At 43.6% G+C, this 72,089-nt stretch overlaps 1 protein-coding gene and 1 pseudogene across 1 annotated transcript; one reads left to right on the forward strand and one right to left on the reverse strand.

Moving 5' to 3' along the window:
- Positions 1-5,023: 5,023 nt before the first annotated feature.
- On the reverse strand, positions 5,024-34,047 carry LOC139565109 (protein shisa-9B-like). Its single transcript, XM_071385198.1, has 4 exons — positions 33,081-34,047; positions 31,341-31,456; positions 15,573-15,731; positions 5,024-9,120 (listed from the first exon to the last, which is right to left on the reverse strand). The coding sequence occupies exons 1-4, from the start codon at positions 33,599-33,601 to the stop codon at positions 8,702-8,704; spliced, it is 1,215 nt and encodes a 404-aa protein (XP_071241299.1). The 5' UTR covers positions 33,602-34,047; the 3' UTR covers positions 5,024-8,701.
- A 2,554-nt stretch (positions 34,048-36,601) lies between these two features.
- On the forward strand, positions 36,602-45,455 carry LOC139564845 (piggyBac transposable element-derived protein 4-like; annotated as a pseudogene).
- Positions 45,456-72,089: the final 26,634 nt, after the last annotated feature.

The following is a 72,089-nucleotide window of genomic DNA, read 5'->3' on the forward strand; positions in this document are numbered from 1 at the left end:
GGTGTTTAGCCCCCTCAAGCCAATGGCCTTGACTACAGCCAACAGCTCCCGGTCCCCCACGTCATAGTTTTGCTCCGCCGGGCTGAGCTTCTTCGAGAAGAAGGCACAGGGGCGGAGCTTCGGTGGCGTACCCGAGTGCTGAGAGAGCACCGCTCCTATCCAAGCCTCGGACGCGTCCACCTCCACTATGAACGCCAAAGAGAGATCCGGATGGGCCAGCACGTGAGCCGAGGTAAACAGAGCCCTTAGTTGCCCAAAAGCCCTGTCCACCTCCACTGACCACTGCAGATGCACAGGACCCCCCTTCAGCAGTGAGGTAATGGGAGCAGCCACCCTACCAAAACCCCGGATAAATCTCCGGTAGTAATTGGCAAACCCTAAAAAATCGCTGCACCTCCTTTACCGTGGTGGGAGTCGGCCAATTACGCATGGCTGAAATGCGGTCACTCTCCATCTCCACCCCTGACGACGAAATGCGATACCCTAGGAAGGAGACGGCTTGCTGAAAGAACAGGCATTTCTCAGCCTTGGCGTACAGGTCATGCTCCAACAGTCGTCCGAGTACCTTGCGCACCAAAGACAAATGCTCGGCGCGTGTAGCGGAGTATACCAGAATGTCATCGATATACACCACTACACCCTGCCCGTGCAAGTCCCTGAAAATCTCGTCGACAAAGGATTGGAAGACTGATGGAGCATTCATCAACCCATACGGCATGACGAGGTACTCATAATGCCCTGAGGTTGTACTAAACGCCGTCTTCCACTCGTCTCCCTCTCGGATACGCACCAGGTGGTATGCGCTCCTGAGATCCAGTTTTGTGAAGAAGCGCACCCCGTGCATTGCCTCAATCGCCGTGGCGATAAGAGGTAGCGGGTAACTGTACCTCACCGTAATTTGATTGAGACCTCGATAATCAATGCACGGGCGCAAACCTCCATCCTTCTTCTTCACAAAAAATAAACTTGAGGAGACGGGTGAAGTGGATGACTGAATGTACCCCTGACGCGGGGATTCGGAGACATATGTCTCCATAGCCACCGTCTCCGCTTGCGACAGGGGATACACGTGACTCCTGGGAAGTGCAGCGTCTACCAGGAGATTTATCGCACAATCCCCCCGTCGATGGGGTAATTGAGTCGCCTTCTTCTTACAGAAGGCGAGAGACAAATCAGCATATTCTGGAGGGATGCGCACGGTGAAGACCTGGTCTGGACTTTCCACCGTGGTAGCACCAACGTAAACCCCTACACCTCCCCGAGCACTCTCGTGACCACCCTGTGAGAGCCCTCTGTTGCCATGAAATAGAGGGGTTATGATGAGCTAACCAGGGAAGGCCCAATACCACGGGAAGTGCAGGAGAGTCAATGAGAAAGAGACTGATTCTCTCCTCGTGACTCCCCTGCGTCACCATGGCCAGGGAGATAGTGGCTTCCCTGATTAGCCCGGACACCAATGGTCAACTATCCAGAGCATGAACTGGGAAAGGTCTAGCCACAGGGATAATGGGGATCATAAGACTACGAGCGAGCGCTCTGTCAATAAAATTCCCAGCTGCGCCTGAATCGACTAGCGCCTTATGCTGGGAATGCGGGGAAATATCAGGAAAACAAACAGGTACAAACAGTTGGACAACAGAGGACTCTGGATGAGAGTGGTGCAGACTCACCTGGGGTGACGCCAGAGTGCCCTGCCTGCTGCCTCGACTCCCAGAGGGACCAACCCGGCACCGACCGGCAGTGTGTCCTCTGCGGCCACAGATGGTGCACGAACTGGAACCGCCTCTGGTCTTCCTACACACCGCCCCTTCCAGCTCCATAGGTTCAGGAGAGGGGGTGCGAGGGGATGGAACCACCAGACCCCGATCTGAACGTCCGCGGGTAGCCAGCAGGTTGTCCAGCCGGATGGACAAGTCCACCAGCTGATCCAACGTGAGGGTGGTCTCTCTGCAGGCCAACTCCCAACGGACGTCCTCGCGCAGACTGCAACGGTAGTGGTCGATCAGGGCCCTGTCGTTCCATCCCGCGCCGGCAGCCAGGGTCCTAAACTCTAGGGCAAACTCCTGGGCGCTCCTCGTCTCCTGCCTCAGCTGGAAGAGGCGCTCACCCGCCGCTCTACCCTCGGGCGGGTGGTTGAATAACTCATTGAAGTCCTCCAACGCCGTTTCTCCTTCTCCCCACATGGCGTTGGCCCACTCCAGAGCTCTCCCTGTGAGGCACGAGATGAGGGCGGACACCCTCTCCCTTCCCGAGGGAGCTGGGTAAACGGTGCCTAGGTATAGGTCCAGCTGTAACAGGAAACCCTGGCACCATGCCGCATTCCCATCATACTCCCTGGGAAGGGCGGGACGCATCCCACTTGGACCAGTTGCAGAAAGAGTGAGAAGTGGAGGTTCAGGTTGCGTTGTTGAACGCGCTGGTGGACCTCCCCGTCTCTCCCAACGGTCCAGGGTCTGGATAACTTGATCCATGATGGCGCCGAGATGGTGGATTATGTTCGCTTGCTCCTGGATGCGCTCCTCGATCCCTATACCAGGGGCACCTGCTCCTGCTGACTCCATAGTCGGTCGGGAATTCTGTCAGGGGTGCGTAACTGGTGGCATGGAAGTTAAACGCAGGAGCGCAGAACTTGGTAAATAGCCGGAGCCGTTTAATGTACATAACTACCGGCATACAAAAATAACAAAACACCTGGGCACAACAACACGTATCGCGCCAGTCACATAAAGCACAAGTACTTACAATAAACAATTCCCAACAAGGACATGGGGGAAACAGAGGGAACATATACAATATGTAATTAGGGAATTGAAACCAGGTGAGTGCGACAACCAGACAAAACAAATGGAACATGAAAAATGGATCGGCGATGGCTAGAAGACCGGTGACGTCGACCGCCGAACACTGCCCGAACAAGGAGAGGAACCGACTTCGGCAGAAGTCGTGACAGTCATTGTCGTTAAAGAGGGTTCGTTTAAAAATGATAACAGGCTGTCACACTGTTGATATACAATGTCTTACTGGGTTTCTAGGTTAATACTCAAGTGTTCTGCAAAATGAAACGAAAATAGCATGGCTTTAGGACAAAAATATCCTTTCCATATTGAAAACCATATTTGAGGATAGAGAGACATCCAGTTCTGTTTCATTTGCTTAGCTTTTGAGCGAGGTCGGTTCGTTGAATGTAGTTCATTCACCTAATAAGAATCAATGACACAGCCTCATTACCCTTTATTACCCTTAACACCTCTCAGCGAATTACACCTGACCTTAGAGTGACGTTTGTCAGCAGCAGACATTTAAACTAAAAGGGATGACAAACAAATGTGCCAAACTCAAAAATTGAGCATAGATGTATGGACATGAGTCACGGATGCCAAAGTAGTTCTGTGAACAGTGAAGTTTCATTGCGACATGATTAATCAGATGAGCAGTCTGTATTAGTCTGAGTCGGGTCTCTGTTGGCAGCATCTGTGGTCTTGCCTGGACCAGATAATGCTTCTTGAGCAGATGTCCTTGTTTCATAAGCACAGATAGCAAAACAAGGTATTCCAGATGGTCTCGGAACACAACCACTCATAGCATTAGAATGACTGTGCAACCACTTGCTAGTCTCAGCGAGACTCTTCCAACATATGGGTGTTAAAGGGATATTCCAGCCAAATTATGACATTTCATATTTGTTTCCTTACTTTGAAAGCAGTCTACGGACAAAGAGGGACTGCAAACGAATCCACGCTATGGGTTTGTTTACCTAGCCACTGCCACCAACTGCTAATAGTTACTGGGAGTCCTGTCCTGCACAATTGTATCCCATTAAAGATAAGAGATGGAAAGATGTTCTTTGACTAATTTGACTAATTGCTGTCCAGGTGCCGACTACTCAAGTCTGAAGTTCTCTTGCGCTAGTCAGTCACACTCGGATCCAGTCATTTAAACAACTACATCGTGACATCCACAGGCTCATTGTCTGCTGGGAGCCACAGGAATGATTCCAGTTCTATATTTATCCAAGCTGAAGCAGGAGATTAGCTCGTACTGACCACTTCACATGAGCGTGACATAGGCACTTCAACAGCTGCCATCTCCATCTGTAATAAGACCGCAGTCAGCACATCAATATTGGCTAATCTCCTATACGACTGGCTGGAAGGTGGAGAATTTAAGAGGCTCCGACAGTTTTAGCCAAAATGGTAATGACTCAGTTTTGAAAATCATCAGTTAAAAGTCTCAAAATGTTGCTCACTGTCTTAGAAATTTAAAAAAAAATCAAAACTTTACTCAAACTTATTGTAAAAAGTCTAATTTAATCTGATTAGCTAGATAAATTGGGCTAAAATCGGAAGAAAAAAAAAAATTTCTGCATCTAAACTTACCCCACTCAATGGCCAAATGTAAGATTGAAAAGAATGAAGCTAAGTGTCCCAATAGTACCTCTAAAGTACCTGTAAAGACCTTCTGTTTGAGCAAACATGTAATGTGGCGCTGACACCGTAGCCTTGCTGCTGATGGATGGTGTCGAGGGAGAACAATCGCCATAGAAAGGTCAGCAGAGTTGTGTGTTAATAAAAACGTCCAGGGACAGATTGGGCTTTAATGAAGAGCCATCTCAACATGAAGAGAAAGGCAGGGCTCTTCTCCTGCTGATAGATGAGCTAACAGGGCTGCTAAATGATCACGCTAGACAGCCAGGTTAACTCTCATTACAGGGAACAAGGCGTGGCGTAGGACGACTGGGGTTTTATTAGCTAAGTTGAATGCATGGGAACACAATCAGTCTACACTGAATGGCTGCAAGTGGATGGTGTTCAAAGGAATTTCTGCAAGTTTACGATGATCTATGCAGTATGTTCACTAGAAACGTTAACTGGATGAATGACCCATTGGGTTCTAACCTGGGTCTCCTTTGCGTCGTGTGACACAAGTGTTAGCCCTCTAAGCTTAAGCCTAATCATAGTAAGATCAAGAGAAATGCAACATTCAAATAATGCAACCATGGATATACTGTACCTCACCACAAAAATCTTGAGAAGAAACAGATTTATTGTAAATATGATTTTAGATGTGTACAATACAATGGAGTTTCCACTTCCCAACTTGCACATACGTACATATATGACAAGTAATATTTCATTTTGTTAGAATACAAAATCAGTTGTGCTTCACGAATAACATGATCCACTGACAAAGAGCACCATCGTCTTCCCACTCCTAAAGGTTGGAACCAAGACCACTAGCTGCATCATGAATGCAATTCAGCCTCAGCCAGGGGCACAATTTAGTTCAATGAGGATTAGGTAGAGAATGTTTTTATTTAGATTGAGAAATGAGCAAAGTTTGGACGTAAATAGTTAAATAATTTCATAGGACATGATTTAGAATCAATGGCCATTGTGTTATTACTTTACATTATGCCATTATGTAGCATGATGACCAGTCAGCTGGAATGTTAATCTACACGTCATGTACATGTTATGCTATTATATCAGTGGAAGCTATTTTAGTGCGGGAGTTATACTTCACTACTACACATAGAAGTGTTAATGTAGGTTCCCTCCATGACTGAAACAGTATAATAGGTGCACTCTATCTACAATCAATGGAGCTGTGGACTTTTGCACATGTTTTAACACTGAGAAACCAGATACATTTTCTGGTGATTATAGTTTTAAAAAATGAACTCTTGTTGGATATGATATTGTATATCATGCTATACGGTATAATATTATGCATCAATCTGTTCATAGACCAGTCAGTATTTGGACAATTAAATCAGGTGCACATTTCATTTGGACACAAGGCACAGACTTATTCTATGGCCCTACCAAAACATCACCTTAACTATGTACTGTACAGCCATACTAAATATGTCTCTATATTTATGACCTAAAGAATCAGCCCTTTTGCAGTCAATGCAAATTTGCAGTACTTTTCCTTACCATTTTCATTGTTGGACATTGTTTTGTATAGACAAATGTAATACACAAATATGCATCCATTTTTTTGCATCACATCATTGGTATTCTGAAGTCTTCTGTCTTATTGGTGCAAATGTTGAACTGATATGCATTGTATATATGGCAAAAACTGCATATATGACTAGTCTAGTCTAGAAAATTCTACATACAAGTGACTTGTGTGATGAAACAACAATACAACGTGTTGCAGTTTGTGTGACTGTGAGTTACGTCATGCAATAGCAAAATGAAGATTTGAACATATTTATTATGAGAAATGTGAGATGGTGCCTTGGTTGTTAGCATATTGCGGCAATCTACAGTATTGGTGCATTACGTTTCACTGACAACGTGATAACACACTCAAAACATATAGTTGTGTGTCTGACTATACAATACATATCTGGTTCAAATGTGGTTTAAAATACAAGCACTTATTGTATAGTAGGCCTTAGCAAATCAGTATTGATGATTGTTCCCTTAGTCTAATCCGAAAATGTCGAATTGTGTTTTTTCGTACTGTACCAACCACAAAATAAAAATACTTTTTGTCCATCTCTAATGCTTTCCAGGGTTCTAAAAGTAGGGAATGTGACTCACGGCTATTCTTACCAGATTTCATGTGATGAGTAAGAGAATGAACGACAAGCTGCTGGCTGTCACTCCTCCAGCCATTAGAGCCACTTTGTCACTGGCAGACAGACTAATGGACAGTTGAAAGCCATGGAAAGTTGAGAGGCATGATTAAGACATGCGGACAATGTGTGGGCTGCTCTTGAATCAGTGGGCAGTGACAAACGCAACACATGGCAAATTGCATCAGAAGCCCTTTATTTAAAACGCTTTTTTTGGTAAGTGTGGCATGCTAATGCACTGTGCCGCTCGTGTAGGCTCCCGAGAATGGAGTGTTGGGGGAAAAATGTACTATTTTTCATCTGATGACGCACATTTAGCCCAATGGAAAAGACAGGCACATCTTGACCTGTGTGTTTGTACATAGGTTCTCTCAGATGTTTTAGTAGGCTACTCCAGATATTCAAAATTAACACATTTTATTTTCATGTGTATATCTTATAAAGTTGATGAAACTGTAGATTTTATTTTTTTAAATAATAATAAGAAAAATAGGAGAGAAAAGAAAAGGTTTTAACAATAATTAGTACATAACGTATTGCAATATCTCTTTTACAGATAGTTAAAGTTTGATTTGTGCATGCAATGACATCAACTCATGGTGATTTCAGAGGACCTTCTCTGTCTTAATCCAGGGCTTGATCTCATACTAAATGAAATCCATCCACTCTATTTACCCAGGCTGTACCTTTTATGGCTGTTTCAGGAACATCCACTACCCTTTAACATCTCTCTGGGTAGCCGTAAAGGAGCCCTCAGTAGTTTTCTACTGCCACAACAGTCTGAGCTGGGGGCTCTAGGCCATGTAAAGATGTGGTAGTATTGATGGAGGCGGGTGAGAAACAGGCACCCCTGCACAACACGAATCCCATGCTAATCAATTTGGGAATTATCATAAATATATGGGCAATATATTCACAAATGTTTTGGCAGTGACGTTACATGTATGGAAAGGACACAATTCCTTCTGTGTTTTCTCTATCATTGTTCTAAGGTACCAAGGTTAACACACACACACACACAATGCATTGTCTAATGGAAACAGAAATAAAGAATGTGAAATGACAGTTGTGGACCTGTTTGCAAGATGAAGACATTTAAGTAAATTCCACACCTTAGACAATGGTTTATAAGACGAGCTCTTTGATTTGAACAGTTTTCTCAGAGAAAGGCACAGCCCTAACACCAGAGAGAGCAGAGTAGGGTGTGTATAACGTTGTGGCTACAGAACTGGTTTGGTGCAGTCTCATCCACCTCATGCTCTGTAGTTTCTGAAGGAGAATATACAGTACATATCTGAAATTGTCACTGTTTCCCTATAGATGTAATCATGATCCCGAGGTTCCGAGCATGAGCATTACCAACAAGTTCCCCCACAGTATATACAGTACACAACATCTGAGGAAATGTCAATCAATGTTGAGGAGAACAATGTATCCCTTTACTAACGGCTGCTCTGCTCCACTGCGATCTAGATCTAAACCTACTGGCTTATCCGAGGCGGATTCAATGGAAACTACATGAGATGATACACATTTTCAGGCCCTTTGAGATCTCAGTTAATACTGACAATAGGAAAAGTCTATTGCCACTGGGCTTTTGTACAGTTCCAGTCTCTTCCACCACTGCATGGCTCCAGGCTCATCCTGGCTAACCTGTCCATCAGAGGTCAATCATTGCTATGCTCTGCTCGTTGATGTTATTAGTCTGACTTGCAGTATATGATTTGTTTGTATTAGTTGCAATATAATCATCAATACAGTGATGACCGAAACCTTGGAGGTTGGAGTATGTTGTTGTGGTCACTCTCCCCCCACATGCCTGTCACATGCACAGTCAGCCACACGCATTAGTTGACACATAGCACCCCTAGAGAGGGGCACTCAATCCAGGACCGCTGTTCTACTTCAGCCCGTACAGCAACCTTCTGACTCTCTCTCTCTCTCTCTCTCTCTCTCTCTCTCTCTCTCTCTCTCTCTCTCTCTCTCTCTCTCTCTCTCTCTCTCTCTCTCTCTCTCTCTCTCTCTCTCTCTCTCTCTCTCTCTCTCTCTCTCTCTCTCTCTCTCGCAGCTGGGGTTATAGTGGTTATGGTGGTGGAGTGGGCTCTCAGATCAGACAGTCACTTCTGTCTTGCTGTTGCTGACAAAGTAGGGCTGCGGGGGCATGTAGTGCTGGCTGCGCGAGGTGCTGTGCATCTCGTTCACCTGCTCTATGGTGCAGTGTTTCTTTGTGCCGTGGCTCTGCCGGCGGCCCACCGTCTCTGAGCCGTCCCAGTTCTTCTGCATGCCCGGGTTGGCGATGGTGTTGGAGCCATAGGCCAGGGTATGGGAGCTGCTGCTGTGGCTGCTGTGGCCCTTGGTGCTTTTGGACTTGTGTCCGTTCTGCTTTAGGGAAGGCTGTAAGGGAGGGCTGTAGGGGTTGCTGGGCTCCTGCTCTATGCGATGCATCGGGTGCATAGGGAGACTGCCCTTGGCTGCCATCTCTGCCATGTGCCGCCGGTTGGTGTAGAAGTTGTCATTAACCTTCTCCGCTGGAAACAGACGTACACACATACACAAGAGCAAAAAAACATAAATGAAAAAATATTGGAATGACAGCCATTTTGTTAATGTCATGCACAGACAATAGCAAATGTTCAGGTCTTTGCTTTGGTGAGATTTATTTAGATTATGTCACGTTCCTGACCTGTTTTCCCTTGTTTTGTATTTATTTAGTATGGTCAGGGCGTGAGTTGGGTGGGTTGTCTATGTGTTGTTTTCTATGTTGGGGTTTTGTGTGTTCGGCCTGGTATGATTCTCAATCAGAGGCAGCTGTCAATCGTTGTCCCTGATTGAGAATCATACTTAGGCAGCCGGGGTTTCACGTGTGTTTTGTGGGTGTTTGTTCCTTGTTAGTGTTTCGCCACACGGGACTGTCACGGTAGTTTCATTTTTGTTATTTTGTATCGCATATTTGTTTTCGTGTTATTAAATTACCATGGAAACCAACCACTCTGCATATTGGTCCGATCCTTCTCGCCTCCCCTCGTCCGAGGAGGAGGACGATATAGACTATCGTTACAGATTAGTTGAGATATTGAAGTATTTGAGGATTTTGGACTGTTTCCAAATCTATATTTATGTACATGCCATAATAATCCTAAACTGGGGTAGATTACATATTGTCATGTGGGGTGAGGAACAGTTGAGAAAATGGTAGCTAAAGGTTTTTTAAAGGATACCGAGGTGAATAATACATTTTGCCTGAGCCGTGTTGAATGTTGTTGATATGTCCTGTATATCATCATGCCATTTGAATATAAATGTAAATGATTTTCCCAACAATGCCATTATCATCTGGAAACATGCAGGCTTTAGCTAATAGTAAACAACCCCCTCCAGACTGGTTGGGGAGTTTGCTCTTTTCTAAGCTGGCTGTGTGCACAGTTGTATTGTAATATGCAAATGAATATGTCCCTGAGCATTCTGGAATGTTTACTTGATTTCTATAGTATATTTTATGCTATGTGTTCAATATATCCTTTAACTATCGGACATCATTTGCCCATAAAAGCCACTGACATTGTTACATGGTGTCATTTGACATGTCCAATCTGGTGCAGACCTGTTCTGAAAACATGATCCCCTCACTAATTGTGGAGCAACGCCATACTCTACAGCGTTAGTCATTTCCCTGTGTGACATTTCAGACTTTCTAATTAAATGTCCTGCCGGTGACCTTTAATCTGTTATGATACCCTGGTGGGCGGAGGGAGAGGCAGACGGCCTCAGCCTCAATGTTCTGGATCGGACACCGCCATATTAGAGTGAGACTCTAGCAGTGAGACTCTAGCAGTGCAGAGCTCCCTCTGAACAAAATGCTTTCATAGCGTACACATCAATGGCCCACAGCTTAATACACATCAGAGAATCAGAGAGGAGGGAGAGAACCACATTGGTTCATATAGACTCAACCCAAACAGTTAAATAAGTGTCTCCACTGGCACTCATCCCTCTGTTCTCCCTCCTATCCCCTAGTCACCGGACAGCTCTCATTAGATACACTACCGTTCAAAAGTTTGGGGTCACTTAGAAATGTCCTTGTTTTTGAAAGAAAAGCACATTTTCTGTCCATTAAAATAACATCAAATAGATCAGAAATACAGTGTAGACATTGCTAATGTTGTAAATGACTATTGTAGCTGGAAACGGCAGATTTTTTATGGAATATCTACATAGGTATACCGAGGCCCATTATCAGCAACCATCACTCCTGTGTTCCAATGGCACGTTGTGTTAGCTAATCCAAGTTTATCATTTTAAAAGGCGAATTGATCATCAGGAAACCCTTTTGCAATTATGATTAAAGAAGCAATAAAACTGGCCTTATTTAGACTAGGTGAGTATCTGGAGCATCAGCATTTGTGGGTTCGATTACAGGCTCAAAATGGCCAGAAACAAAGAACTTTCTTCTGAAACTCGCCAGTCTATTCTTGTTCTAAGAAATGAAGGCTATTCCATGCGAGAAATTGCCAAGAAACTGAAGATCTCGTACAACGCTGTGTACTACTCCCTTCACAGAACAGAGCACACTGGCCCTAACCAGACTAGAAAGAGGAGTGGGAGGCCCCGGTGCACAACTGAGCAAGAGGACAAGTACATTCGAGTGTCTAGTTTGAGAAACAGACGCCTTACAAGTCCTCAACTGGTAGCTTCATTAAATAGTACCCGCAAAACACCAGTTTCAACGTCAACAGTGAAGAGGTGACTCCGGGATCCTGGCCTTCTAGGCAGAATTCCTCTGTGCAGTGTCTATGTTCTTTTGCCCATCTTAATCTTTTATTTTCAGCCAGTCTGAGATATGGCTTTTTCTTTGCTACTCTGCCTAGAAGGCCAGCATCTCGGAGTCGCCTCTTCACTGTTGACGTTGAGACTGGTGTTTTGCGGGTACTATTTAATGATGCTGCGATTTTGAGCCTGTAATCGAACTCACAGATATACTCAACTAGTCTAAAGAAGGCCAGTTTTATTGCTTATTTAATCAGGACAACAGTTTTCAGCTGTGCTAACATAATTGCAAAAGGGTTTCCTAATGACCAATTATGTGCTTTTCTTTCAAGAACAAGGACATTTCTAAGTGACCCCAAACTTTTGAACGGTAGTGTACGTTTCACCACAGTCTTTATATCCCCTAATGATCCGTCTGCAGCTTGACGCCTCTTCACTAGATTAGCAGCAGTCAGATAAGTTTCATCTGATTGTCTATGATGTCACAGAGAGAATCTGGTGAATGTTCCACATGCCTGCCGCCACATCATCATCTGTGGGATTGTGCCTCTGCAACTCTGACAGCTGCCATCTCATCCAGCCCCATTTATGGTGAGGGGCTTTGACGTTCCTTTAGTTGAATCGGGCAGAATCCATAAAGAGACCCCTGTTAAATTAGGGTGATAAACACTATCAAATATGTCTCCATCACTTATTTTAATTCCCCATCAGAAGCAGAGCTGGTTTCTGATGCCTGTCTCTCTGGTTTATTAATCAGAGCGTTTATCAGCTCTGCTAGCTCACTCGCCTGTTTCTCTTATTGGTCTATGGAGAAAACGAATGACTGTTTGAGCATCAATCAGTGTAAAAGAAAAAACTCAGAGATAAAGTCAACATGCTTAGTCATTGCTTTCCTGTGAGCCTAAGTAATCATTCCCTTTTTCAAAATTTCAGAGGCATTAGTTCAGCACCATGGCATTTTGCTTCAAATGGAGAGGCAACGATAACAGGGAAAGTCTCTGACATAACTACATGACGAGGAAATCAACAATATCCCCTGGCACATGACAGCCATACATAAATTAGAATCCCAATCTAATTCACTGTCTATGGCATACACACAATACTGAACTTGCAGAGATCTTCATGTAGACTGGTATCCTAAATGAATGCATCAAAGAGAAGGCTGCTTGCAGAATTGTCATGTTCAACTCAATTATAATTACAGCTTTTTGGAGAATGGCATGAGAAATAATTAGCCTAGTGTTTACAGCCAGAAGAGCGGCAGGCAGATCCAAAATGTCTTCAGACACCTCCCTGATGGGGCTCCCGCTCTTTTATAAGTTAGCCAGTTCAGATTGTAAATGTCTGTGAGAAATCCAATTCTGTGACCTTACAAAATCACTGGGGGGACAGCGGGAGAGAATAATTGATTGCAAGATTTTGGTTGATCATTTCCCAAACCTTGGATTTAGCACTCAGGGAATTTAGAGGTGAGGTTGCAGTAAATCATGCTTTCCCCTAGTGCAGGGGGTGGGTCAAGCTGTGATGTTTAATTTATTATACTTGCCCTCTCAAAATGTTATAAAAAAATCGATTTTCCAATATAATGTTGAAGGATAACTGAAGAGACATGGTTTCATGATCCTAATATCAGTTCTGTGGTCAATAAGATTTGACTCTCAATGTAGACCTTCACTAGTTGATTTTGGTACTGTAACAGTGACTGTCCAACATTTCACAGGGTTCTTCATATATGATGTGCAGCAGCAAAACTATAGGTGATATAGAAAATGTTATTTACGCTTATCATTGGCGCCTAAGAGCAACAAAGGCAAAACAATGGATAGCCTTGAGACATGAAATTTGAAAGACAAATCAATGACATTCATTTTCCTAAAAGCTAGGCTATTTTCCTCCCTTTCTGAAAGGCTAAATTCTACATCTGTTATCCTGTCTAATTTGAAATAAACCGTTTACACAGTGTAAATATTTTTGTTGAGAGCCTCTCTTTCTTTGAGGTTTTTCTTTAAACGGAAAGTGTCACATAAACATAGTGTCTCTCAGTAAGTAACCATACAGCATGCTAGGATGGAGACGGAGACCAGGCTAACTGATAATTACAGCAGGCAGCAGAACATATCTACACTAGCTGCTTGGTGTTTTTGCTCATCATTCGAGATCTCCATTGTGTTAATTAGCCCACATTTAATCATGTCATTTGAGTGTGATTACATGGAAGTTCGACACTTCAGAGGCGTATGCTCATTTGCGATCTCGGCTGATATTCTAATCATCACGTCCTCTTTTATGAGAAGAGATGCCTTCAATTTAACAGATGGCCAAATAAATACTCTACCATTCCCATCCATTTCAGTGGAATGGTTTCCCTTTCTCACATGCTATAGGTATGCATGGCATGTGCAGTACCAGTTAGAAGTTTGGACACACCTATTCATTCAAGGGTTTTTCTTTATTTTTACTATTTTCTACATTGTAGAATAATAGTGAAGACATCAAAACTATGAAATAACATACATGGAATCATGTAGTAACCAAAAAATAAGAATGGTGCCCGGAGAGGATGGCTGTCGTTTGATTGGCTCTTAACCAACCGTGCTATTTTGTTTGTTTTTAAGCATTTCACTTGTGACAAATAAAATTAATTCGATTTGATTTGAAAAGTGTCAAACAAATCAAAATAGATTGTAGATTTTAGATTCTTCAAAGTAACCACCCTTTGCCTTGATGACAGCTTTGCACACTCTTGGCATTCTCTCAACCAGCTTCATGAGGAATGCTTTTCCAACCGTCTTGAAGAAGTTCCCACATATGCTGAGCACTTGCTCTCTGCTTTTCCTTCACTCTGCGGTCCAAGTCATCCCAAACCGTATAAATTGGGTTGAGGTCGGGTGATTGTGGAGGCCAGGTCATCTGATGCAGCACTCCATCACTCTCCTTGGTCAAATAGCCCTTACACAGCCTGGAGGTCTGTTTTGGGTCATTGTCCTGTTGAAAAGCGCAAACCAGATGGGATGGCGTATTGCTGCAGAATTCTGTGGTAGCCATGCTGGTTGTGTGCCTTGAATTCTAAATAAATCACAGACAGTATCACCAGTAAAGCACCCGACACCATCACACCTCCTCCTCCATGCTTCACGGTGGGAACCACACAGGCGGAGATCATCACCTACTCTGCGTCTCACAAAGACATGGCGGTTGGAACCAAAAATCTCACATTTGGACTCATCAGACCAAAGGACAGATTTCCACTTGTCTAATGTCCATTGCTCGTGTTTCTTGGCCCAAGCAAGTCTCTTCTTCTTATTGGTGTCCTTTAGTAGTGGTTTCTTTGCAACAATTCGACCATGAAGGCCTGATTCACGCAGTCTCCTCTGAACAGTTGATGTTGAGACATGTCTGTTACTTGAACTCTGTGAAGCATTTATTTGGGCTGCAATCTGAGGTGCAGTTAAGTCTAATGAACTTATGCTCTGCAGCAGAGGTAACTCTGGGTCTTCCTTTCCTGTGGCGGTCCTCATGAGAGCCAGTTTCATCATACCGCTTGATGGTTTTTGCGACTGCACTTGAAGAAACTTTCAAAGTTCTTGAAATTTTCCGGATTGACTTAACTTCATGTCTTAAAAAGTAATGATGGACTGTCATTTCTCTTTGCTTACTTGAGCTGTTCTTGCCATAATATGGTATTTTACCAAATAGGGCTATCATCTGTATACCACCCCTACCTTGTCACAACACAACTGATTGGCTCAAATGCATTAAGAAGGAAAGAAATTCCACAAATGAACTTTTAACAATGCAAACCTGTTAATTGAAATGCATTCCAGGTGACTACCTCATGAAGCTGGTTGAGAGAATGTCAAGAGTGTGAAAAGCTGTCATCAAGGCAAATGGTGGCTACTTTGAAGAATCTCAAATATAAAATATAAAATGTGTTACTTCCTAGTTTTGATAATATAGAAAATAGTACAAATAAAGAAAAATCCTTAAATCAGTAGGTGTCTCCAAACTTTTGACTGGTACTTATATTGTACTGTGAAATATATGCATTTCGTTAGATTTGAAATTATGATTAAATTATATATTACCCCTTTTGATTAGCTGATGAAATCTGATTAGCTATTTTGATTATGAAGTTAATCAGAGAAGCTGCTCAGCGCTTATTCCTGTATCCCCATATCCGCAGATCTTAGAATGAGCAATAAGGGTCTCTTACCGACAGCCTTGAGGGAGGCGTACTTATTGAGCTCTTTCCCAGGTTGCTGTTGCTCATAAGGGCTAGTGATCTGTCCCATGGAAGGGTAAGGGTGGGGAGGAGACCCTAAGCCTGGCATTAGTGATGATCCTGGACCCACACTGTTCATCTGGTTAGCCTCTGTAGGGAGAGAAAGAGAAAGATGGCAGAGAGAGAGGTGTCAGTCTGGCAGAAAAATGTAAAACAAGTCATTAAATATTGATGTTCCATCTGAGTGATTGAGATTATGGGTCCATATAAATGCTACAATGTATTTGCAAGTTAGCAAATTCGATTGTGCACTGTTGTATTGTTTTTCCACTTAAGTGAGGCAATATTTTTTACCTTTTACTGCAGTAGGCTAAAACCAGGGTCACACAGTGTTTCTTGGTAGTCTTAAACATATCTACTTTGAAACCTCACTCACATGGCAAAAAAAAATAAAACACCTGTACCATGTCAGATATAGTTGAAATGTACTACATTTTGAGTTTCCATCCCAATATTACACTTTACATACATCACGTAAGACCATTTGACATAGAAACACCGGATTTTCGGTGACTTATATAAAATAAAATAAAGTTTATAGATTTTGAAATTATGAAAAATATTAATAACATTCTATCCACGAGGCCACTAGGTAATTTGGCTGCATGAAAGGGCTATCAGCAGTATTTTTGAAATCAGTGTTTCTTCCTTCCTGTCAGTGGTGAGATGTAAGAGCTGGTGTCACCCAGGAAAGCTGTGGAAGTCGAGACCCGATAGACCTCACGTAGGCAGCTTACACTATCTCATTGACCTGCCAACACAATTGTTATAGTCTCTTCATGTTAGCCCCGGGATACAAATCATTAACCGTCCATCGCTCCGAGCTAGATGGCTCCTCTAGCCAGCTCACTGTGCTAATCCTCTTCCAATCGAATCTCTTTGGTTTCCTCCAAACAAGCCTCAGCCAAAACCAACAGCAGCGTAGCTCAGCCCCCAGCTGATATGTCTCTCAATAGGCCTGATAGAAATCAATTTGACGGATGGATAAGAATGGACAGAGGTAATTGTTTCAGATCTTTGGTAACATTGCACCCCGTGCTGGTTGGCCCTCCCTGGGGACTCAGCTGGAGAGAGAGAGAGTGTGATGACTGCTCTTTATAAGATGGTACTAATCCAGCATCCAGCATGCAGACATCTGCTTAATTGAGGAGTGCATGGAACCATGGCAAATTGACTGGCCGCCTGCCTGCTGGCATGGCAGAGCAACCAGATGTTGTGGGCATCATTTTCAACTGGCCCCGCAGGACCCAAAGGAGGTCAGGAGACAGCAGACTGCACCCACGCCCAGGTGTCAGTTTGGGGGACGGTGAATGCCACCTTAATAACTCCAGCCATACTACATTAGCTATCTACAGTAGAATATCAATAACATAAAGTTAACTAATAGCTCAATATTGATATTGTGTGTAATAGCAGAGTTCCATAAAATGCATTCCGCCAGTTTGGCTGTAGCAGTTACTGATTGGTCAAGGTAATACTGTACATCCATTCAGCCCATGTTGTTGTTGTATCTGTATTCATGTTGCACATGTAAACATAAGTCTCTTCCATTACTGATGTCCACAGCCCACGGTGAGGAACAATACCAGGACCTTGAGAAAGTAGAGTCATTGTAGTAGACATTGTAAGTGCCCATAAACTGCTGCTTGGGCATGTTGAGAACAATAATGAGTTTTCAAAGTACAAGCAATCTGTTGAGCAGCAGATTGAAACTATGGCACGAAATGCTGTTAGTAACAATAGCTTCCTATGTATGACCACATATTCAACAAGTAAAATATAACTGCTTGAAGGTCTGGATTCATTTGAAGGCGACTACAAATTATAAATATCATCTGTTAGAAAAATGGAAAATAATGATCTGACTTCTTATGGGCCCTGTTCTACATTAGATATTCATTCAAGTCTACAATCTTTTTGATTTTCACAGCACCATCAATAAGTAACTGCGTAATATAAAAGCAATATTAAGTAACTGTTTATTATTATGATTAATCAATAGACAAAGGTCATTCAGATATTATTTATAGTGAACAAGTCTTCATTAAAAAGAGTACATGAAAAGGAGTTACCTTGACTGTACCTTTTTGAGACTGAGATAAATGAAGAACTATAAACGTCTGCTTTAGAAAATGGAGGTGAGAACCGCCAGTTCATTACTCATCTCACAGATGTGAAAGTTCAGTAGTAGAAGACCTGGCAACATTTACTCCAGTGTGAATGCTTTTTGAATATAGAACTGTTGTGTTCTTACTACGACACAAACAGTAATAAATGATACTTGAAACAGAGATAGCGTTGACACGACTTTCTCGTTCAAACTCAAGTTCAAGCACAGTGTGTTCAGGCGCAGGCGCAGTACTCAATTAGTATCAATGCTCTAGGTTCCACAATAACAACATACAGTAGTGCCTATGATAAAAGCTGTATAATAGTATCACATTATATCGTACTTAACAATAATTATGGCCAGAATTCAATCATATCTACAGTGTGACCATCCTCCTTTGCGTCCCCAATCATGATGATCAAAACAGGCTGTCAACTTGTATGTTACACATAATAACTGGCTGTGATTAACGGCATATTTGCGGAGGCACACTGAGGCCAATTAACAACTTAACGACTCTTCTGCAAGTCAACAGGTCAACATGTTCTGAGAGCAGATTTCTCTGGCAAGTTTACACTTCAGTAGATTGCCAAAGGGAGGATAAAAGGTGAAAGGACATACAATCCCCATTACTTATGCCCCAAATCTTACCAAGCAGCTTGCATAATAGGACTCACATCTTGTTTTAACTGTATGCTACTGTACACATACATCTCTCTGCTGCGCTGATGGTATGAGGGGAGAATACAGACATGACGATCACTGAGTGGTCAACATCAATGTTTGTAATGATTGTGATGATAAAATACAGGTTAAGTCAAATAAAATGTCTTATCTGTAAGATCTGTTGCATTATAATACCTCATTTTATTGTTGCCATGCAACATCTAATCAGGCACACACACCACAGTGTGAAAAGCAAAGAGCCTCTTTCGCTCGGTCTCATGTTAGTTAGTCGATAAGGAGGTCAGTGGACGTGGAACCCTGTTTGTCAGTGCTGCAACTAGTACACAATATTCCATTCTAATTAGCTCCACAACTAATGTACTAAATACATTTGCATTTGCACATTTAGCTGAACACTATCATCTGCTTTGGACAGTGGACAATGAGCCGGGAAAGAAATGGATCAAATCAAATCAAATCTAGGCTAAAATGGTTCTGTCTGGAAAAAGACTGATGCCAAGTGGACTGAAATAGATGTTCTGATTTGAAACCGGGTCTTAGTAGCAATGACCATTCGTCAGGGAAGAGATGTCAGCTATCGCTGAAATGTCACCAGAGCTTTTGTTCTCCTCGTCTTCCCGGCTGGCAGGCGATTTGATTGGATTCTAGTCTATTTTTCCCAGACAGTTACTTAATGAATATGCCAGCTTTAGTTACGCTTCCTGGCTCATGACTCAGCAGCAGCCACTGGAAGGTTTCTCTTCTCCAGATGATGAACACAATCATCGCTGGATCTACAGGTCCGAAAGGCTGAAGGCAGCAGCGAAGTAAGCAAAGATGTCTAGTCTGACTAGTCTGACAGCCGGGCCAAGAGTGCTGTAGCCAACAGCAGGTGCATTAATCCATTTTGGTTGGAGATGAAAGAAAAATATGTTTCATGATAAGAAAAGTTGCCTGATCTTTCAGAAGTTCAGAACCAAAATGTAGGAATGGACGGCATGAAATCAGCGTATCCCCAGAAAAAAACAGCATGAACTGCAAAAAAATTGCTGTTCAAAATCAACTTTTGTTTTCATAAAAATGAATTATGAAGTTGATCCTCTATGTTTATTTCATGCTTATCCACAGGGGAATAAATATGAAGAACGGGAAAAGTTCATAGAAACTACCCTAGCAACTTGCCCACCAGATTTGTACCTAAAGGTTCCCTGAGGGCTACTGACTATGATAATCAGAAACTTTGGAAATTCTTATGAAACACTGCACTGCCTCCTGGAAACATATTCCCCCTGCTGCACAGTGGTCCCAATAGATACGCTCCAACAGGAGACGGTTCAGGAACAACAGGGGAGGAGAGCATTCAACAGAGGTCTGGAGGGACCCCAGCATGAATGAATGATGATTGTTGAAACGTTCCAGTGTTTTCTGTGGAAAAAGACGAGGGTTTAAAGAGGAAGAGACCATTGCACAGAACTACAATATACTTTAAAGAGAGGAGAAAATGCTTTTGAATGAAGAATAGGGAAGGTGTTTATTTTCCTTAGCGAGTCCAATTAATATGAAAGAGGATAGTGTAGCAAGAGCTAAAAAGTGGGAGGAGGGCAGTGGGAGAATAAGGTCAGGGACAGGAGGCGTGAACCAAACATGAAACAACTGTCAGCACCACTTCAAAAGGACTACTGTACTCTCCTCTGCCACTGAAAAATAAAAGATGGTACAAGTTTAACATTCTAACTTTTTTAACAAGTATCAACTTTTAGAGTCCACTATGCCATGGTGCAGCCTCTCCATGATAATAAAAAATATAATAATAGTGAAATAGGCTAATTAGAAGCTAATTTCCCACCGGTCAAATAGATGTTTCCGTGCTGTGCTAATTACTTTGTAAAGGGCCATGAAATGATCCGTGTTGTCTCATTAAAAGACATATACAGGGAAGCTTTACAACTCTTTCACTACACCTGCTAATAGCTCTGTGACTAGGTGAAAACAATAAGTGGTTTTCAAGAATCATTGTTCGCTGAAATTACCTCACCTCTGGAAATCTGAAGTACAAGCTGTTACTTTGGCATTGAGCTGCTAATTTAAGGAGTAATACATCCGTCCCTCCATTGTCTGTGTACAATGGATAAAATCCCATTTCATCTGCCAAACATTTGTCCTCTTAACACACCGTTTCTTCTAAATTACTGAAGTCCTACTTCAATTCACTTTCCATCTGTCTGCCACTGGTTAAAAGTGGTCCATTTGTGAAAACTTTTGTAAGGTTAAAGACTCAAAGGTTGTTGCAGGAGTAAGTGAATCAACACTACAGACACAGATACCTTCCAAGAACTCATAAAAAATGCAAGAGTGTATTTTGGGAGCTGGATGCCCAAAAGGGATGGATGGTACAATGGGAAGGGCACTCTCATTCACAGGTTATTTCCAATTGGGGAGTGAAAGTCTGCAGAAGGATTAGTCCTAAGACCTCCAATAACATGTACTGTATAATTTATTAGCAATACTTCATAATATTTGATGCACGCTTGTAGTTTCATCAGATGATTTGGCATTGCTTTGTTGCATTGAAATATTTCAGATTCAATAAGCATGTACAGAAAATAACCTAATATATGCATACTTCCAATATACCTACTGCAAGGAATGTGATTTCAATACTTTGCACAGTTTGTCAGTATTTGATGTTGATTTTCACAAACTAATTTGTCTAGAATAGTCAGTGTGACATTTAACACTGAGCCTCTGGCAGAAACCTACTTCTGCTAGACGGATTTACAGGGTATTAGACAGTGCGCAAGAAGAAAGTCAGTCAGTCACTCTTATTTGCCCTGATGGAAGGAGTCTATATTCCATGTAAACGTGTGTCCAGCCCCTGGCTTTTCTTCTTTATACTCATAAAGGTTGGACAAGCTGAGAGATTAATAGTCAGGCCTTGAAGATTGATGAAAAAAACCTTTGACTCACCGGGTAAATCATGACTTGACAGGTCATTTTATAGGTTGAATTTCCTCAGTTGTAATTTACATAAAATAGGCATATGCAGGGGGGGGGGAATATAACCGATCTGGGTGCAGATGATGGCATAAAAACAGTATCTGAATTCCTGCAGACTGAGGAAAGCCATTGTCTGTGTAATCCAATCTGACAGGTAGAGCTCACTGTGAGATAAAAGCAGCAGAAGAATCAATAACGCCTCCTCTCTTCTCCTCTCTCAGAGCATTGTTCACTCCTTCTCTGTGCTCTACCTGCTTCCATTACCTTAAATTCATACGCATTCATCAGCTCACCTCTGAAATGTAGCCTACGCTTCCAGACTCGGAGTGTTATTGAGGGCGACACTTCACTTTGTAAATGTTGATGTTTATTGGCTCGATTGGCAAACTAGGTGAACAGGTTTCTCTCCAGAGGCAAGTTTGACTACGCCAACTAAGTAATGGAAACTCCAACTTATAATGGCCTGTCTCCATAGTTCATACATTAACCAGTTGGCAACACCCACATGAGCAACAGTTCATACTCCCATTATTTATCTGCTGAGGGAGAACAGGCTCTGCTGCGCTCACAAAAAGCCTGCATGAAATTAACATTTAATGAATTCATATGCTATGTAAATCTAATGTATAAGCTTTGTCTTTTTGTATTACTGAATGAAATTGACGTTCCCCTATGCTAAGAGTATATTGGATGGACAACACAGTTATTTTGTCAAACCTATTCATTACAGTGACACCATTGTATGTGCTTTATGAATGGATAATTCAGTAAACAGTTAGGTAAAAATACAAGCACAGAATAACGATTTGCAAAAGGTACATTAAATATAGATAAAACATATTCACTATTTTGTGCATTAAGATGTGTGTGCTGTGGTCTGGGTGAACTACTTAAAACCATGCATGATGGTGGGTTTGTGTGCACTATTTGTGATAATGGTACTCTCCATGCCATCAGTTGGGTCAAAGGTGTCCGTGCATGGAAGTGTGCGTTTCATTCGTCTATAGTACAGACACAAACGTGACTTCTACAAAATAAATAATATGCCCACAGCAATGCAAAAGCTAATCACTATCTGCTCATCCAAGTGCTTGCATATTGCCATGTGCTACTTATGGTACATTAAATCATTTCGTTTATACAAGAGAGAACATAATTTGTATTCCATTAGTGGGAGTAAACCCTCATCTCACTTTTCAACCTTGTTGTATCAAGCTTCTCTTCTCAGCCTGCGAGCTTGACAAGGTGTTATCATTCATGTCAGGTACCAACAAAGATATAGAACTACAGTATTAGTATGCAGCACCAGTACTTTTAAAGGTTCGGCCCTTAGGCGGAAGCTTAACTAAAGTGTCTCAAAATGATCACAGCATTCTTTTGTCTAGTACCATTCAACAAGGCAGATATAAAAAGGAAGAGGAGATACAAAGTGCCCTGTTAAAAAACAGGCATGTAACTGGAAATAAAGGTGATTATGTGTAACCGTTTTCCATTCATCATTGTAGGTAGTAGTAACCCATTTAAATACAGTTTCCTGTGACACTGTCTTGTGGGGAAAGGGCCTGCCAGACCGCCCGGCCGTGTGTGTTGGCAGCAAGGGAACTTTCTTCTCTTCGGCTGGCTGCCTAGAGAGAAAAGAGGCCAAGTGGCCACAGGTGCCCCTTGCTCACACAGGCAGGCCTGGAGGAGAGGGATAGGACAGTGCGTGTGGCCAAGATGGCCCCAGCAGCACACAGGACAGAAGTGGAGTGTAGCCTAGCCGCCAGCCAGCCACCCACCCAGAGGAGAGGCAACTAGAGGAGAGGAGAGGGAACTAGAACAAAGCCCTGTCTGTCTGAGAGGATTGTGTCATCTGTGACGGCTGACACGTGTGAGAACTCCCTCTGGACCATTTCACTCAGTGCCAACCAGGCACCCACAACCCCTGCCATAGAGGCAGTATCCATCCTAGGGAGGCAGCCCTGGCATGGGTACACTTGACAGTGCCAGACATGGCTAGGGGACGAGGAGGGGAACAGGCGCAGGACTGTGCCCTATAGACACACCACTCTACCCCCTGCCCAGAAGTGAGTCAACGAGACAGAAGCAAAACGCCAGGGAGAAAATAACCATTTTAGTGGAGCTGTTGTGCAGTCAAAACAACAGCAGTCCTCAACACATATGGGAAGGAAGCACAAAGCGTTGTCTCCCGACAATGTATTCTCAAGGCTATAATCTCAGGGATATAGCAGACTATATTCTGTATACAGGGTACAGGATTTTGTCATGTGTTTCTGAAGGCTTTTTCTGTTGATTGGGAGAAAGGACACGTTGTATGCTAACAGGCTTTGTTGATCTATTGTAATATCTGTCCATTGTAGCTAGTTGATTTAATGTTACAAATCCATCTGTGCTGCCCTGTTTTCTTGAATCTCACATACTACTGCAGCCAAACAAGTGGATTAATTTGCTGAACTCTTACCAACCAACTGAAGAGGGCTCAGTCACATAGCTAGTGCTGCTGTTCCTGCCGGTGCAATTATTTACCTCTCATCTCCAGTTGACAAAATTAGATCCTTGTGTCTTTGTTTATCTCGTAACAATATAGTCTGTGTGTGTGTGTGTGTGTGTGTGTGTGTGTGTGTGTGTGTGTGTGTGTGTGTGTGTGTGTGTGTGTGTGTGTGTGTGTGTGTGTGTGTGTGTGTGTGTGTGTGTGTGTGTGTGTGTGTGTGTGTGTGTGTGTGTGTGTGTGTGTGTGTGTGTGTGTGTGAGTGAGTGAGTGAGTGAGTGAGTGAGTGAGTGAGTGAGTGAGTGAGTGCGTGCGTGCGTGCGTGCGTGCGTGCGTGCGTGCGTGCGTGCGTGCGTGCGTGCGTGCGTGCGTGTGTATATGAAAGCCACACCTTGGTGTCCTCAAATACATCAAAACGACAGTGACGGTGATAGATTTTCCTGTGGGCGCAAACAGGGCACAGCCCATTTTGTTGCAACCAGATGCAAACCTGGCATGAAAATGTAAATAACATGGGAGGTATGTTGTTGTACAACTGAGGCATTATCTACAAAGAGAGAACTACCAGACCCAGTAGAGATTTAATGCTAGTGTACTACAATGACTGAACGTTGACTGGGTATTACTATGCTGCTCCTGGACTCAAGGTGCTGCTCCTGGACTCAAGGTGCTGCTCCTGAACTCAAGGTGCTGCTCCTGAACTCAAAGTGCTGCTCCTGAACTCAAGGTGCTGCTCCTGAACTCAAAGTGCTGCTCCTGGACTCAAGGTGCTGCTCCTGGACTCAAGGTGCTGCTCCTGGACTCAAGGTGCTGCTCCTGAACTCAAGGTGCTGCTCCTGAACTCAAAGTGCTGCTCCTGGACTCAAGGTGCTGCTCCTGGACTCAAGGTGCTGCTCCTGGACTCAAGGTGCTGCTCCTGAACTCAAGGTGCTGCTCCTGAACTCAAAGTGCTGCTCCTGAACTCAAAGTGCTGCTCCTGAACTCAGTGCTGCTCCTGAACTCAAGGTGCTGCTCCTGAACTCAAGGTGCTGCTCCTGAACTTAAGGTGCTGCTCCTGAACTCAAAGTGCTGCTCCTGAACTCAAAGTGCTGCTCCTGAACTCAAAGTGCTGCTCCTGAACTCAAAGTGCTGCTCCTGAACTCAAAGTGCTGCTCCTGAACTCAAAGTGCTGCTCCTGAACTCATGGTCTCCTGGACTAATAAAGTCTGGTGGTTTTGAGGTTGTAAGATGCATGGTTGTGATTGTTTGGGTTTCTATTCTGACAATGACAATTTTTTCCCACCAAAGCATCCATTTGTTACAAGAAAGGTCTGGTCGTCTGTTGACATGAACTACCTCTGTCTTTGCTGACCTAGTAATAATTACAAAAGAGTAATGGAAGAACAGTAATTTTCACAAACACTATGACAAGCATTGTATGGTCAAAAACAGCAATATATTTTTCAGAGGGATGTGTTTCCTATGTTATTGTAGATCGTGGATAGTGTGATGCCAAGGATGCACTAATAATGCTCATGATCTAACATGGGCTGTGCTTCATCTACATTGAAATCTGTTTATAAATGTAGATATTCATCATTTAGCTGGGAGTAAACTTAAACACTTACCACTTAAGAGGGGCTTGCCAACAGTAGCCAACAAAGAAAAGATGACCAAAGAAACCTCTTTAAAGAGTAAGTGAAGAAAGACCCCTTTGAAGCTGTGACCATTCTCAGTGGACATTAATATTACATTACATTAGATGTGTTAGAACCCCCAACAGGCCCTCTGTGTAATTTCCCAATCACCAGCCAGCATGGAGGCAGAGTATCCTGAATAGTGTGAGGATGTTCAGAAGTCTAAGGTATCTGCAGTAACCCCCATGTTATTGAACTACTCAAAAATGCCATTAGGCAGTCGTAAAATAAATCCTTGTCATTGGTCATACATGAGGGTATTGGGTTTTGGGGTCTGATCGGCAGTCTTGTATATGATATACCTACAGCTTACTTTTAAAATACATTGTTGAACATGGTGCGTTGTTTTAATGTACTGTACAGGGAGGGATTCATGTTCATCTTTTTCGGATTACATTTTGCTGTAGGTTTAAATGTAGCTTACTAATAGCTATACTATGACCCATCAGTGAGGCAGCCATAGGCCACAGTGCTGAAGCTCCCATCCCATCGCTAGCTGCTCCTGAGCCCCTGATTTCCACCTACCTGTCAACATGTCGGCTGGCTGGTAATGAACGGATCATTATTCCAGGAGGGGGCACGGAAGAAAAAAAGGGGTCTCTGTTTAAAGAATGATTAATTATTCGCCTGTCGTGGCAGCACCAAGAACGCCTGAATTCATTAAAGTGAATAATAATAATTTCAGCTGTAGGAGAAAACTCATCTCGTAGGCATACCTTGAGGTACAGTAGCCTTGATGTTCAGGGTACTATATGCCTGTGACAACCAGGCAGCCGTTTCCTGAAAGATACTACCTTGTCCACACATTTCCGTACTCTACTTTGGTGGGCTTCGATATGAAGAGGAGAAAGTGGAAGCATTAACCAAAGAAAATGCTTATTCTACAGTTGATGTGTTGAAAACAAAAAACTAAGCTGCCTATTAGGAGTGTTCATTCATTATTAGTATTTCCCTCAAAGCATGATTATTACGATATTTAAGGGTGCCTCAAATGTCTTTATGTATAGTTTTCCTCAGGGGAATTTCCCTAGATTAGTCTTTTTTTATCAGCTCAGTCTGAAGTTGAAAGGGGCAGAAAGAAATCAGTGTCAGCAATATTGTGTGAGATTGCCATGGATACAGGCATGCACAATCCTATAGGAGTTGACAGTGTAACAGCAAACTGCAAGTGTATAATCAGGTCCTTTTGCCACTGTGGGGAAATTAATTCAAAGTCAGATATAATGTATTCTGCCTCTTAAATTAGTGTAATTCAACAACAATCACTTTTTTCTGCTCCTATCTATTTTATCTACAACAGCAAAAATCCATGGACAGGCCACTTGGTCGTCATACCTTCGTTTCCATGGAGATGTCATGCATATTGGCACCATATGTATTAGTTCCATCATGTGACATAAGGGAATCCGAATGGAAACCATCTGAGCCATATACAGTGCCTTCAGAAAGCGTTCACACCCCTTGACTTTTTCCACATGTTGTTGTGTTACAGCCTGAATTTAAAATGGATTACATTTATATTTTATTTGATATATTAATTACACTTTGTATGGTGTATCAATACACCCAGTCACTACAAAGATACAGGTGTCCTTCCTAACTCAGTTGACGAAGAGGAAAGAAACCGCTCAGGGATTTCACTATGAAATGTACTTTATGTCCTGAATACAAAGCGTTATGCTTAGGGCAAATCCAACACATCACTGAGTAACACTCTTCATATTTTCAAGCGTGGTGGAGGCTGCATTATGTTATGAGTATGCTTGTAATCGGTAAAGACAAGGGAGTTTTTTGGGATAAAAATAAATAAATCGAATAGAACTAAGCACAGGCAAAGTCCTAGAGGAATACCTGGTTCAGTCTGCTTTCCAAAAGACACTGGGAGACAAATTCACCTTTGAGCAGGACAATAACCTAAAACACAAGGCCAAATATACACTGGAGTTACTTACCAATATGACATTGAATGTTCCTGAGTGGCCTAGTTACAGTTTTGACTTTAATCGGCTTGAAAATCTATGGCAAGACTTGAAGATTGCTGTCTAGCCATGTTCAACAACCAACTCAACAGAGCTTGTAGAATTTAAAAAAGAATCATGTGCAAATATTGTACATTTGCAAAAATGTCTAAAAACATGTTTTCAGTTTGTCATTATGGGGTATTGTATGTAGATGGGTAAGAAAAAATATATTTAATCCATTTTGAATTTAGGCTGTAACACAACAAAATGTGGAATATGTCAAGGGCCATGAATACTTTCTGAAGGCACTGTATGGCATGCATGATCTGAAGCACTGGAAACCACGGACTCTTCTTGTATAAAAGAGAGGACTTTGTATTGTGAATGTCAAAGCCCTTCGAAAAAAATTCATAGCCGTGGTCTAATCATAACACAGTTCTTTCATAATCAATTAAAGGTCTGACAAGGGTTAATGAACATTTCAAAATTGGTCTTTGAAACAAAGGCCTCATTACTTGAATGTACTTGAAGTCTACGGCCATAACAATGGGAGAAAGCTTTCCCACTGGGCACAGACATCAGTGCGACGTCTAATTTTGATTTACATTTGGTTGAGTTATCGACTAACTTGAATTCAACATGAAATAAACCAAAAATGTCATCCTGTCATTGGATTTAGGTTAAAAGTTAAGTGAAAAAAATACTAAATTCCCTTACGTTGATGACTTTTTGCAAATCCAATCAGTTTTCCACGTTGATTCAATGTCATCACATTTGAGTTTTGGGGTTGAAGTGACTTGGAAACAACGTTGAATCAACCTGTTTTTGCTGAGTTGGTTGCTTAAAATCATATTGTACAATTACAAAAAAGCACAATATGCAGATAAAAACGTCAAGAAAAAACATATTATTTTTAATAGATACCTTGATATTGACACAAGTAAGCCTTTCACCATGCTAATGAGTCTCTTTCAATTGAATCGTCAATGCAGCAAGTGTTCAGTGTAATATAACATCAGATTGAAAACCCAGGAGGAGATGTTACTCAAACACATTAACCTAATTACTTGTGCTGCCACCGCTTCAGAGCGCTACTCTCTCACAAGACACAGTTCACACACAGACAGTCCTCTTTGGCAGTCAATGTATGCCATGGGGTGTCATACATGGACATCAGCCTCACTAGATTAGATACCCTGCATAATTCACATCCAGTGGAATAACCTGTCTAAGTGAGAGCTTCTGCTAGCGTAGTGTGCTTGCTTTACATGTGTGATAATGAGATTCATTCACCAGAACAACACTCTTCAGGCGCCTCAGCCCAAAGGGTTTCATTCCATTTCCATTCTATTGATGCTGTATTAGGCAAATTTGAAAATCAATTTGAATTAAACTATTTCCCTTGTTCTGATTGTGTCTTTTCTTTTTTTTACACCACTATAGCAACCCTGATTATGCTCTCTAGTCTCGTGGCTGAGGTTTCTTACTATTCTGGCTGAGGTACCATGCTACCATAAAAAGCCCTGTCAATTTCCTGACTTGATGTCTGTCTACTAAGCTGTACCCAGTGGGTTACCTAACTCCAAACAATCACACACTGTGTTGCTGACTGAGAGTATGTGCCTGCCAGTCAGTCTCAGCACTTGCGGCTTTAAGCACTTTAATGGCATTTCAGACTGGAGAACCTCAGTAATGTAAAGGTTGTTTTAGTCCCAGTGCTCTATGGAATGGCCCTGCTCCCAGCACAGTTACACACCCCACTCTCTGGGTTATTACCCCTCAGCCTGCATGGAGATGGGGTCAGCTCTTTAGCAGCACAACTCCTGGGTGTCTCCCCTCACACACCTCCCTGCGCCTCTCCACATCTTCAACAGGGAGCTCACTGGGTGAGGCTGTTCACACTGATACAACAACCCGTCACATCTTCTCATGAAACAGCAAGACACTGCTCTGCCTGTGAGACTTTTTACAAGAGAACAGTCAGTGTGGGAATGAGTGTGAATACCTGCTCAAAGAAACCTGTGCTGTCATCCCACTTTATTGAATAAGGGTTCCAGTTAGCATAACTAAACAACACTACCTCTATTACAATAGAGCACACACCTTAATAGTGACAAACTGCTCCTTCTGATTCTATAATGCCCACATTATACCAAACCAATAAAAAACAGTGTGTTGAATTCTAGTGGAATCACACACTGCTTTCACCCAATCCCTGGCCTTCTAAGTACACCTGAAAAGCTATGTCACACTAAATTACACATCCCTTTTGTGAGCGGACACAGTGGAGATTGAAGAAGTCCTTGTTGCTTCAACTTGATGTGACGGACTAAGAGAGATAGTGTTGTGCTTGGAGGAGGTGGGAGGGCCATTGACAAAGGAAGAGATTACCCAGAACCCACCTCTCCACTCATCTACACTCTCCAATCCACAGTGCTATTGTGTGAAAACGTATGGATCCTTCCCAATACTGTGAGGAGAGACAATGCCAATGTGTGTCCATGCAGCCCACCTGATTGCAGAACTGGGTCTCCAATCCCTTTGGTAATTCCTACCCAAGGGATGGGAGAAAAATGCCAGCTCTTCACGCGAATACAAGCTACAAGCTTCAATTATCGGTGGAAGCTACACTCAGCTACACTCAAGAATCAAAGTGGAGGCTCTTGACCCAGAGCTGCCTGATCTACTTCAGTTTTTGACAAAAGCAAAAAAAACACACTGTTGCCATTTGCTTATGCCGTCAACATAAATCTAGTATTCCCATTATCATTCTCTCCAAGTTGAATTTGTCTGTCACACACAAACAAACAGCTTGTTTTTCATGTCAAACATTGACACTCCTTTTCAGCAGGAAAAATGCACTACCATAAGTAAACATGTCATTTTACTTCTCTCCAACAACAGACAGCATGCATTACAATCACTTCCAAACAAGCAAATGGGGGAAAGTCTGTCCATTGCCATTAGTGACTAAAGCCTAGCCTGTGTGATTGCAACAAGCAGCCTGAGACATGCAATGCATAATAAAATAATACATCCTGCATCATTCATGAGTGTGAGTGAGCGAGTGAGTGAGAGAGTGAGTGAATGAGTGAATTCTTGCTGGTCTGTGTAGATGTGTGCCTGCCTGTTTGAGAGAGACTAAAAAGAGAGGGATGAGAAAGAAAGAGCCAGTTGTAAGAGATGGAGAGCAGCGAAAGCCTTATACTACTATTAGTCAGCGGCGGTTGATGATGATAATTATCCCAGTGTGTTAAATGATTACTGAGGCTGTGAGTAATTGCTTCAGCAGCTCACAGGACTCTCCAAAATGGACTTCTTTCACAACTCTCTTATCTGGAGCAGCTAAATCAGGCGAGCCAGGAAGGCAAAGGGTGGTGGTGAATAAGCCTTTTGAATTTCACAGCTGCCTCACTACAACCACAAAGACCAATCGGAGACTGTTGGGCACTTCAATAGGACTCCAGCATAGAATTGATGAAAATGAAAATGTCAACGTTCTCTTGCGTGATAAGGTTTACTGTTAGTGGCTGTTTTGAAACATTGTGTGTATGTGTGTACAGAGGTAAAGATTGTGCATGATTCGTCTGATCACAGCAGTCAGACCCTCAGGATTCTGCAGATGGCATCCTGTTTATACCATCTCTGTATCTCAATCATGACCATACCCAATGCATTGCAGACCTTCACATAATAGACTATGCATCTTACCATTGGTTGTACTTTCCAATGTGTATCAAACTATTGTTGTAGTGGCTATTCTCTATGAAATGAGACATTGGATGGAAGAGGCCTACTTACGGAGACTGTTAGCAGGTACCCTGTTGGCTTGCATATTGTCATAGTGCTGTCCATGCACTCCAATGTCTTCTGAGTGTTCTCCTGGACCAGGCTGGCGCATCACCTGGGCTAGAGCCCTGACAAAAAACACAAACACCTCAATCAGCTGGTTCACTCAATAATAAAGCATGACATGGAAATCAAAATGGCTATGAAATCGAGCAAATTTACAGTAGCTCAAACGCTGTAAACCTCGATATTTATCTGACATTTATCGGGAATCCTTACAGGTCTTAATGTCTAAATAATGTAGATTAAATCAAATCAATTACTCTCATGCTTGTAGATGAACTACCAATGACCAATTAGCATATGCTCAAAGGGTTTTCATTGATATGCACGGTACCATTTATGCTATATTGGGTTAGTGGGATCACCTTCCTTTGTGCATTGATAATTTAGTTGAGAATTATGACAAATCACAATAGGGATCACAAGGCATGTTGAGACAAAGGCAGCCCACTGAGCACAGACGTCAGTTAAACGTCTAGTTTTGATTTACTTTTGGTTGAGTTGTCAACTAACATAAGTTCAACGTGAAATTAAAGTCATCACATTGAATCTTTTTGTTGAAATGACATGGAAACAACATTGAATCAACCAGTTTTTGGGGGAAGTGAACCTTAAGTTCGCTTCCCCCCAAAAAGAACAACGAATCTAATTAAAATGATGAAATCTAGGGCAGTGAGATAATTAAAAACAATTGCAGGTGTAATGGAGTAAAAAAGTGGCTTTTAATGGCACCATGTTGGTAGATGACATCAAGGGAGATGAGAGCATGGCTCATCACACACTACTACCTCCAGCACATCTGGTTTTACCAGGACATAGTGAGCATGGCTCATCACACACTACTACCTACAGCTCATCTGGTTTTACTAGGACATAGTGAGCATGGCTCATCACACACTACTACCTCCAGCACATCTGGTTTTACTAGGACATAGTGAGCATGGCTCATCACACACTACTACCTCCAGCACATCTGGTTTTACTAGGACATAGTGAGCATGGCTCATCACACACTACTATCTCCAGCACATCTGGTTTTACCAGGACATGGTGAGCATGGCTCATCACACACTACTATCTCCAGCACATCTGGTTTTACCAGGACATAGTGAGCATGGCTCAAGACATCAACGCAATTGGACAGGTATTCACAGTCACTCACAAATAAAATATAGTAGGCTGCATAGGTATTGCCTATGATTGCCAAACAAATTGTGGTCAGTAGAACTGACTGAGCATGTATATTTATTCTATATTTTAACACTTCCCACTAGGCAAAAACTGATTGGATCATGAATCAATGTTGTTTCCATGTGTATGTGACCAATACAATTTGATTTGATTTCAACCAACAAATCTATGTGATGTGGGAAAAATGACTGGATTTGAAAAAGGTCATCAAGGTAAGGAAACTTCGTATTTATTTCACCCAACTTTTAACCCGAAATGTTTTGTTGATTTTTGTTGTTGATTTCAACCAAATGTAAATCGAAACTAGAAATTGAACTGACGTCTGTGTCCAGTGGGTTATCACCTATTTTAACAAAACAGCATCTTTAATGCATCGAAATATTTTAAGGAAACTTCTGACACCCAAATACAAGTTAAATTCCTGCATTTATTTAGGCTATCCAAAGTTGTTACTGCATTGCGCACAGGGACTGCTGATGTTGTTTACTGTTCACACACCTTGACATGTTTTCTCTGTGTGGACGGTGCGCCTTTTCAAGTCCAAGTTTTGTGAAAATCCCAACGAGGGCCATTATGGCAACAACTCCACATATTATATACACAATTAAGTTTGTCTTATCCTTTGTGGGGTCGTGAGTGGGGTCTTTTTTCTTAGGCGGGGGTCTGCCTGTCATCATCCACGGCGGGGTGTCATAGTTTTTGCAGGTTGTCTGGTCCAGCCGCGAGCTTGTAAACTCACAGCAGAATCTGAAGCCACAGGTCCCGCAGCAGTACAGGTAACTGCCCGTCTGGCACACAAACGGCGGATCCCACTGGCCCATCACATCGTAATAACCCCGGCACCTGTCCTCTGTATGCGGACTCTCCGAAACACTATTCTCTCTGTTCAATTTTGACTCGTTGGTACCCGTTGGTACCATAATAAAGCCGTCCAGCTTCTGCCCTGGCTCCCCCTCCGCGTCGCATACAAGAACTTTCACCAAAAAGTAGCCAAGCAACAACCCCGCGCTTCTCATCATGTGCGTCCCTTTGTTACTTTTCTTCTCCACTGTAGACGAAGGAAAGGCGATGACCAGGTATCATTACAAGCTTGTACGCATAATCCAAGAACATGAAACACAGCCATCCGCGATGATTATCATGATTACGCAACGCAACTTCTGCGCGTAATTGTCCGTCAGCGCACGGTGATGTTGTATGGCAATTTGTGTAAATGTTATATCTCTTCCAATTGCTAATAACAAACAAACTGATGAGCTCTTTACACTGATGCGACAACAACTCTTTTACAGTTGCTACATGTATCTTGAATAGGTTTAAATCATTTCTCTGCGCTGCGCCACAGACATCCTCCGTTGACAGTCGGAGCCCTTGTTGGTAGTTCACTCCAGGCAGTGGGAATATTACCGAACCGATTACCGACAGAGTGGGAGAGTGGGGAAGAAAGAGGAGGTGGAGACACTTGTGGTAGGTGGGAGAGAGACAGGCAGAAAGAGAGAGATCTGGTGTATGCAATCTGTTCTGTTTATACAGAACAACATACTCATGCTCAGATTTCTTTTTTCCCCCCATAGTAGCCTACTGCAGGCTACAGAAAAAGATATACTGTATTCAGACAATACAATACTGTCCGAATTGTTTTTTCTTTATATGCCTATAAAGTCGCAGGGTGCATTTAAATGGTAGAGTTGCAATGTTGCTGTTGTCTGTCAAGTCAAATGTGATTTCATGCATGTTGTATTTGACTGCTATTTGTGGCCAATATATTGCACCTTATTTCTATCATTATGTATTGTTCAATAGGCCACAGCTATGAAAAGAGCCTATAGCCCAAGCAAACAAGGTGTGATTAGTATTGGATGTGACCGTTGTCATTGCAGTGCTGTAACTGTATTGTCATTTGAGGTGCTAAAATATGCATAATCAATACAATTCGTCTGACTAATGCATTTGATTTGTATACCTGTACATTTTGTAATTCTGAATGTATATCCCTTGATTGCACCACACACAAAAGGGTGTGGTACATATCATTATTTCTGTAAGACTTTTACTGTGGGTGTTGAAACCTCTAACGCTCTAGCGCTTGATTATTGAGGACAACTCCCTAGTCAAAACAAAAAATCCTATAGGATTCCAATAGAAAAATGTAGAACCTATCCTATAGGATTTTTGATTCCTATAGAATAGGATTTGATTCCTATAGAATAGGATTTGATTCCTATAGAATAGGATTTGATTCCTATAGAATAGGATTTGATTCCTATAGAATAGGATTTGATTCCTATAGAATCCTATAGGGGTCCATTTGGACTGGTTCCAATAGTTGTTCTTTTATTGGAATCCAATAGGAGTTGTTGACTAGGGAGATGTCCTCAACATTAAAGTGCTTCAGAGGTCTCAACACTCACAGTAAAAGTCCTAAATAAATAATTGCATGATCACGCTATTTTGTGTGTGGTACAATCAGGGGAGACAGTACATTCAGCATTTCAAAATCCAGTGGTGTAAAGTACTTAAGTAAAAATACTTTAAATACTTTCGTTGTTTTTGCTGGTATCTGTACTTTACTTTACTATTTATATTTTGGACAACTTTTACTTTTACTTCACTTCATTCCTAAAGAAAATAATGCACTTTTTACTTCATACATTTTCCCTGACACGCAAAAGTATTTGTTACATTTTGCACGCTTAGCAGGACAGGAAAATGGTCAAATTCACGGACTTATTAAGAGAACTGCCTCTGATCTGGCGAACTCACTAAACACATGCTTCATTTGTAAATGATGTCTGAGTGTTGGAGTGTGCCCCTGGCTATCTGTAAATTGAAAAAAAAATACTAGAAAATGGTGCTGTCTGGTTTGCTTAACTCTTGTGTTGTCTTAAGGGTAAAAAATGACCCGCCACTATGTTTAACAGCAGAGAAAAACCCCTAATGTCACGCCCTGACCGTAGAGAGCTTTTTATGTCTCTATTTTGGTTTGGTCAGGGTGTGATTTGGGTGGGCATTCTATGTTCCTTTTTCTATGATTTCTATTTCTGTGTGTTTGGCCGGGTGTGGTTCTCAATCAGAGGCAGCTGTCTCTGGTTGAGAACCATACTTAGGTAGCTTTTCCCCACCCATGCTTTGTGGGTAGTTGTTTTCTGTTTTGTGTTTCTGCACCTGACAGGACTGTTTCGTTTTCATTCATTCTCTTTGTTATTTTGTTAAGTGTTCAGTTTAAATAAAAATAACATGAACACTTACTTTGGTCCAACTACTCTTCAACAGACGACCGTTACACCTAAAGGATATTTTTTAACTGGAAATTTGATGACTTTTCCTAGAGTGACCCCAACATGAGAAAAAGTGAAACATTGCCTTTGTTCATATTTCCATGAAAGCTGTACACCACCAGGATACAAAGATTGTCTTAGGGTAATTTTTGACCCAGCAGTTATAAAATCATTTACACGCCACAAAAACCACAAACACATACACACACACACACCCATACACACACACACACAATGAGCAATTGAGAGAATGTGTGCTACTGATTGAACTCAGACAAAACTAAAACATTCTTGTGCATGTTCAGCATCTCCCCTCCACGACCCCACACATGACTCAAGTTCACAGACAAAATAAAAACAATTTCAGACAAAATAAAAACACTTTCAGACAAAATAACAATTTCTTCAAAGTGTTGTTAACTAATGGGGAATGCAGTCAGACGCTATAAAGGTGCTGCAGATGACAGTCCCCCCAGTTCTCTCTTTGCTGAAGCCATGAGTGCACGTTTCAGTGCCCAACAGGTCGTAGATCAGATTTTTTCAGTTGTCCAGGAGGAACAAGAGAACATTTATTTAGAAGAGAAGGAGGAGGTATCTGAAGAAGAAGATGGGGAAGAATACAACCCAGAGGACGATGCATCATCTTCAGATGAAAAAGAAATCCCCCAAGCTGAAAGAGACATTTTGTCAAAGAACAGCAAAATAATAGGGTCCTTGTCACCATATGACAAACAGGGCAGGATGGCAGCACAAAATGTCATAAGGATGACCCCAGGGCCCACAAGACATGCAGTTGCCCATGCCCAGCACATCGCCTCAACATTCTACATGTTCATCACACCAGCCATCGAAAAAATCATCTTGGAGATAACAAATTTGGAGGGTTTCCGTAAATATGGAGACAACTGGAAAAGGATAGATGAGATTAACCTGCGTGCCTACACAGGGCTGCTAATCTTAGCGGGTGTGTATAGGTCCCGAGGCGAGGCTACATGTAGTCTCTGGGATGCAGAGAGTGGAAGGGCGATTCTTCGTGCCACGATGCCACTGAAGGTCTTTCACACTTTCTCAAGAATGCTACAATTTGATAACCGTGAGTCAAGACCTGCAAGACATGTGAGAGACAAACTGGCGGCCATAAGAGAGGTCTGGGAGAAGTGGGTGGAGCGTCTGCCATACCTCTACAACCCTGGGCCTGAAGTAACCGTGGATGAGCAACTGGTTCCATTCAGAGGTACATTTTTATTTTCATATCTGTAATATAAGTGATTTTCACTGTTAATTTTATTATGTATTGCTGTAATATCATTGATTTATGAGATTGTTTTCTGTGACACTGATACTAATTACTGATAGTAATGTCTTTTGTCAAAAGGTCGCTTTCCTTTCCGGCAGTATATGCTCAGCAAGCCAGCAAAGTATGGCATCAAGATATGGGTGGCCTGTGATGCACAATCCTGCTACGCTTGGAAGATGCAAGTCTACACAGGGAAGCCAACCAGTGGAGGCCCGGAGAAGAACCAGGGGATGAGGGTTGTGCTTGATGTGACAGATGAACTGAGGGGGCACAATGTCACGTGACAATTTCTTCACCTCTTATGAATTCAGCCAACAGCTCCTAAAGAGGAAGATCACCATGGTTGGCACAGTTAGAAAGAACAAGCCTGAGCTCCCCACTGCACTCCTCGCAACAAGGGGGAGAGAGGCCTTCTCATCAAAGTTTGCATTCACCCCCACCACCACTCTAGTTTCTTACCTCCCAAAGAGGAACAAGAATGTGGTCCTCCTGAGCACACTGCACAAAACAGCTGAGATCAGTGATCGTGAGGACAGGAAGCCAGCCATCATCCTGGACTACAACCACAACATAGGAGGCAAGGACAACCTGGACAAGGTGATTGGAACTTTCAGCTGCAGGAGGATGACTGCCCGCTGGCCCCTGGTCATCTTCCAAAACATCATTGATGTGTCCTCTTACAATGCCTTCGTGATATGGAATAAGATCAATCCTACCTGGATGCCTGATAAGCGGAACAAGAGGAGGGTGTTCCTGGAGCAGCTGGGAATGGCACTTGTAACCCCACATATTCAAAGAAGGGAGCGCCGACCCCGCACAGCAGCCTCTGCAGCGCTTGTGAAAGCTGTTCAGGGGGCTGAATCTTGTCCTGATCCACCTGAGGCTGCAGCTGGGGCAGGCAAGAGGAGGAGATGCCAATTATGCCGCCAAAGAAGGAATGTAAAACAAATACTATGTGCTGCACATGTGACAAATACATCTGCAAAGCCCATGCACACACACTTGCATACTGTCCTACATGTGCTAATTAGAGTTGATCGATTTATGTTCTTCACATTTTTTGGGGGATCAATTATCTTATTTTATTCTTATTTATTGTTGCTGTTTATACACCTTGTCGGTGGGGGCAATGGTTCAAAAAATGGGAGAAGACTCGTATTTTGTAGTTGAATTCCGCATTGTACAGTATATAAGAACATATTACTATGTTGCCCAAAAAGTTTCCCTTCAATAAAATTCATTCAAAACTACTTTCTGCACATTTCTGCTACTTTCTTAGGCTATAGAAGTGCTATCTTTTGCTAAAAAAAAAGTGTTTACACCTATGCAGTACCTTTAGCAATAATAATAATAATAAACCTGTACTTTAGTAAATTAAACAATTATGACAGGTGTGTTGTAATAAAAATTAGTGGTGTCCACTGATTAAATGCACTTTCTGCATTGTGAAGAGGGAAAACCCAGATATTCACAAAGTTTGTGATGAATGACAGGTTGTTTCTTTATGTAAAATAGATTTGGGGTTTAAAATTCAATCAAGCTGCATTATTTTAGGCGTTTAGTGAAGATTTCAATGTTTTTTTATCCTATAGGATTTCTATTAATTTTATTGATCGCAATTGTATAGATATTTACATTATATTCTAAAGGATTTATCCTCAAATCTTGGCTATACACTATAGTTAACTTCACTGCTTAATATAAGGAGCACCCACCCTCCAAACCTTTTATAAAAGTACATACAGTATGAATGTAGACAGTAACACATGTTATATAATAACATCATAATCAACGAATATTGAACTACCACCATTGCAACTTTAGATGGTGACCTTATAGTGGGGAACCGCCGGTAATGTCCCCTCTACCCAGTAGCTGTCTCGTGCAGCCCCATCCCCCCATGGTCCAAGGGACATAACTTGAGTAAACATTTGCATCTGGTGCATCTGCATCACACATTCAAGTTATTGTGCCAACCAGTAACAACAATAGCTGTGAAACCTACTGAGATTGTCTGCAAGGTTCTTTACATTTGTCTCAGAATGGTGTACCTATGTGGGATTACAGCCAAACAGCACAGAACTTGATTAACAATTTGATGTAATCTTAATGTGGCACAGGTCATCATATTTACATTGTTCACAATATCTGGATCAGGTGTGACAAGAGGTCACTAGATTGGAACTGGTAGTTACATCCAGGAGGGAGATAGGGAAGCTATGGAGGGAGCACCTTCTAGGGATGGAGGGAGGATGGGGGGGACAGTTCTGGGGGGAGTAGTCCAATAGGATTCCGATGGGATTCTGATAGTTACACTATCATTGTGTAACTGTCAGAATCTAGGACTTTTGGGCGTAACTATCATTACTAGGGCTTTGGGTGTATCATCCTCATAGCAGTTGAACACTAAAGGATATTTTAGGAAGGTTTCATTACTTTGTAATTGATTTGTAAACAACTGCTGTGGAGCTGTGACGTGACTTCCCAAGATAACAGTAGGCTTGTATAGCACCTTATAATTCAGGTTGGATTGAGGGTTGTCATGGGAAATGGCCGGGTCAATGAGACACTTCAAGTGGTACTTGAGAGTCACTATGGGAGATCATTGAGTACATATATTGCCATAGAAACCAGGTGCATAATAAGATAACAATTATTATCTTCCACTCCCATTACCTTAGCAAGAGTTTTTCTCCAGGCTCTCTCCATTACTACATTTTTCTAGCGGGGAACCATGAGGGCCTTCAGGGGTCTAAGGATTTATAATTAAAAATATATATTTTTTGTATTTCTATTTCATCTTTACAATAATTGTTATGTTCTTCTGATTTCGTTTCTTCAGTTTGTGTTGGAAAGAGAAGGGTTAATACTGAAGAGAAAAAAATTTCTTTCTTTGGTGGTCTTTCAGTAGAAAAATCTAGCTAGTTCAGCCAGCCATTGACTAGGCCTTCAGAAGCTGGAAAGAAGGCCTCTGCCATTCAACACTGACAGCGAAAGATAAAATAATCAGTGGCGCAAGCGGTAGATTTCCTGAGCTAGTAACTTTAGCAAGCTTGTGTTGTAGTAGTGTGACAATGTGAGTTAGCTTGTGTTGTAGTAGTGTAACAGTGGTGATGGCGGCTGCAGCAGCTGTTATCAACTTCAAGGTGGATGCTGTTGCTAATTTGTTAGCATCACCCTTTTCAAGATTAACTTTCAAACTTCTTTCAAATGTAGTTTACAAATGATCATCATCTGGTGAGTGGCACTGTTTTTTGTTGCAGCTCGCTATCCCTTTGAAAGTAATGACTGAAATATTGTTGCATTTAAACGTTAGATCACAGTTTAGTGGAATGAACATTATAAAATATATTTGCAATGGGAAGTCACAGCTGATTTGTTCATTTCATTTTGGACTACTAGAGTGAATGGGCTGCTTATTCTTTGACAGTATTTGATGCTGTGTGTGACTGCTGTTGCCTGTCTATCAGCCCGGTCTATGTGTTTGACCAAAACTCTCTCTCCTTCAGCGCCATGGAGTGCACAGGTTTTACGGTCGTTGTCCTTTCAGCACCATGAGCCTTTGAGGTGACACGGTTGTTGTTGCTATTGGTGTTAATGTGATTCACAGGTTGTTAAAACAGTGTGTTCTTTGTTTTGCTGGTCACACTATTTTATGCTTTGTGTCCATGCTGGTTCTGTCTCTGTGTGCGCGGCAGCCCGAGACATAGCCAGGCCTGTTCGATTCATTCATAATGTCATCAAAAAGCATTGCTCTTTTTTCGCTAGAACTAGAATGGTCCGACTACAGAATATATAATGTGGGACGCATTCAGTGATGTTTTCTGTTATTTTCTTGATACAAGGTATTGGAAGATTTCTGGTTCCTCTGAAGGCCTATTTCCTGTCCTATGGTCACGGTTCACCACTGTATTTTTCTTCAACTTGACGATATGGCTGATGTAAGGTTGTAACACCAAACCTACTAGTTATTGTGAGTTCAATCGTCAATGTACTCTAATTCCCCATTTGTAAAAAGGACATTGATAGAAGATAAGTTGCAAATGTGACAATCTGGGTTCACATCCTGGTCTTTTCCACAATACGCTTTGCTGTTGGGCTTGGGGAGCTAGAACAAGGCTTCAGCTCTCAGGCTCATCTCATGTGTTCACTGAACCATCTGTTGTACAGTCTTGAGCTAATGTAGTAACAGTAGTCAATGTAATTAATGACATGCAAATTTAAACATCAAATAATAATTGAAAAAGCATTTAATAAAATGTTTCATAATGGCTGATAAAAATAACAGGCTTTTAAGATTAGACCATTTCCTGTTGCTAGTTGTTATTTCTATTAATATTTCAAAGTACTACGTTCCAAATTTCAGGTTAAATGAATCTTTCTTATGCAGCATGTTACAAATCCATTATGTTTTGCAACTCATTGAACAACAAGGGCGCAACCTGAACTATGAGTGATCAGGGGCCTCATTTATAAACATTGCGTATGTAGAAAATATACCCCAAATCATGCGTGCGCCACTTTCCCGCAAAAGTTGGCAATTATAAAAACTGAACTTAGAGTGAGAATGTCCTTAGCTCCACGCAAACTTTAGACCATGTGTGCATACATTTTCTAGTGGTTAACGTATTGTATTGCAAGCATTGGCGACTCGTCCATTAGGGTATTAAGGGCAGTGCCCCACTTGAGATTGGTCAAAAAAAGTTTAACATATATTTTTCAACAAAATATATATTATATAATTCAAGGATTATGTTTAAAATATCCATAAAAGTGTGGTTAATTTCTGTACATTTTAATGTTTCAAAAAGATATAGTTCAAAACAAGCTGCTTAGTTACCTACTGCTCCGCTATCAGACAGCAGCTTCGGGCATTTGGCCTTCCGCCAGCGCTTGGACTGCATTGCCCACTACAGTATACATTCCTTGCTATTGGGCGGGAGGGAGGGGGACTGCAGCAATGAGATTGCAGGATTTCATGACATGGTTTTCACAGCACTAAGTAAATGGACCGTCTTGGGTCGTTGAAATGAATGCCCAGGTTCTGGGTCTGTTCTATCAGATACCGAACAGATGGTGCTAAAGAGCAAATTGCAATGAACTTATAAATAAATAATCATGACAGTCATTGGGAGCCTGGGACTTGAACCGGATATCCACATCCATAAACAGTTGAAGGACAGAGGGATACACTATCTATAACCTCCTTGTGGATCTGGTAGGACAAAAAACATGTCTCTTTGGCTGTGCCCAATTCACACCGCTGTTTTTTGTTTCCCCTGCCATTAGATCCTAGTTAGTGGACACTACAGTTGTGGCCAGAAATATTGGCACCCTTGCACTTTTTTCACTTTTTTCAAGTAACTCACAATTTTCCCTAAAAATAAGTTGAAATTGACCTAAGTATTTGGTCTCCATAATTCTTTATTTCACTGTTAATATTACAAAACCTTTGTTTTTGATTTAGAACTTAATATATCCATTTAAATCATAAATGGCATTGAGAAAATTATTGACACCCAAGACTTAATGTTTGGTAGCACAGCCTTTGGTCAAAATAACTGCAATCAAGCGCTTCCTGTAGCCATCGATGAGCTTTGTGCCCCTCGGTACTGGCAGTTTGGCACTCTCCTCTTCTGCAAACTGCTCCAGTCCTCCCATATTTGAAGGGTGCCTTCTCCTAACTGCTGTTTTCAGATCTCTCCACAAGTTTTCTGTCACGTCTGCTCCCGCTCTTCCCCTCCCCCTGGCGCTTGAGGGCGCCAGAATGCCTTGCATCACTCACTCCTGCCATCCATCACGTACACCTGCCTTTCCTTGTCACGCGCATCAGCGTTATTGGACTCACCTGGACTCTCTTATCACCTGTTCATTTCCTCCCCTATATGTGTCAGTTCCCCAGCTCTGTTCCCTGCTTCTGCATTGATTGTTTTTCTGTTTGCTAAGCTGTTTATGTCTCGTTCCATGTCCGTGATTTATTAAATGTTACTCCCCTTACCTGCTTCGTCTCTCCAGCGTCATCCTTGTGATAGATCGTGACAGAATGCAGAAGCCCTCACACGAAGCATCGGGGAGTACTGGCGTTCTGGTTGGTATCGTGGCATCGGCTCTGGGTCACCACCGATGGAACCGGGGGTGCCTAGCCTGCTCGTCGGGCTTCCACGCCCTAGCAGGCTCGAGAGGTTTCCTTGCCCCGGTTGGCTCGGATGGCGCCCATCCCACGTCGGGCCTCAGCTGGATCGTCAGTTCTTGTCTGCCCAGCCTGTCCAGGAGTTTTTTGTTTGTTTGTTGTTTGTTTTGTCGGTGACGTCGGGGGTGGATTCTGCCGCCGATGGAACCGGGGGTGCCTAAGCCAGCCCGTCGAGCTTTCATGCCCTGGCTGGCTCGAGAGGTTTCATTGCCTCGGTTGGCTCGGTGGCTTCCCATCCCACGTCACAATCCACCGGATCATCGGGTTTCCTTAGCGGGATCGACAGGCGTCTGGACTCAGCCGGATCGTCAGGCTCCCATGCCTCAGCCGGCTCGCCAGGCTCTCACGCTCCAGCCGGTTCGTCGGGCTTCCACGCCTCAACCGGCTTGCCCAGCGCCCATGTCTCGGCCGGTTTGCCCAGGTGGGACGCCGGGTGGTGCCCCTAGTGGGGGGGTACTGTCACGTCTGCTCCCGCTCTTCCCCTCCCCCTGGCGCTTGAGGGCGCCAGAATGCCTTGCATCACTCACTCCTGCCATCCATCACGTACACCTGCCTTTCCTTGTCACGCGCATCAGCGTTATTGGACTCACCTGGACTCTCTTATCACCTGTTCATTTCCTCCCCTATATGTGTCAGTTCCCCAGCTCTGTTCCCTGCTTCTGCATTGATTGTTTTTCTGTTTGCTAAGCTGTTTATGTCTCGTTCCATGTCCGTGATTTATTAAATGTTACTCCCCTTACCTGCTTCGTCTCTCCAGCGTCATCCTTGTGATAGATCGTGACATTTTCAATGGGAGTTAGATCTGGACTCATTGCAGGCCACTTCAGAACAGTCCAGTGTTTTGTCTTGAACCATTCCTGAGTGCTATTTTAAGTGTGTTTTGGGTCGTTGTCCTGCTGAAAGACCCATGACCTTCGACGGAGACCTGGCTTTCTGACACTGGGTCCAGAGGACATTCTCCCAGAAGGATTTTGGCATGTTCAGGTGTGTTTTGGCAAATTGCTGTTAGGCTTTCTTATGTCTCTCTCTCAGCAGTGGCGTCCTCCTGGGTCTCTCACCATTTTACCCCCCTTTCATTGAGTTGGCAACAGATGCTGCGAGTTGAAACCGTCATACCTTGTGTCCGAAGGTCAGCTTGAATCTGTGTAGCAGTTGATCAAGGTTCTTTCTCCACCAACCGAACCATCCTTCTCTGCAATCTTCCATCAAGTTTTCTCTTGCGTCCACGTCCAGTGAGTTTGGCTACAGTGGCACGGGCCTTAAACTTCTTGATAACATTACGTACGGTGGAAACAGGAACATTAAGGTCTCTGGTGATGGACTTGTAGCCTTGAGATTGTCTATGTTTGGCTACAGTCTTGTGTCTGACCTCATATAATTCTCTTGTTTTGTTTATTTTCTCCATGCTCATTGTAGTGACACAAAACAGGAGAATGAGTCCTTTTCGCTATTCAAACTGGTTGAATTAGTAATTTTTATATTGCAGTTACCTTCAACTCACCACAGGTGAGTTCAATTCCAAAGTAAAGGAGAATCACCGGCTCAAAATCTAATTATTTCTAACTGTAACGATGTGCGCTGAGAGTCGGGAAGCAAGTTCAGGGAGTGAATGTTTTAATAAATAAACACAACATAATACAAAACAAGAAACGCGGACAACGCACAGACATGACACAGGAACAGAAACAATGACGACTGGGGAAGAAACCAAAGGGAGTATAAAGGGCAGGTAATCAAGGAGGTGATGGAGCCCAGGTGAGTGTCATCATGCGCAAATGCACGTAATGCTGGTGACAGGTGTGTGCCATAAACGAGCAGCCTGGTGACCTAGAGGCCGGAGAGAGAGGACACATGACAGTAGCCCCTCCCCAGCACGTTCGGCTCCAGCTGCTGGGCGCCATCCACAGGAACAATCCCGGGGATCCGGAGCGGACCGGTCGCCTCCGCTGAAGCGCAGAAACCTGATGAACCGGCTGAGGAGTAAGAGCCTGATGAGCAGGCTGAGACTTCCCCGGTTGCCTTGGCTGATGCACGGGAACCTGTTCATCCAGCTTAGGCATGAGAGCCTATCCAACCCGCTGAGGCTTGGGAGCCTACAAACCGGATGAGGCCTCCCAGGTAGCTACGCTCCAACACCCGGACCCGACATCACCCCAACACAAAAAGTTAAATAAAAACTCCCTGATGCTGCCCTTTGTTGAGTCGTCATTCTGTAACAATGTGCGCTGAGAGTCGGGAAGCAAGTTCAGGGAGTGAATGTTTTAATAAATAAACACAACATAATACAAAATAAGACACACGGACAACGCACAGACATGACACCAGAACAGAAACAATGATGACTGGGGAAGAAACCAAAGGGAGTGACATATAAACATACTACCCACCATTGCGAACTGTATGCTTTCGTTGGCTGGTCCTCGCTACATATTTGTCGCCAAACCCATTGGCTCCAGGTCATCTATAAGTCTTTGTAAGGTAAAGCTCCGCCTTATCTCAGCTTACTGGTCACCATAGCAACACACACCCATAGCACGCGCTCCAGCAGTTATATTTCACTGGTCATCCCCAAATCCAACACCTCCTTTGGCCTCTTTTCCTTCCAGTTCTCTGCTGCCAATGACTGGAACGAATTGCAAAAATCACTGAAGTTGGAGACTTATATCTCCCTCACTAACTTCAAGCATCAGCTGTCAGAGCAGCTTACCGATCGCTGCAGCTGTACACAGCCCGTCTGTAAATAGCCCATCGAACCAACTACCTACGTCATCCCCATATTAGTTTTTTTTGTTTTTTTCTGCTCTTTTGCACACCAGTATTTCTACTTGCACATCCTCATCTACACATCTATCACTCCAGTGTTAATTGCTAAATTGTAATTACTTCGCCACTATGGCCTATTTATTGCCTTACCTCCTTACTTCATTTGCACACACTGTATACAGATTTTCTATTGTGTTATTGACTGTACGTTTGTTTATCCCATGTGTAACTCTGTGTTGTTGTTTTTGTCGCACTGCTTTGCTTTATCTTGGCCAGGTCGCAGTTGTAAATGAGAACTTGTTCTCAACTGGCATACCTGGTTAAATAAAGGTGAAATAAAAAATAAATAAATAAAGGACAGGTAATCAAGGAGGTGATGGAGCCCAGGTGAGTGTCATTATGCGCAAATGTGCGTAACGCTGGTGATAGGTGTGCGCCATAAACGAGCAGCCTGATGACTTAGAGGCCGGAGAGGGAGCACACATGACACTAACTACTTCTAGAAGGTGCCAATAAAATTGTCCGGGCCATTTTAATATTTCTTTGTGGAATAAGCTAACATTTAAATTATTCAGATGTTTTTGTGGGGTTCAACTGCAAACCAAAAACATACATATACATACATGGATACCAAAATATATTTTTATTTCAACAGTTTTCTGGAAGAAATGTGCATTATTAGAAAAAAGTTCAAGGGTGCCAATATTTTTGGCCACGACTGCATCGGCATGCCAATTTCAAGTCGAACAAACGTTACTGGTGAGCTCAGCATGCGTGACATTATGCCAGCTATCCCCCGTTAATTGGTTTTCACTTGTCGCATCTGTGCTTGTCACATCGACGGGTCTGTAGTGGAGTCAGTTGAGAGCTTCCTCGGTGTCCAAATCACTAAGAACACTGTCGCAAAGAGGGCACGACAATGCCTCTTCCCCCTCAGGAGGCCAAAAATATTTGGCATTGGCCTTCAAATCCTCAAAAAGTTCAACAGCTGCAGCATTGAGAGCTGGCTGCATCACCGCTTGGTATGGCAACTGCTTTGCATCCGACCGTAAGCCGTTACAAAGGGTAGTGTGTACGGCTCAGTACATCACTGGGGTCGAGCTCCCTGCCATCTAGGACCTTTATACCAGGGGGTGTCAGAGGAAGGCCCTGAAAATTGCCAACGATTCCAGCCACCCAAATCATAAACTGTTCTCTCTGCTACCGCATGGCAAGCAGTACCGGAGCGCCAGTCTGGGACCAAAAGGCTTCAGAACAGCTTCCACCCACACGCCATAAGACTGCTGAACAGTTAGTTTATCAAACGGCTTCCTGAACTATTTGCATTGACCCCCTTTTTTTGTACTGACTGTTTTGCACTGGCTCTATGTATACTCACTGGACTCTACCCAGACACTGACACTCCAACACACACATACACACACTACATACGCTCACACACACAAAACACATACACATACATGCATATTGACACCATACACACACTCACACATACACACACTTTCACACTGTTTCACACTCTTCACATATGCTGCTGGTACTCTGTTTATTATCTATTCTGATTGCCTAGACACTTTTACCCCTACCTACATGTACATGTTACCTCAATTACCTCGTATCGCCAGACATTGACTCGGTGCCGGTACTCCTTGTACATAGCCTTGTTATTGTTATTTTATTTTATATACACTATACAGTATATACAAAGTATGTGGACAACCCTTCAAATTAGTGGATTTGGCCATTTCAGCCACACCCGTTTCTGACAGGTGTATAAAATCGATCACACCGGCAAGCAATCTCCATAGACCAACTTTGGCAGTAGATTGGCCAGTACTGAAGAGCTCAGTGACTTTCAACGTGGCACCGTCATAGGGTGCTGCCTTTCCAACAAGTCAGTTTGTCAAACTTATGCCCTGCTAGAGCTGCCCCAGTCAACTGTAAGTGCTGTTATTGTGAAGTGGAAACGTCGAGGAGCAACAACAGCTCAGCCGCGAAGTGGTTGGCCACACAAGCTCACAGAACAGGTCCACCAAGTGCTGAAGCACGTAGCGCATAAATATCGTCTACCAAGCTTCAAACTGCCTCTGGAAGCAACGTCAGCACAATTACTGTTCGTCGGGAGCTTCATGAAATGGGTTTCCATGGCCGAGCAGCCACACACAAGCCTAAGATCACCATGTGCAATGCCAAGCATCGGCTGGAGTAGTGTAAAGCTTGCTGGCATTGGACTCTGGAGCAGTGGAAACACGTTCTCTGGAGTGATGAATCACTTTTCACCGTCTGGCAGTCCGACTGTTATGCTGGTGAATGAGGACCCAAAAGCGACTTAATAGAAACAGAGTCTTTATTCCAGTCTTAAACAAAAAACGATACTCCTGGATATTATCTTAGGTAAATCCAAAACAGGAAAACTGAAATCCTCTCGTCAGTAGAGAGGAACGACTGGAGACGCGACCACAGACTGCAGGTCGCTTAGGGAAGGCACAGGCCGTAGCTGACATAGACACCTGCTCACACGCAGCATCTGAAGAAGGCAAAAACACGACAGGGCGGAACAAGGACACAGAACAGCAAACATCAAACAAGGATCCGACAAGGACAGAAGCGGAAAACAGAGGGAGAAATAGGGACTCTAATCAGAGGGCAAAATAGGGGACAGGTGTGAAAGAGTAAATGAGGTAGTTAGGAGAATGAGGGACAGCTGGGAGCAGGAACGGAACGATAGAGAGAGAGAGCGAGAGAGGGAGAGAGGGAGGGGGAGAGAGAGGGATAGAAAGAGGGAAAGAACCTAATAAGACCAGCAGAGGGAAACGAATAGAAGGGAAGCACAGGGACAAGACATGATAATCAATGACAAAACATGACAGTACCCCCCCACTCACCGAGCGCCTCCTGGCGCACTCGAGGAGGAACCCTGGCGGCAACGGAGGAAATCATCAATCAACGAACGGTCCAGCACGTCCCGAGATGGAACCCAACTCCTCTCCTCAGGACCGTAACCCTCCCAATCCACTAAGTACTGGTGACCACGTCCCCGAGAACGCATGTCCATGATCTTCCGTACCTTGTAAATAGGTGCGCCCTCGACAAGGACGGGGGGGGGGAGGGAAGACGAACGGGGGCGCGAAGAAAAGGCTTGACACAGGAGACATGGAAGACAGGGTGGACACGACGAAGATGTCGCGGAAGAAGCAGTCGCACAGCGACAGGATTGACGACCTGAGAGACACGGAACGGACCAATGAACCGCGGAGTCAACTTGCGAGAAGCTGTCGTAAGGGGAAGGTTACGAGTGGAAAGCCACACTCTCTGACCGCGACAATACCTAGGACTCTTAATCCTACGTTTATTGGCGGCTCTCACAGTCTGCGCCCTGTAACGGCAAAGTGCAGACCTGACCCTCCTCCAGGTGCGCTCACAACGTTGGACAAAAGCCTGAGCGGAGGGAACGCTGGACTCGGCGAGCTGGGACGAGAACAGAGGAGGCTGGTACCCAAGACTACTCTGAAACGGAGATAGCCCGGTAGCAGACGAAGGAAGCGAGTTGTGAGCGTATTCTGCCCAGGGGAGCTGTTCTGCCCAAGACGCAGGGTTTCGAAAAGAAAGGCTGCGTAATATGCGACCAATCGACTGATTGGCCCTTTCTGCTTGACCGTTAGACTGGGGATGAAACCCGGAAGAGAGACTGACGGAAGCACCAATCAAACGACAGAACTCCCTCCAAAACTGTGACGTGAATTGCGGGCCTCTGTCTGAAACGGCGTCTAACGGGAGGCCATGAATTCTGAACACATTCTCAATGATGATTTGTGCCGTCTCCTTAGCGGAAGGAAGCTTAGCGAGGGGAATGAAATGTGCCGCCTTAGAGAACCTATCGACAACCGTAAGAATCACAGTCTTCCCCGCAGACGAAGGCAGACCGGTAATAAAGTCTAAGGCGATGTGAGACCATGGTCGAGAAGGAATGGGAAGCGGTCTGAGAGGACCGGCAGGAGGAGAGTTACCTGACTTAGTCTGCCCGCAGTCCGAACAAGCAGCCACGAAACGGCGCGTGTCACGCTCCTGAGTAGGCCACCAAAACCGCTGGCGAATAGAAGCAAGCGTACCCCGAACGCCGGGGTGGCCAGCTAACTTGGCAGAGTGAGCCCACTGAAGAACAGCCAGACGAGTAGAGACAGGAACGAACAGAAGGTTACTAGGACAAGCGCGCGGCGACGCAGTGTGAGTGAGTGCTTGCTTTACCTGTCTCTCAATTCCCCAGACAGTCAACCCGACAACACGCCCTTCAGGGAGAATCCCCTCGGGGTCGGTAGAAGCCACAGAAGAACTAAAGAGACGGGATAAGGCATCAGGCTTGGTGTTCTTATTTCCCGGGCGATAAGAAATCACGAACTCGAAACGAGCGAAAAACAACGCCCAACGAGCTTGACGTGCATTAAGTCGTTTGGCAGAACGGATGTACTCAAGGTTCTTATGGTCAGTCCAAACGACAAAAGGGACGGTCGCCCCCTCCAACCACTGTCGCCATTCGCCTATGGCTAAGCGGATGGCGAGCAGTTCGCGGTTACCCACATCATAGTTGCGTTCCGATGGCGACAGGCGATGAGAAAAATAAGCGCAAGGATGGACCTTATCGTCAGAATGGAAGCGCTGGGACAGAATGGCTCCCACGCCCACCTCTGAAGCGTCAACCTCGACAATGAATTGTTTAGTGACGTCAGGAGTAACAAGGATAGGAGCGGATGTAAAACGCTTCTTGAGGAGATCAAAAGCTCCCTGGGCGGAACCGGACCACTTAAAGCACGTCTTGACAGAAGTCAGAGCTGTGAGAGGGGCAGCCACTTGACCGAAATTACGAATGAAACGCCGATAGAAATTAGCGAAACCGAGAAAGCGCTGCAACTCGACACGTGACTTAGGAACGGGCCAATCGCTGACAGCCTGGACCTTAGCGGGATCCATCTGAATGCCTTCAGCGGAAATAACAGAACCGAGAAATGTGACAGAGGAGACATGAAAGGCGCACTTCTCAGCCTTCACGTAGAGACAATTCTCTAAAAGGCGCTGGAGTACACGTCGAACGTGCTGAACATGAATCTCGAGTGACGGTGAAAAAATCAGGATATCGTCAAGGTAAACGAAAACAAAGATGTTCAGCATGTCTCTCAGTACATCATTAACTAATGCCTGAAAGACAGCTGGAGCATTAGCGAGACCGAACGGCAGAACCCGGTATTCAAAATGCCCTAACGGAGTGTTAAACGCCGTTTTCCACTCGTCCCCCTCTCTGATGCGCACGAGATGGTAAGCGTTACGAAGGTCCAACTTAGTAAAGAACCTGGCTCCCTGCAGAATCTCGAAGGCTGACGACATAAGGGGAAGCGGATAACGATTCTTAACCGTTATGTCATTCAGCCCTCGATAATCCACGCAGGGGCGCAGAGTACCGTCCTTCTTCTTAACAAAAAAAAACCCCGCTCCGGCGGGAGAGGAAGAAGGCACCACGGTACCGGCGTCGAGAGAAACAGACAGATAATCCTCGAGAGCCTTACGTTCGGGAGCCGACAGAGAGTATAGTCTACCCCGAGGGGGAGTGGTCCCCGGAAGGAGATCAATACAACAATCATACGACCGGTGAGGAGGAAGAGAGTTGGCTCTGGACCGACTGAAGACCGTGCGCAGATCATGATATTCCTCCGGCACTCCTGTCAAATCACCAGGTTCCTCCTGAGAAGAGGGGACAGAAGAAACAGGAGGGATAGCAGACATTAAACACTTCACATGACAAGAAACGTTCCAGGATAGGATAGAATTACTAGACCAATTAATAGAAGGATTATGACATACTAGCCAGGGATGACCCAAAACAACAGGTGTAAAAGGTGAACGAAAAATCAAAAAGGAAATGGTCTCACTGTGGTTACCAGATACTGTGAGGGTTAAAGGTAGTGTCTCACATCTGATACTGGGGAGAAGACTACCATCTAAGGCGAACATGGGCGTGGGCTTCCCTAACTGTCTGAGAGGAATGTCATGTTTCCGAGCCCATGCTTCGTCCATAAAACAACCCTCAGCCCCAGAGTCTATCAAGGCACTGCAGGAAGCAGCCGAACCGGTCCAGCGTAGATGGACCGACAAGGTAGTACAGGATCTTGATGGAGAGACCTGAGTAGTAGCGCTCACCAGTAGCCCTCCGCTTACTGATGAGCTCTGGCTTTTACTGGACATGACATGACAAAATGTCCAGCAGAACCGCAATAGAGGCAAAGGCGGTTGGTGATTCTCCGTTCCCTCTCCTTAGTCGAGATGCGAATACCTCCCAGCTGCATGGGCTCAGTCTCTGAGCCGGTGGGAGGAGATGGTTGAGATGCGGAGAGGGGGAACACCGTTAACGCGAGCTCTCTTCCACGAGCTCGGTGACGAAGATCTACCCGTCGTTCTATGCGGATGGCGAGTGCAATCAAAGAGTCCACGCTGGAAGGAACCTCCCGGGAGAGAATCTCATCCTTAACCTCAGCGTGGAGTCCCTCCAGAAAACGAGCGAGCAACGCCGGCTCGTTCCAGTCACTGGAGGCAGCAAGAGTGCGAAACTCTATAGAGTAATCCGTTATGGATCGATCACCTTGACATAGGGAAGCCAGGGCCCTGGAAGCCTCCTTCCCAAAAACTGAACGATCAAAAACCCGTATCATCTCCTCTTTAAAGTTCTGATAATCGTTAGAACACTCAGCCCTTGCCTCCCAGATAGCTGTGCCCCACTCCCGAGCCCGACCAGTAAGGAGTGATATGACGTAAGCGATCCGAGCTCTCTCTCTTGAGTATGTGTTGGGCTGGAGAGAGAACACAATATCACACTGGGTGAGAAAGGAGCGACACTCAGTGGGCTGCCCAGAGTAACATTGTGGGTTATTAACCCTAGGTTCCGGAGACTCGGAAGACCAGGAAGTAGCTGGTGGCACGAGACGAAGACTCTGAAACTGTCCTGAGAGGTCGGAGACCTGAGCGGCCAGGGTCTCAACGGCATGACGAGCAGCAGACAATTCCTGCTCGTGTCTGCCGAGCATTGCTCCCTGGAACTCGACGGCAGTGTTGCGAGAATCCGTAGTCGCTGGGTCCATTCTTGGTCGGATCCTTCTGTTATGCTGGTGAATGAGGACCCAAAAGCGACTTAATAGAAACAGAGTCTTTATTCCAGTCTTAAACAAAAAACGATACTCCTGGATATTATCTTAGGTAAATCCAAAACAGGAAAACTGAAATCCTCTCGTCAGTAGAGAGGAACGACTGGAGACGCGACCACAGACTGCAGGTCGCTTAGGGAAGGCACAGGCCGTAGCTGACATAGACACCTGCTCACACGCAGCATCTGAAGAAGGCAAAAACACGACAGGGCGGAACAAGGACACAGAACAGCAAACATCAAACAAGGATCCGACAAGGACAGAAGCGGAAAACAGAGGGAGAAATAGGGACTCTAATCAGAGGGCAAAATAGGGGACAGGTGTGAAAGAGTAAATGAGGTAGTTAGGAGAATGAGGGACAGCTGGGAGCAGGAACGGAACGATAGAGAGAGAGAGCGAGAGAGGGAGAGAGGGAGGGGGAGAGAGAGGGATAGAAAGAGGGAAAGAACCTAATAAGACCAGCAGAGGGAAACGAATAGAAGGGAAGCACAGGGACAAGACATGATAATCAATGACAAAACATGACACCGACGGACAAATCTGGGTTTGGTGGATACCAGGAGAACGCTACCTGCCCCAATGCGTAGTGCCAACTGTGAAGTTTGGTGGAGGAGGAATAATGTCTTGGGCTGTTTTTCATGGTTCGGGCTAGGCCCCTTAGTTCAAGTGAAGTGAAGTCTTAATGCTACAGCATACAATGATATTCTAGCGATTTTGTGCTTTCAACTTTGTGGCAACAGTTTGTTTCATCAAGACAATGCCCCCAGGCACAAAGTGAGGTCCATACAGAAATGGTTTGTCGAGATTGGTGTGGAAGAACTTGACTGGCCTGCACAGAGCCCTGACCTCAACCCCATCGAACACCTTTGGGATGAATTGGAATGCCGACTGCGAGCCAGGCCAAATCAACCCAACATCAGTGCCCAACCTCACTAATGCTCTTGTAGCTGAATGGAAGCAAGTCCCCGCAGCAATGTTCCAACATCTAGTCTAAAGCCTTCCCAGAAGAGTGGAGGCTGTTATAGCAGCAAAGGCGGGACCAACTCCATATTAATACCCATGATTTTGGAATGAGATGTTTGACGAGCAGGTGTCCACATACTTTTGGTCATGTAGTGTATTTTTTCTGTTGTTCAATTGCACAGATCACTTTATATATCTTCCCAAAAAACAACCGGTAATTTGAAAACTTGGCATAATTATTATGTTGTGCTTTGTTGACAATATGACAACCCCCCTGCCCCGGGTATTCAGTCAATTACGAGCTGCCACTGATTACAAGCTTACCAGGCCAGTAAGTATTTTGTGCAAATGGGGGATTTGATGACACACTTATTCATTAGAAAACACAACAAAAACAGAACACATATAAAGATGCAGCTATTTGCCATTATTGAGAAGAGTGAAAATCTAGGCCGATGTGTATTATTTTTGGAATCTAAAATAATTAGACATGGGAATCTTTTTCCTATTTATTTTCATAGCCATTGCAGAATAAATTCCTCACCTTTTCTGGCCGTGATCAGTTAATATTCCTGAAGTAGCCACATAACACATTTCTATGCGCATCTCTCATTTAACTGGGCATAGTAGCCTAGTAAATAGGCTATGTATTTACGGTTTTGCTGTATGCGATCCCATAGAAACGCTTATAATACACAGTCGAATTTAACAGGTGAACAGACAGTTGATATTTTACATTGAAGTACGTAGGCTGCAGCTAGCTACTACTAAGTACTGTCATTTAAAAAAAATTGAGGAGCCGAGACGATGTTTCAGAATTTGCGAGCAGTCAATATAAATCGTTGAATTCAAACGTTCTGCTGACAGGTCCACAAGAATTTGCCATTGTTTTTACTTACAGAAACTGTCACAGTCCTTTGCCAAATACAGCATAAGTTAATGCAAAATATTAAATATATCTCCAAAAACATTTGATAAAATTTGCCATTGCTCTTTCTTTTAGAAACTGCTGTGGCCTAATTCCAATAGTTCCAAATTATACAGCGTTATTGTCACCATAAAAGGTGAATGGAGGACGTTTTCCAGGCGGAGTGATGATGCTTGTTCACATGCACACAGTTTTACGACAGGTCTGATTTATAACGGGAAACATACGTATGTGTAGTATGCGCCAAGTTTATCATTCTCAATATGTGCATTCTAACGCAGGCTATTCATTTTCAAAAATGGCACGCGCAGATATTTAGTGGGAAATTTAAGCAACGGTTATAAATTAGGTCCCTGGCGTGTAGTGTCGATAACTTAATTGCTTCAAACTCAGAAAATGCTTTGAATAGCATTAAAAGTTTCCCCTTAAGTTTTTGGTAATCATATTCAGAGCAGCTTGAACTGCTGTTTTTCCTCTCTATGTGTGGTAAATATAATATATGCATCCTTAACAACTAATTACTCCTCTCTTTAGTCTTTTATTACCAAGAAATTATAATGAAGGGGTCTTGTCAAGCATGAATTTGCGAAAAAGTTATGGATTTAATAATTTATTTTTAGTGAGGCTGCTTTTATCTAAGATTATGATCAGCCTTGTTTGAAAGTACCATCTGCCACCTAAGAAATCTCACTCATTTGGTGTTTGAAGTCAGTTTGTCCAAGGCACCGAAAACCTACTTTTATTTACAATTGGCTGTCATGGGAATATGGCTGCTGCTCTTGTCTATTCATATGATTAAAGTTCCCTGTAAATAGTTCAGCCTCTCCCCAGGGATGTTACTTTTCAAGTTTGTTTAGAGTAACAAACTGCATCTTTATTAGAGCCTCATAGACACAGCTGGCGTCTCCTCATCACAACCACAGATTGTTAAGTAACAGGACATGTGACTGCAATGTTCAGAATAACACTGTACTCTAGTGATTCAATCTGAATACAAGTTCATTACACATCTTTCATGGGCCCACACTTGTCGATAGGTGGTTCATTAATTAACCTTACACTGAACAGTAAAAAGCATTTACAAATTAATTATGTAGTAAATGGCAAGTACTGCAGTCTTCTATTTCCATAGCACAGAATTTGGTACTTTTTAACAACCATCAGTGTCTGTCTTCCCTCTGTGCCACCTCTCATTTCTTTATCTCCATGTGATGGAGAGATCTACCATACACCCTTTTATTCAGAAAAGGCTTTGGTTGATGTTTAACATTCAAGAGGCGGATGATGAAGGGGCTCCCTGGGGAGAACGTAAAGGCAGTGTCATCATCGAGCCTGAGGAAGGAATGAGTAATTCCGTATGCTGCTTGCTCCATCCACTCTCTGTTTCTCCAAACTCAAATGAGAGTAGCACTAGGGGCCCAGTAGTAAACAGCCAGGGAAATGTAGTCAGATCACATTGTAATGGAAAATTCCCGACAAGACACTGTGACAGATGCAGGATTACAGAAACACTGTCTGTATACTGGAATATTTAGTTCAGAATTAGAATGAAGTTGTGACAAATTCATTCCTTGGATGGACTGAACGGTGCAAATACCTGTCGCTACATCAACTTCAACTTTACAAGTACAATGTTTGAAAATACAGGATATTAGAAAACACAACACAAATCTCCACCCTATCGAATCCATTTACAAACCTCCACCCTCACATGAACATACAAAGCCAAGACACATCTTTACCCTCGTCAAAAGCACCATAATAGAACGTATAAATGTTTCCCCGTTAGCGTCTTCCTCCACCAGTCTTAGTGCCCCCCACTGGGCACACCACGACATTTCAAGGTGGAAAATTGGGTCGTATTTGGTTGAGACTTTCATCAATGAGATTTCAACCTTTATTCATCCACTCAAAAAGACAGACAGACGTTTGTTCAATTCCTAATGTGTTATCACTATACTTTCAACCGTCTAAAAGCACAACCAAATTACGATGGAAAAACAATGTCACATTTTTGGTTAAGTTGTCATCTAAATGGGTTATCACCGCACGTTCATCCATTTAAAAACACAACAAAGTTCAAATGTGTACACAATGTCAGATATTTTGAATTTATACAACAACTTAATGTGTTATCACTAATAGCACAACCAAATGACCTGGTTTGCAGTTGAGATAACATTACAAGTATACAGTACAAGTGATCAATGCTGTTCGAGATGCTGCTCAGATTATTATAGCAATTGTGAAGGTCTCCACAGACCTGCGGCCTTTGCATACTATTTTGAACATACACGCTTTCTATGATTACATAAGAAGACGTTTATAGTTACAGTAGGCTAACCTCAATGATGTGTTACTCATTTTAAGGTTGAATAAATACTGTTACGTTAGTTTGTAAGAGCCTTAACTTTAGGCTATTTACTGTATTACAAAAGTATCGAAATGTGTTTGGTTCACAATGCAACCAAATATTAACACTTAAAGGATATATCTAATGCTTGGGTAGTTTCATCTGAGCCACATTTGAATTTTTGGTTGAGTTAGAGACGTGAATCCAACATACTTTTGGTCATGTAGTGTATGTGGACACCTGCTCAGTGAACATCTCATTCCAAAATCATGGGCATTAATATGGAGGGTCCCCCCTTTGCTGCAATAACAGCCTCCACTCTTCTGGGAAGGCTTTCCACTAGATGTTGGGACATTGCTGCGGGGACTTGCTTCCATTCAGCCACAAGAACATTAGTGAGGTCGGGCACTGACGTTGGACGATTAGGCCTGGCTCGCAGTCAGAGTTTCAATTCATCCCAAAAGTATTTGATGGGGTTGAGGTCAGGTCTCTGTGCAAGCCAGTCAAGTTCTTCCACACCGATCTCGACAAACCATTTCTGTATGGACTTCGCTTTTTGCACTGGGACATTGTCATGGTGAAACAGGAAACCTTTGCCCCTGACAATTATGGGTTTCCCTGACCAAAAATTCAGTTGGCACTATGCATTCGGGAAGGTAGCATTCTCCTGGCATCCGCCAAACCCAGATTGTTCTGTCAGACTGACAGATGGTGAAGCGTGATTTATCACTCCAGAGAATTTGTTTCCACTGCTCCAGAGTCCAATGGCGGCAAGCTTTACACCACTTCAGCCGACGCTTGGCATTGCGCATGGTGAGCTTAGGCTTGTGTGCGGCTGTTCGGCCATGGAAACCCATTTCATGAAGCTCCCGACGAACAGTTCTTGTGCTGACGTTGCCTCCAGAGGCAGTCTGGAACTCGGTAGTGAGTGTTGCAACCGAGGACAGTGGATTTTTATGTGATACGCGCTTCAGATCTCGGCGGTCCCGTTCTGGGAGCTTGTGTGTCCTACTACTTTGCAGCTGAGCCGTTGTTGCTCCTAGACGTTTCCACTTCACAATAACAGCACTTACGGTTGACCGGGGCAGCTCTAGCAGTGCAGAAATTTCACGAACTGACTTGTTGGAAAAGCACCATCCTATGATGGTGCCAAGTTGAAAGTCCCTGAGCTCTTCAGTAAGGCCATTCTACTGCCAATGTTTGTCTATGGAGATTGCATGGCTGTGTGCTTGATTTTATACACATGCCAGCAACGGGCGTGGCTGTAATAGCCGAATTCACTCATTTGAAGGGGTGTCCACATACTTTTGTATATGTATATAGTGAATAACTTTACTGTATTACAAAAGTGGCTTTAATTCCAGTTAGTCTACAAATTAATAATTTATATGTTGGATTCACGTCTCCATCTCAACCAAAAATCTAAGTTAAAGAATAGGACTAAATCAAATCAAACTCTATTTAAAGTGCATTTAAAGTCTTATTTAGTCTTATTCTTTAACTTTTGGTTGAGATGGAGACGTGAATCAAACATACACTGAGTGTACAGAACATTAGCAACACCTTCCTAATATTGAGTTGCACCCCCTTTGCCCTCAGAACAGCCTCAATTCATCGGGGCATAGACTTTTTACAAGGTGTTGAAAGCGTTCCAGGTGGATGCTGGCCCATTTTGACTCCAATGCTTCCCACAGTTGTGTCAAGTGCTTCCCAAGTTCGGGACAAGGATCAACATGTTGTACTCTACACACAATTGTTGTACTGCGCTGTTATTTGTCTGTTTGCGGCCTGCCTGTTAGCTTGCACAATTCTTGCCATTCTCCTTCGACCTCTCTCATCAACGCGCACAGGACTACCGCTGACTGGATGTTTTTTGTTCGACACACCATTCTCGGGAAACCCTAGACACTATCGAGTGTGAAAAGCCCAGCAGGGCGGCGGTTTCTGAGATACTGGCTCCAGCGCGCCTGGTGCAGAGTATCATACCACGCTCAAAGTCACTTAAGTCAAATTTTGCCCATTCTAACGTTCAATCGAACAGTAACTGAACGCTTTAATGCCATGGTCACGTGACTCACTTTCTGTAGGAGCGATCCGTTTTCGTGATTACCCAATAAATCAGACCGGTGAGTGTAGTTTCAATCTATTATGGTTTTCTCGGTAGCCTATTGGTTTTCGTGGTTGTAAATTAAACTGTACGTATTGGACACGTGTTTATGGTAGGCTGACATTGCTTAATTGATTACGTGGGTCGAATTTGATCCACAGAAGTGGATTGTGCCAAATCACAACTTGTTGCTGTACTCATGAGCAGCATGGTTTTCAATATTTGAAGTGGGCCTATAGGCCTATTTGTTTGGCAAGACAGCTTTGCATGGCTGTTTTGGTTATTTGGATGTCCATTCACCTTTTGTTTACTGCGTTTGTTTACTGTTAATGTAACTAGCCTAAATATAGATTGTGTCATGCCTTTATCGATCTGATATTTAAGCCTACTTTGTATCGCTGTTTTGTTCTGTTCGCATTCATTCTTCTGCATTTGCAGTTGTGTCGCTATTATAAGCCAAAATGCTATTCAGTATTTTTGTTTGCATGCATGAATAACTAAGCTAATACTTTCAGCATTAAGTTTGCATTTTCAGCATTAAGTTTGCATTATCTTGGTAAGACAACTGTGTGTACGGGTACATTCACATAGGTTGTTTGTAATAGGTGAATTACCCTATCTATCTTGTAGCCTATATTCATTACCAAAACGGCCTTGCTTTAGTGTCCATCGCGCTGATACAGCGCCAACGTGTCACTCCAACATGGTCTCAGAGTCTCTGCATTTTAAATGTATGTTTATTTTGGTATAGCATGATAAGCTAAATTCAATATAATTCCAATTCAAGAACCCCCCAAAATGTAGCCCCCTGGAAGCAAAAAGTGTTCTCCTATGGGGACAGCCAAAGAACCCTTTTGGAACCCTTTTCTCTAAGAGTGTAGGCCTAAATAGTATCATTGATTATATTTGACTATAAAGTATGGTTACATTTAATTTGCTCTGTTAAACCTACCCTTTGGAATGACTTCGATAGCAACAGTGAATATAAGAGATCGCTCAATAATCATTCTCACGATAGCACATTGGTAGTAGTCAGTGACAAATATCAAAGCTAAGCTGGACTTGGTTAAAACCCTGGATGGGAGACATGGGAGAATGAATGGCTGTAGAGAAATCAACTCTCCAGTAGGAGGTGTTGCCCAGAATGTTATTTTTTCTGATAATAGATGAAACGTTGAAAATCTGACGATGTTTCAAAGGTACAAATGTATCATATTTTATACAAGGTTTGTCTATGCTGAAAATATCAAATTACCCTGTGGTTAAAATTTCCACATCACACTACAGTTTGCATGTACAGTTTAGCCATTTATCAGACGCTCATATCCAGACCGACTTGCAGGAGCAATTAGGGTTAAGTGCCTTGCTCAAGGGCACATCGGCCGATTTTTCACCTAGTCGGCTCCAGAATTTGAACCAGCGACCTATCGGTTACTGGCCCAACGCAATAGGTTACCTAACGCTCCTGAATACGTTGACACATTACGATGAAACAACGTTGATTTTTATAGATTCAACCAGTTTATGCCCACTGAGCTCTGCTATTACTCATGCCTAAATCAGAGCATCCTTCTAGAATGTCCTCTAATATGCATGCAGAGTATGAGGCGGAAGCCGCCCACTGTACTTGTTGCCATCAAGCCTAACAAAGCAATTTGAGTATTTTTCCCCAGAAACACTCAAAGGGTAGGTATTTAAGATAGCGTAGAGGAAGTGAAGCGCAGAGAGTTGTTAGGTTGGACACATGTCAGATGAGAGCCTTCTGGTGTAGAGAAGAGAGTAGAGCAACAGCATAGAACTCATGAGAAACAATGCAAAATGTGACAGCAGATAAACTCCACAAAAATGTATCGTAAAATTTGATGTATGAAACTAGTTTTACCAATGTCGAATAAAAAATACATACCGTAGCCTACACTGTATTCCCATGGCTACGTTTTCCCATTTACAGTAAGAGATCTTGTCGGTTCCACCTAATTTCAAGGCTTCTCTGCTCAAGCTTCCACACTGGGCAAAAACTGGTTGAACTAACGTTCTTTCCACGTCATTTCAACCAAAGAAATCAATGTGATGACATTCAATCAATGTGAAAAACTGATTGGATTTGCAAAAAGTAATCAAAGTAAGGCCATTTCATATCTTTTTCACCCAACTTTTAACCTAAATCCAATGACATGGTGACATTATTAGTTGATTTCTCATTGAATTTACATTAGTTGACAACTGAACCAAATGTAAATCAGAAAATCAAAACTAGACGTTGAACTGTGCCCAGTGGGTTCCTTCCATCCATGTCTGATGCCATCTCCCTGATTTTGATTGCGTTTTTATATTGCAGTACACACAATCCTGAATGTTTTTTATGGTTAACCTGGCAAAGCTGTGGAACTAGTGACATGCATTCAAATGTTGTTTTTAAATGAATAATTTCTATGGTGCGTGCACCATGCATGTGCCCGGCTCATTCAAAAGTGGGCGGATTTTGTGAAGGGAAATAAATCTGCAAATTGCATTTGTTCCTCAATTCCCCTATGTACCGTTGCTATACCATCTGGTGTTTCAAGATAAAACAAACAATATTATGTGATTTCAAAGAGCTTCGGATGCACTTCAGTAACATCACCTAGCCATTCCTCCTCACAGGCTACCAGCGCTTTGTACAACATTGGAATTCCAACAATGCCTGTGTTGTGTGTTAATATCTATTTGCATTACCTTGAGGATGGAGAATGGCACACAGAGCAAACACAGATGCAGGGAGCATACACAAGTTTTTGGATTTAAGCGTCTGCCTCGATAAATATTCCATGAGTGAAATTATGCTGTAAGCGAACTGACCCCAGCATGGTATGGTTCCCACCCGGGCTTTGGCTTTGACCTTTACCTTCATCTCTCAGTCAGAATTATCATTCTGCTCATTGTTTGATTATGCCATGTTCTTTTCGATCGCCCTTTGTGAGGCGGGAACTTGACAAAAAATGTTTTACAGAGAGCAGAAGGACAGTGGCCTTGACTGCTGCAAGTCTGAAGGATGGAGAGACTAACCATGTCTGATGGTGGGTAGAGTACTATACAAACAACTAACACCCTAAGACAATGCACCAATTAACATTTACATTACATTTACATTTAAGTCATTTAGCAGACGCTCTTATCCAGAGCGACTTACAAATTGGTGCATTCACCTTATGATATCCAGTGGAACAACCACTTTACAATAGTGCATCTAACTCTTTTAAGGGGGGGGGGTTAGAAGGATTACTTTATCCTATCCTAGGTATTCCTTAAAGAGGTGGGGTTTCAGGTGTCTCCGGAAGGTGGTGATTGACTCCGCTGACCTGGCGTCGTGAGGGAGTTTGTTCCACCATTGGGGTGCCAGAGCAGCGAACAGTTTTGACTGGGCTGAGCGGGAACTGTACTTCCTCAGAGGTAGGGAGGCGAGCAGGCCAGAGGTGGATGAACGCAGTGCCCTTGTTTGGGTGTAGGGCCTGATCAGAGCCTGAAGGTACGGAGGTGCCGTTCCCCTCACAGCTCCGTAGGCAAGCACCATGGTCTTGTAGCGGATGCGAGCTTCAACTGGAAGCCAGTGGAGAGAGCGGAGGAGCGGGGTGACGTGAGAGAACTTGGGAAAGTTGAACACCAGACGGGCTGCGGCGTTCTGGATGAGTTGTAGGGGTTTAATGGCACAGGCAGGGAGCCCAGCCAACAGCGAGTTGCAGTAATCCAGACGGGAGATGACAAGTGCCTGGATTAGGACCTGCGCCGCTTCCTGCGTGAGGCAGGAACAATAACAATGCATGTTATAAATGCTGTACGTTAGTAATACCTAACCTCGCTTGGTGTGAATGCTTTCCCAGTACTTGTAGTACAGCCATGGGTGATTGGGTGATTGGCAGCACAATGCAGTTGAAGTGATGACAATTCAATTCAATTTCAGGTGCTCCCCATATGAATCAGGAAGAGGGAGTTCCATGAGTCACATTATCTCACCTCTCTCTCTCTCTCTCTCTCTCTCTCTCTCTCTCTCTCTCTCTCTCTCTCTCTCTCTCTCTCTCTCTCTCTCTCTCTCTCTCTTCCTCTACCAAGGATAGTTATTGTTTTGCTTTCCGTTCCCCCAGCATAACCGCAGATAACATTAGGGCAGCCATTACGATGTGTTTGATCTGGCATGCAGGCAGCCTGAGCTCCCTCCCCTCCTACAAACAGTTTGTGATTGAGCTGGAAACCAACATCATCAGAACTGGCCCTCCACTCACCAGGGTTGACCTGCCTGCTTGACTGCTGCCTGCTGGGTAATTGAAAAAGGAAATGAAATGTGATTCGTGGTCTGCAAGGAATCCACCTGATGGGTCTCACTATTGACTAGTCCAGGACTAATAAAGATATCAGGATATTCCCTGTGTGGATGTTACTTGAGGTAGAATCCTATAGAGGCACACCATCACACACTCAGGGAGCGAAGCCGTTATGCATACAGGTTCAAAGACAGTGTGAAATAGGTCACGCTGGTAGATTGTTGTGAATGGACAATTCCACGGTGACGCTGAGACTCAGATTTCTCACTTAAAATGTTTGCCGAACAAAAACCATTGATTTCAAAGTTTATCAAACCATACAACTCTATGCACAGTAACTACTTTTAAAGATGCACTATGCAGAAATAGTCTAATAGTTTCTGTGACAAAACAAGAAAGTATAGTGTAGAGAATCATTGTACCATCTAAAACGCTGTGAAATATATTTTCTATAACCAAAAATATTGTATTTTCAGCTGTTTGAAGCTGTTGTATAAAACTGAAAGTAAAATACGCAAAAACGAAACTTAAGAACGGGAAGCATAGAAATAACGCTGAGACAACAGATCTACCGCTTCATAGACTTTCTTTCAATGAGAATAACAGATCTATAACTCCAATTTCTATGTGAATTTGGTCGGGTCGCCCAAAAAAATAGCAGCTTTAAGAATTTACTCCGAACATTTTACAAAAACATATTTACTGGGAGAACTGTGCAGATGCTAAGGTTTTACACCCGGCAACAGAATTGCGATAAAGGAATTTCATAATGGGTCTATGATCAGTACTACACAGATATGCATAATTATGGATATGAATGTCATTCTCTTCATGGTGAGGTATCTTAAATAAGTACACAAAAGTAGAAATATGCAATATCCTCCTTTGCATATTTGGGTATTATTTACACACTGGCTATTATTTTTTATGAGCTCAACCTCCAAACAGAAATTATATTTGGTTTGTCCAAACCAAATTTACACCAATCATAGACGTCTATGTTTCACAAGTATGGACATTGAAGCACAGCACAGTAGAGGTCAGTAGCGTACAGTGGAGTACAGTACAGTAGAGTTCAGTAGAGTATAGTCAAGTAGAGTATAGTACAGTAGAGTTCAGTACTATACTATACTCTACTTTTCTTTCTGTAGTGGTGTCACGCCCTGACCATAGAGAGCCATTGTTTCTCTATGGTGAAGTAGGTCAGGGCGTGACTGGGGGTGATCTAGTTTATTTATTTCTATGTGGTGTTGTAGTTTATTTTCTATGTTGGTGATTTGTATGATTCCCAATTAGAGGCAGCTGGTAATCGTTGTCTCTAATTGGGGATCATATTTAAGTAGCTGTTTTTCCCACCTGTGTTTGTGGGATATTGTTTTGAGTTAGTGCACGTAGCATCTCTGTAGTCACGGTTCGTTGTTAGTTTATTGTTTATTTGTTTTTTTGTCTTTGCTAAGTTTCACTTTATCATTAAATTATGTGGAACTCAACATCCGCTGCGCCTTGGTCCGATATTTATTCCAACGATCGTGACAAGTGGTTCCCAAACTCAGTCAGGCTTTCAACTTACTCTTGAAAGTTGTAATAGCAGAAAGCAAAGGTGCAATTTCGAAGTTAGGTCGTGCATCAGCAGTGTTCCTCTTGTCAAATCAGTCGTTGCAGACCTTAGAGAGCTATTGATAGCTTGTCAGAAATATCCAGATCAACTAGCCCATGTCAGTTAACGTTTTTTTTATCCAGGTTTTTGGTCACACTTTATTTGCATAGTACCGATTTATCATCTGTAGATGATGGTCGGTGCTGCTCAGTGGGCGAGGATGCTGGTTACAGCAAATAGAAAGAGAGGGGGCTCATGGGTAGGTGTCAGTAAGAGCCAGAAGAGGTGACATTAATTGGAGAGAGAAGAGAAGAGAGAGGGGGGGGGGTTGTCCAGACTTTTCACATTCTTGCTTTGACCACCAGATAACAGAAAGAGAAAGAAAACAGTAATGATCTGAACATAACAGTAACACCTGATTGGACGAAAATGTTAACGCATTTTTTTTGAAGGTAGGACAGTAGCAGGTGAGCCAACTCTGGTTTGTGACTACTAGGATTTCCCATTGTAGCCAATAAAATTGCATAAATGATCTTACCAATTTGATAACAATTAATAATTAATAAACAAACTGTATATCAGTAAAAACACTAACTAATTGATAGGTCTACCTTGGTACTTCTGTGAACCTCCCCATGAGGGAGAGAAATGAGAAAATATCTTAAAGATATGTTGGTTTTGGTAACGGAATTACAAGGCACAAGGTAATGTTTCTTAAACTTACAGAAGGCAGAAAAATGATTCTAAACTAAATATGTGTTGATATTAGTTGGCAGGAGTCTGTACTTCATTATTGTGTTTTGATGTACTGTATTACTAATGCCTTTTAAGACTTTTCTGTTTTTGGTACAAATTAATCAAAAATGAAGTCAATAATTATTCAACCCCTTTGATATGGCAAGTCTGAATAAGTTCAATTCTTATCAGGTCATAAGTTGCATGGACTCACTCTGTGTGCAATAATAGTGTTTAACATGATTTTTGAATGACTACCTCATCTCTGTAACCCCACACATACAATTATCTGTAACGTACCTCAATCGAGCAGTGAATTTCAAACACAGATTCAACCACAGGGAGATTTTCCAGTGCCTTGCGAAGAAGGGCATCTATTGGTAGATGGGTAAAAAAAAAGCAGACATTGAATATCCCTTTTAGCATTGTGAAGTTATTAATTACACTTTGGATGGTGTATCAATACACCCAGTCACAACAAAGATACAGGCGTCCTTCCAGTTGCCGGAGAGGAAGGAGACCGCTCAGCGATTTCATGAGGCCAATGGTGACTTTAAAACAGTATTGAATGGCTGTGATAGGAGAAAACTGAGGATGGATCAACCACATTGTAGTTACTCTACAATAGTAACCTAATTGACAGAGTGAAAAGAAGGAAGCCAGCACAGAATAAAAAATATTCAAAAAAATGCGTCCTATTTGCAACAAGCCACTACTAAAGTAATACTGAAAAACGAGGCAAAGCAATTCACTTTTTGTCCTCAATACAACGTGTTAGGTTTGGAACAAATCAACTACAACACATTACTGAGTACCAATCTACATATTTTCAAGCATAGTTGTGGCTGCATTATGTTATGGGTATGCTTGTAATCTTTAAAGACTGGGGAGTGTTTCAGGAAACAATCAGAAATTAAATGGAACTAAGCACAGGCAAAATCCTAGTGAAAAACCTGGTTCGGTCTGCTTTCCACCAGACACTGGGAGATGAATTCACCTTTCAGCAGGACAATAACCTAAAACACAAGGCTAAATCTACACAGGGGTTGCTTACCAAGAAGGCAGTGAATGTTCCTGAGTGGCCGAGTTACAATTTTGCTTCAGTGTCTTTAAATCTTAAATATACTTGAAAATCTATGGCAACACATGAAATGGTTGTCTAGCAATGATCAACAACCAATTTGACAGAGCTTGAATAATTTTGAAAATAATAATTGGCAAATTTTGCACAATCCAGGTGTGGAAAGCTCCTACAGACGTACCCAGAAAGACTCACATCTGTAAGCGCTAGCAAAAGATGTGAATACTTATGCTAATTAGATATTTCTGTATTTAATTTTCAATACATTTGCAAAAAATTCTAAAAACATGTTTTCACGTTTTCGTTATGAGGTGTTGTGTGAAGATGGGTGAGAAAAATCTATATAAAAAAAAAAAAATGAATTCAGGATGTAGCACAACAAAATGTGTAATAAGTCAAGGCACTGTACATGTCACGTCTGCTCCCACTCTTCCCTCCCCTGGCGCTTGAGGGCGCCAGGCTGCCCTGCATCAGGAACTCCTGTCATTAATTATGCACACCTGCCTTACCTCGTCACGTGCTTCAGCAATATTGGACTCACCTGGACTCACTTATCATCTGTTTATTACCTTAGCTATATTTGTCAGTTTCCCTGCTCTGTTCCCTGCTGATGCATTGATTGTTTTTTGTCTTTGTTTTCTTGTATGCTGACGCTGTTCCTGTCTCGTTCAATGTCCGTTCTACATTAAATGTTTGACTCCCCATTCCTGCTTCGTCTCTCCAGCGTCATCACATGTGACAGTACAGTCGTGGCCAAAAGTTTTGAGAATGACACAAATATTAATTTCCACAAAGTTTGCTGCTTCAGTGTCTTTAGATATTTTTGTCAGATGTTACTATGGAATACTGAACTATAATTACAAGCATTTCATAAGTGATGTTGATGCGAAGATTCAATATTTGCAGTGTTGACCCTTCTTTTTCAAGACCTCTGAAATCCCTTTTAGCATTGTGAAGTTATTAATTACACTTTGGATGGTGTATCAATACACCCAGTCACAACAAAGATACAGGCGTCCTTCCAGTTGCCGGAGAGGAAGGAGACCGCTCAGCGAGTCAATATTTGCAGTGTTGACCCTTCTTTTCAAGACCTCTGCAATCCGCCCTGGCATGCTGTCAATTAACTTCTGGGCCACATCCTGACTGATGGCAGCCCATTCTTGCATAATCAGTGCTTGGAGTTTGTCAGAATTTGGTTTTTTTTGTTTGTCCACCCGCCTCTTGAGGATTGACCACAAGTTCTCAATGGTATTAAGGTCTGGGGAGTTTCCTGGCCATGGACCCAAAGCATCGATGTTTTGTTCCCCGAGCCACTTAGTTATCAGTTTTGCCTTATGGCAAGGTGCTTCATCATGCTGGAAAAGGCATTGTTCGTCACCAAACTGTTCCTGGATGGTTGGGAGAAGTTGCTCTTGGAGGATGTGTTGGTACCATTCTTTATTCTGTTCTTAGGCAAAATTGTGAGTGAGCCCACTCCCTTGGCTGAGAAGCAACCCCACACATGAATGGTCTCAGGATGCTTTACTGTTGGCATGACACAGGACTGATGGTAGCGCTCACCTTGTCTTCTCCGGACAAGCTTTTTTTCCGGATGCCCCAAACAATCGAAACGGGGATTCATAAGAGAAAATGACTTCACCCAAGTCCTCGGCAGTCCAATCCCTGAACCTTTTGCAGAATATCAGTCTGTCCCTGATGCTTTTCCTGGAGAGAAGTGGCTTCTTTGCTGCCCTTCTTGACCCCAGGCCATCCTCCAAAAGTCTTCGCCTCACTGTGCGTGCAGATGCACTCACACCTGCCTGCTGCCATTCCTGAGCAAGCTCTGTACTGGTGGTGCCCCGATCCCGCAGCTGAATCAACTTTAGGAGAAGGTCCTGGCGCTTGCTAGACTTTCTTGGGCGCCCTGAAGCCTTCTTCACAACAATCCGCTCTCCTTGAATTTCTTGATGATCCCATAAATGGTTGATTTACAATCTTACTGGCAGCAATATCCTTGCCTGTGAAGTCCTTTTTGTGCAAAGCAATGATGACTGCACGTTTTTCCTTGCAGGTAACCATGGTTGACAGAGGAAGAACAATGATTTCAAGCACCACCCTCCTTTTGAAGCTTCCAGTCTGTTATTCGAACTCAATCAGCATGACAGAGTGATCTCCAGCCTTGTCCTTGTCAACACTCACACCTGTGTTAACGAGAGAATCACTGACATGATGTCAGCTGGTCCTTTTGTGGCAGGGCTGAAATGCAGTTGTCACGCCCTGGCCTTAGTTATCTTTGTTTTCTTTATTATTTTAGTTAGGTCAGGGTGTGACATGGGGGATGTTTGTGTGTTTTTGTCTCATCTAGGGTGTTTGTTTTGTCTAGGGTGTTTGTATTGTCTAGGGGGTGTTTGTAGAGTTCACGGGGTTGTGTTCATTGTAGGTGTTTATGTAAGTCTATGGTTGTCTAGATTGGTTCTCAATTAGAGACAGCTGTCTATCGTCTCTGATTGGGAGCCATATTTAGGCAGCCATAGTCATTAGGTAGGTTGTGGGTGATTGTCTATGTGTAAGTTGCCAGTGTCTGCACTTATTGTTTGTATAGCTTCACGTTCGTCTGTTTGTTGTTTTGATTAGTTTGTATAGTGTTCGTTTCGTTTTCATCTTCATTAAAGAAGAATGTATTGTTATCACGCTGCGCCTTGGTCCTCCTCACTTAAATGTTACGACGAACGTGACAGAATCACCCACCAACCATGGACCAAGCAGCGTGGTAAGCGGCAGCAGCAGCAGGAGCAGCGATCGCAGGACTTATGGAATTGGGAGGAAATTCTGGACAGCGGCGGACCCTGGGCACAACCGGGAGAATATCGCCGCCCTCGTGAAGAGCTGGAGGCAGCTAAAGCCGAGAGGCGGTGGTATGAGGAGGCAGCACGGAAGCGAGGCTGGAAGCCTGAGAGTCAGCCCCAAAAATTTATTGGGGGGGGGGGGGGGGCTAAAAGGGAGTGTTGCGAAGTCAGGTAGGAAACCTGTGCCAACTCCCCGTGCTTACCGTGGAGAGCGAGAGTACGGGCAGACACTGTGTTATGCGGAAGAGCGCACGGTGTCTCCTGTACGTGTGCTTAGCCCGGTGTGGTACATTCCAGCTCCACGTATCGGCCGGGCTAGAGGGGGCATCGAGCCAGGTGCCATGAAGCCGGCTCAACGTATCTGGCCTCCAGTACGTCTCCTCGGGCCGGTGTACATGGCACCAGCCGTACGCATGGTGTCTCCGGTTCGCCAGCACAGCCCAGTGCGGGCTATTCCACCTCGCCGCATTGGCCTGGCTACGGGGAGCATTAAACCAGGTAAGGTTGGGCAGGCTCGGTGCTTAAGAGCTCCTGTACGCCTTCACGGTCCGGTATATCCGGCGCCACCTCCTCGCCCCAGCCCAGTACCACCAGTGCCTACACCACGCACCAGGCTTCCAGTGCATCTCCAGAGCCCTGTTCCTCTTCCACGCACTCGCCCTGTGGTGCGTGTCTCCAGCATGGTACCACCAGTTCCGGCACCACGCACCAAGCCTCCTGTGCGTCTCCAGAGTCCTGTGCGCCCTGTTGCTGCTCCCCGCACTAGCCTTGAGGTGCGTGTCCTTAGCCCGGTACCACCAGTTCCGGCACCACGCACCAGGCCTACTGTGCGCCTCAGCCGGCCAGACTCTGCCGTCTGCCCAGCGCGGTCTGCGCTGTCCGTCTGCCCAGCGCCGTTTGAGCTGCCTGCCTGCCCAGCGTCATCTGAGCTGCCCGTCTGCCCAGCGCTATCTGAGCTGCCCGTCTGCCCAGCGCCATCTGAGCTGCCCGTCTGCCCAGCGCCATCTGAGCTGCCTGACTGCCCAGCGCCATCTGAGCCGTCCGTCTGTCCCGAGCCGTCAGAGCCGCCCGTCTGTCCCGAGCCGTCAGAGCCGTCCGTCAGTCAGGAGCCGCTAGAGCCGTCCGTCAGTCAGGAGCTGCCAGAGCCGCCCGCCAGACAGGAGCTGCCAGAGCCGCCCGCCAGTCAGGAGCCGCCAGAGCCGCCCGCCAGTCAGGAGCTGCCAGAGCCGCCCGCCAGTCAGGAGCCGCCCGCCAGTCAGGAGCCGCCCTCCAGTCATGAGCTGCCCTCCAGTCATGAGCTGCCCTCCAGTCCGGAGCTGCCCTCCAGTCCGGAGCTCCCCTTCAGTCCGGAGCTGCCCTTCAGTCCGGAGCTGCCCTTCAGTCCGGAGCTGCCCTTCAGTCCGGAGCTGCCCTTCAGTCCGGAGCTGCCCCTCAGTCCGGAGCTGCCCCTCAGTCCGGAGCTGCCCAAGGGTCCTCGTTCCTGGGAGGCCACCTAAGCGGGTATTGACTATGGTGGAGTGGGGTCCACGTCCCGCACCTGAGCCAACGCCGTAGGAAGGCCCACCCGGACCCTCCCCTTCTGTGTCAGGTTTTGCGGCCGGAGTCCGCACCTTTGGGGGTCCTAACGCCCTGGCCTTAGTTATCTTTGTTTTCTTTATTATTTTAGTTAGGTCAGGGTGTGACATGGGGGATGTTTGTGTGTTTTTGTCTCGTCTAGGGTGTTTGTATTGTCTAGGGGGTGTTTGTAGAGTTCATGGGGTTGTGTTCATTGTAGGTGTTTATGTAAGTCTATGGTTGCCTAGATTGGTTCTCAATTAGAGACAGCTGTCTATCGTTGTCTCTGATTGGGAGCCATATTTAGGCAGCCATAGTCATTAGGTAGGTTGTGGGTGATTGTCTGTGTGTAAGTTG

Source organism: Salvelinus alpinus, chromosome 36, assembly GCF_045679555.1.
Source record: "Salvelinus alpinus chromosome 36, SLU_Salpinus.1, whole genome shotgun sequence".
Lineage (NCBI taxonomy): Eukaryota > Metazoa > Chordata > Actinopteri > Salmoniformes > Salmonidae > Salvelinus > Salvelinus alpinus.

Excerpts from the sequence above, each read along its gene's own strand:
- LOC139565109 (XM_071385198.1), bottom strand. The coding sequence starts at position 33,601 with ATGATGAGAAGCGCGGGGTTGTTGCTTGGCTACTTTTTGGTGAAAGTT. Across the intron at positions 31,457-33,080 it reads CACAGAGAAAACATGTCAAG|GGCTCTAGCCCAGGTGATGC; the intron begins GTGTGTGAACAG and ends GTTTTTTGTCAG. Across the intron at positions 15,732-31,340 it reads GGTACCTGCTAACAGTCTCC|AGGCTAACCAGATGAACAGT; the intron begins GTAAGTAGGCCT and ends CTCTCCCTACAG.